The 72,089-nt window shown below is 45.6% G+C and overlaps 1 protein-coding gene across 3 annotated transcripts; it reads left to right on the forward strand.

The window, feature by feature from the left end:
• The first annotated feature begins 20,855 nt into the window (after positions 1 to 20,855).
• On the forward strand, positions 20,856 to 58,256 carry LOC138523536 (intelectin-1-like). Of its 3 annotated transcripts, none has more exons than XM_069635444.1 (8): positions 20,856 to 20,967; positions 21,860 to 21,930; positions 23,131 to 23,301; positions 35,479 to 35,726; positions 40,450 to 40,608; positions 44,355 to 44,475; positions 52,382 to 52,485; positions 57,890 to 58,256. In XM_069635444.1, the coding sequence occupies exons 2-8, from the start codon at positions 21,873 to 21,875 to the stop codon at positions 58,040 to 58,042; spliced, it is 1,014 nt and encodes a 337-aa protein (XP_069491545.1). In that variant the 5' UTR covers positions 20,856 to 20,967; positions 21,860 to 21,872; the 3' UTR covers positions 58,043 to 58,256. The 3 variants fall into 3 exon arrangements, with proteins under 3 accessions (XP_069491545.1, XP_069491547.1, XP_069491546.1); XM_069635446.1 differs by lacking the exon at positions 20,856 to 20,967 and adding an exon at positions 21,202 to 21,223; XM_069635445.1 differs by lacking the exon at positions 20,856 to 20,967 and adding an exon at positions 21,332 to 21,443.
• Positions 58,257 to 72,089: the final 13,833 nt, after the last annotated feature.

Consider the following 72,089-nt stretch of genomic DNA (forward strand, 5'->3'; position numbering starts at 1 on the left):
CACCCAATCTAGGCCAAGAGAGATTACTCCTGGAGTTCCTAAAAAGAGAGGGGATTCATGGAAGGACATTGCTATCTAGCGGGAGACCTCAAATTGGCGATGCAGGGGGACTTAAATAGATAAACACATGTTACACTTCAGACTTCCCCGCGGGCATCCGTGCAGAATACAACTTCTTTACAGGCTCCTTTATGGTCCAGGTACAAGCTACCATGGCGTCTGTACAAACTTCGATGCACTCCAGGTCACCTGACACGTCTTGTACGTGGAAGACGTACAGCAAACCACGCCCCTCTTATGACTATAAAGCACTGTCTTCCAAGGGGCTTGTTGCTGCTAATTAGCGTTACCAGCTACACGCGGTTTCATCCGTTTCCTCTTCGTGTCTCCCTACACGAATCCTTACCTGAACTCCTGGTTTTGACCTTTTGCCTGAATTTTGGATTGCTTCGTCTCCTCCCTTATTCTTGTCGTGATCGTCTGGTTGTTGGACTCGGAGCGCTACTGGATACGGCTCTCTTCTGTGTTTTACGGTTCTTCCCTGGTTGCCGCTCTGCACATCAATTTGCTGTCTACATCCGGATCATCTCAACAACTACTCAACTATACTCATGTACTCAGGTACATATCTATTGTCTTCCATGGACATTGTCTTCTGTTGGATTCTTGGACATTGAGTGACTTTCCTGTGAGATTGCTCTTTAGTGCATATGAATGCTTTCCTGAACTGCACCAACCCGGCACTAGTGCGTCCCTCGTGCCATTCGGGGTTACTTACCTATACTAACTTCCCTGTTTGTTATTTTCTCCTGTCGTTGTCTTCAGAATCCTGGACTCCTATTACTCCATTTATCTTTACTCAGGTCAGTTGTTATCAATTCTATAGCTAAAGTGGGAACCGATATTGATTTAGATCAATTCCACTCATTCGTGTTATTCTTTGTAGATTATCCCGGGGAAACGCAACTCCACTCCAATATCCATATAGGTAGTTGTCCAATCATTTCAACTGTTCTAATCACTTGTTTAACATCCACACTGTCTAATATCTTGGTATTCTTTTTGCAGCATTGGTATTGGCGGTGTGTGTTCTCCCCGCTCTTTTACTCAATTGACATCTCTGTCTGTTCTAACTGAAACAGCAGAGAGGTACATTGTGGAAAAGAGCCCCTCTTTGAGGAAGCCTGAGTCTTGTACTTGGGAGCTGGGATGGAAGGCTGAATTCGGAATTCTATACTACCAACACCTCCAAGGTCGTGTTCTCCGCATCTTCGGCCTATTCGGAGTGGTGAGTAACAGAATTAGCAGCCTTAAAAAATTTCCACAGAGGCCAGTGATGCTTTGAATCAAATCGTGCAAATGGTCACGGATCTACGTACCGACTTGACCAATGCACAAGAAGCACTGCGCCAACTCATGGACGCCATTCAGTCTTTGGTTACCACACCAGCGTCACAGATGGCTGGTGCCGGAACTACAGCATCCGCTTCAGGGTTTCCACCTCCACAGCAGGAATCAAATCCGATCATGCTTACAACCCAGTTCCCGCTAGCTCCTCCTGAACGCTTCCTAGGCGACCCTAAACAATACCGAACCTTCATCAATCAATGCAAATTGCATTTTCTGTGTCGCCCCGCCTCATTTCCCACATCTACAACCAAAGCGGCTTTTGTTTTGTCTCATTTGGGAGGCACTGCAGCCGCATGGGCTAACCCGTTGTTGGAATCTAATAGTCATGTTCTTTACAATTGTGATGCCCTCCGTGCTATGATGAGTAAAGTATTTGACACACGTTATGCTACTCAAGCTACTGATCTGGAACTCTTAAAACATCGACAAGGAAACAATTCTTTATTGTTTTATTTGGCACGATTCAATCAGTTGGCAGCAGAGACTGACTGGCCTGAAGAAAAGAAGACAGCTGTCTTCTATCAAGGCCTCTCAGATGAACTAAAGTACATCCTCTCCACTGTTCCTGTGGTTCCCGCAGCATTCGGGGAACTACTAGATTTAGTCCTTCAGATTGATGCTCGTAAGTCTGAAAGACGCGGTGAAAAGAAAACAGCATTGTTCAGCTCGGTTGCAGCAGAGGCCTCATCTTCGTCATCTCCTGCACCTGAACCTATGCAGATTGGGGTGGTTAGGGGACCGCTTACCCCTGCTCAACGAGAATATTGTCGATCACACAATCTCTGCATGTATTGTGGGGCCTCTGATCACTTGTTACTTGAGTGTACCAAAAAACCTAAAAGAAAGGCGGGAAACGCCAAATCCCGACAGTAGACAGAGTCCCTATGTCGGGAAACTCACCCTTGGACTCTACAGTACAGAATCCGAGTCATTTAGTTCGCCTACCTGTTACATTTTCTTTAGATCATGGTTTTTCATTCCAGACTACAGCTGTGATCGATTCAGGTGCAACAGGTAATTATGTTGATCAATCTTTTGCCACCATGTCAAAAATACCATTAGTTTGCAAAACTATCCCTGAAACAGTGAATGCAGTGGATGGTTCACTTCTTGTCTCAGGAATGGTAACTCACCAAACAGTTCCACTCCATATGAGTACTGATGAAATCCATACTGAAGACATATCATTTGATATCATTAAAGCACCAGCCTACAAAGTCATTCTGGGCATTCCATGGTTGAAACTTCATAATCCTGCCATCGACTGGTCGACATCTCAGATTCAGTTCCCTTCCAATATGTGCAATACTCGATGTACTACATTACTCGGTATTACCCATGATAGTCTAGTCAGGGCGCTAGTTTCTCCTACTATGCATATCGGAGCTGTCTCTAAAAACGTATCCTCTGTGATACCTTCGCAATATACAGATTATACAGATGTTTTTAACAAAGGGATGGCGAGACTCTACCCCCACATAGAGCTTATGATTGTCCAATAGACCTAATTCCGGGAGTAAAAATACCATCCGGCAGAGTGTACTCCCTTACTCTCAAAGAAGACGAAGTGCTTAAAGATTACATAGACAAGGCTTTGTCCATGGGATTTATTCGTTCTTCCAAATCACCTATTTCATCACCACTTTTCTTTGTCCCTAAGAAGAAAGGGGATCTACGTCCTTGTATAGATTATCGTGCTTTGAATGCAGCAACCATTAAAAACCAGTATCCTCTTCCTCTGATTTCTGTCTTTCTTGACCAGTTGGGTTCTTCCAAAATATTCACTAAGCTTGATCTCAGAGGAGTTTACAATCTCGTCCGCATGAGAGAGTGGGACGAATGGAAGACCGCATTTAAAACACGTTACGGTCTATTTGAATATCTTGTCATGCCTTTTGGGTTATGTAATGCCCCGGCCACCTTCCAAGCTTTCATGAACGATCTGTTTTACGACATTCTTGATCAATTTGTTGTTGTCTACCTGGATGACATTTTGATGTACTCTCAAAACCAGGAAGACCACGAAAAACATGTCAAGATAGTACTCCAACGTCTGAGAGAACATAGATTGTTTGTTAAAGCCGAAAAATGCATATTTCATGCCTCAGAGGTGGAATTTCTGGGATATGATCTTACTAACAATGGTGTGCGCATGAGTCAATCCAAAATTAGTGCGATCTTGGAATGGCCTGTGCCTAATTCAGTCAAATCATTACAATCATTCCTGGGATTTGCAAACTTTTATAGACGCTTCATCAATGGGTTTTCTGAAATATCTGCACCACTTACCTCTCTGACAAGTGCCAAAGTATCATTTGTATGGTCTTCAGAAGCTCAGAAAGCCTTTGATCAATTAAAATCAGCCTTCACTTCCGCTCCTGTCCTCAAACATCCTGATCCAGAGCTTCCTTTTTTGTTGAAGCTGATGCTTCAGGTTATGCCATTGGGGCGGTATTGTCTCAAACCTGTCCGCATTCTGGAGAGATTCATCCTGTTGCCTATTTCTCTCGTAAATTGACAGCTTACGAAAAGAATTATTCCATCACAGAACGCAAACTTTTAGCCATCAGAGACGCATTCTTGGAATGGAGGCATCATCTTTTGGGGGCCAAACACCTTGTAACTGTATATTCTGATCACCGCAGTCTGTTAGCCTTCAAATCTATGACATTTCTTACGGATAGACAGTCGCGGTGGCATTTATTGTTTTCACAATATCAATTCGTTATCACATACCGTCCTGCTAAAGCTCAAGTTCCGGCTGATACTCTTTCGCGCTTACATGCGGATGGTCAGTCTAAACAGATCGAAGCTCTTCCTCTTCTACCAAACAAGGTTGTTTGTGGTTGTTCGGTTCAGCCCTCTTTGCGTTCAATCATCCTTGAGTGGGTTTCAAAACATCCAAAGGAGATCATTGACCTCAATCTGGAAATCATTCAGGGTATGCCATTCATTCAAGGGCGCGTGTATATACCCTCAGGTCAAGCTAGAGATTTAGCTCTTCAGTGGTCTCACGATTCCTTGATTGCTGCACATCCAGGAAGTCAAAAAACTCTTGAAGCCTTACGGCGCTGGGCTTGGTGGCCTTCCATGGTTCGTGATGTAAAGGATTACATTTTGACTTGTTCCATATGCACTCAGTGTAAAACTTCTAGAGCCAAACCAGTTGGATTGTTGCAACCTCTTCCTGTGCCGTACAAACCTTGGCAGATGCTGTCAATGGATTTCATTGTGGAACTTCCTGACGTTCAGGGCTATGACACTATTTGGGTAATCGTTGATTACTTCACTAAATATGCATTGTTCATACCTTGTTCTGGTTTGCCTGCAGCTCCAGAATTGGCGAAACCGTTCTTGACGAATGTGTTTCGTTTCTTTGGTTTACCCTCGGTTATTGTTTCCGATCGTGGCACGCAATTTACGTCACGATTCTGGAAGGCTCTTACAGTTTCTTTGGGTATTGAAGACAGGTATTCCTCGGCTTACCAACCTCAAACGGATGGGCAGACTGAGAGAACTAATGCTACCATCGAACAGTATCTACGCTGTTTATGCCTTCAGTACCAACAGTCTTGGTTTACTTCTTTACCTTATGCAGAATTTGCATATAACAAATCTATGCATACATCAACTGGAGTTTCTCCCTTTTTTGCCCTGTATGGTGGTCATCCTAGGGCACTTCCACTTGATCCGCTGTTACCGGCCATTAATCCTGCAGCAAAAGATTGCATCAGAGATCTCGATAAGATTCATCGGGACGTACGCTGCCATTTAATCCGAGCTCAAGATCGTGCCAAGAAGTATGCCGATGTGCATCGATCACCTGCTCCAGTCTATCACAGTGGCATGAAGGTATGGTTATCGTCCCGCAATTTGCAAATTGCAGGCAAACTCTCTCTTCTGCCCAGATTTGTGGGACCCTATGTCATTACTGATGTCATCAATCCTGTGGAAGTTAAGCTTTCTCTGCCGCGATCTTGGCGCATACATCCAGTCTTTCACGTCTCCTTGATCAAGCCTTTCATCCCTGGGACCCGTCTGCCTACTCGTCCTTCGCCGATCTTGGTGGATGGTGAGGAGGAATATGAGATCTCGCGTATCCTGGACTACAGGGTGTCTAGGGGTACGTTGTTCTACCTTGTGGATTGGAAGGGGTATGGGCCTGAGGATCGTACTTGGGAGCCACTCTCCAATTTGCATTGTCCAGTTCTTCTGAGGAGCTTCCATTCCGCCAGGGGGTTGCCGGTGTCTTTGGGGGAGGATGCTATTACACTTCAGACTTCCCCGCGGGCATCCTTGCAGAATACAACTTCTTTACAGGCTCCTCTATGGTCCAGGTACAAGCTACCATGGCGTCTGTACAAACATCGACGCACTCCAGGTCACCTGACACGTCTTGTACGTGGAAGACGTACAGCAAGCCACGCCCCTCTTACGACTATAAAACCACCGTCTTCCAAGGGGCTCGTTGCTGCTAATTAGCGTTACCAGCTACACGTGGTTTCATCCGTTTTCTCTTTGTGTCTCCCTACACGAATCCTTACCTGAACTCCTGGTTTTGACCTTTTGCCTGAATTTTGGATTGCTTCGTCTCCTCCCTTATTCTTGTCGTGATCGTCTGGTTGTTGGACTCAGAACGCTTCTGGATACGGCTCTCTTCTGTGTCTTACGGTTCTTCCCTGGTTGCCGCTCTGCACATCAATTTGCTGTCTACATCCGGATCATCTCAACAACTACTCAACTATACTCATGTACTCAGGTACATATCTATTGTCTTCCATGGACATTGTCTTCTGTTGGATTCTGGGACATTGAGTGACTTTCCTGTGAGATTGCTCTTTAGTGCATATGAACGCTTTCCTGAACTGCACCAACCCGGCACTAGTGCGTCCCTCGTGCCGTTCGGGGTTACTTACCTATTCTAACTTCCCTGTTTGTTATTTTCTCCTGTCGTTGTCTTCAGAATCCTGGACTCCTATTACTCCATTTATCTTTACTCAGGTCAGTTGTTATCAATTCTATGGCTAAAGTGGGAACCGATACTGATTTAGATCAATTCCACTCATTTGTGTTATTCTTTGTAGATTATCCCGGGGAAACGCAACTCCACTCCAATATCCATATAGGTAGTTGTCCAATCATTTCAACTGTTCTAATCACTTGTTTAACATCAACACTGTCTAATATCTTGATATTCTTTTTGCAGCATTGGTATTGGCGGTGTGTGTTCTCCCCGCTCTTTTACTCAATTGACATCTCTGTCTGTTCTAACTGAAACAGCAGAGAGGTACATTGTGGAAAAGAGCCCCTCTTTGAGGAAACCTGAGTCTTGTACTCAGGGGAGCTGGGATGGAAGGCTGAATTCGGAATTCTATACTACCAACACCTGAATCAAATTCACTCCTAAAGAGTACAGGAAATGTTTAATCCACATTCCTGTCATAATGTTACTTAAAGTGGCGTTTTCCAAAGCAGAGATCTGATGCTATGGTCAGTTTAGTGCAAAAAAGCCAATACATTTAGGTGTATTTACACCATCTCCAGGGCTATGCAGTCTTAAATAAATCATAAATACAGGAAAATAAGTCATCAAATATTTCACAAAATTCAAAGAAATGCAAAATGGTTCATCAATCAGGTTGTGTACAGACCAAGTTGTGGCAGTAATATTCATATATGTTGTCACCAGAGATAAAGAGCAAAGAGAAAATTTCAATCAGTCATTGTTCTAATATATGTCAATGAGCTACAATTTGCATATATATATCTGCATTAGCTGATTATAGCTATTCATACCTCTGTCGCGTGTGCAATCACTTTCAAATGCCACATGTAACTCGTATCTGGCTAATGCCGGCTTCGAATCAGCATTGGGTTGAATGCGGTACCTAAAACATATACATTGGTCACTGCTAGTTCTATCTCAATGTTACGTGATCCATTGCGTGAAAGCGCACTGTTTGTTCTGAAAGTGAAACCCCGAGGATGCGCGGTTCCTGCTTGCCTTTGTGCGTCGCCATGGAGACAAATGCAATGTGTCATGATTCGGCTGGGAGGTCGGCGCACATACGCCTCGCGTCCCAGTCTCCAAGGCGATGCATGAAAGCAACGAACGAACCAAATAGAAAGTCGGAGTCAAAGGTAACAAATTGAAGAAATGGGTAGCAAATTCATAGGTCGTGGATATTCCAAAGCAGAAGTAAAAGCAGCAGAGATACGAGAAGAGACCACTAGCATTAGTTTTAAGCACATATTAACTTAGTCCTCTGACAAGAAATGTTTTTCATAAGAATACAGCAATTCACAGTCTCTGGGCATACAAGGCATACAGTGAAATGGGTAGATCTAAATAAAGAAAAGACACTGCCACATATCTATTAGGACATCCAGACCCCCTTGCTATGGGATACAACTATATTCAATAATGCAATATTACAGACGTATGGAAAAACACTTGTGTATAGGCGTTTTATAAACGCCATATCACATCATATCATAGCAAATAACTGACATGGTTAAGTCCTCAATCACCAAATCGTGTATGGTAATCATAAAGGCAACAACGAGGATGATCACGTGGTTTGATAATGTATGCAAGAATGCAAAGCAATATTTTAGAAATATAGAGGTGAATTGTGTTTAACGAGATTTTATTAGAAGATTATCACCAAAATGTAACATAACTTGTAAAATGAAAGAACATGGAGAAACGATGTTGGAAGAAATTCTTGGAGCTATAAATAACAAAGATAATGTAAGGTTCTGGAAGTTGTTGTCCTCAGTCTTGCAGGGGGAAGACAAAGTTATCCAGGGATGTATTTCTGAGAACACATGATATAATCACTTTAAAAAGGTATACAGTGACATATGAGCCTATGACACACCAAAACAAGTAGCTTTACTTAAAGATGGATCTCCCCTGAATCTGCTGGTCTTTACATTGAAAGAGGTTATCGATTCTATTGAAGTGCAAAACAAAAAACATAAAGCTCCTGGCCCCAATAAACTTCCTGTGGAGCTATTTAGGGATAAGTAGGTAATTTGAGCCCCATACCTGTTAGGATCTTTTAGAGGGGTTGCAGCCACTAGCCGAGTGCCAAACTCCTGGACCTCTGCTGAGATTATACCCCTGTACAAGGACAGGTGGACTGGTGACAGCACATGGTAGTAGCCAATTATCGCCCAATGTTGTTGCTTGATTCAGCAGGTGACATCTTTGCAAGGGCCATTCAAAATCTTGGGTGGACAATAATGACCTTGTTAATCATCTTCAAGCAAGTTTCCAAAAAGGTAAAGGCACAATTGATCAGAGATTTTGAATATTTGTTTTGGTCAAGAAATACGTATCACTTAGAGGGATGAATTTATTCGGAATGTTAATCGACGTCCAGACTCTTTTAATTGTGTACCATGCACAAAATTATGGGAAACACTGCGTGATTTAGGAATGCCCTAAGGTCTGTTATTAGCTCTGCTCTTATTGTATACAGACAACAATGCAACAATGCATTAGTAAGATGGAGCCTAATTAAAGAGCTAACATCTCCATTTCATGTACAAAAAGGGGTGCACCAGGGATACGTTCTGGGCGACATTATTCTTCCTCTCCATAAATGGAGTAATTGAGAAAATGTTGCCCGCTACTCCCAACCCTGGTTTCAGACAAATACCCACTGTTATTGATTGCAGATAATGCAATCCTAATATCCCTAACTCCAAGCGGGTTTAAAAGACAGTTTGATTTATTTCAACAGTTTTGTAAAGATAAGTGCTTGAAAATCAATTATGGTTAGACTAAATCCATGGTCATTACCAAAAAAAAGAAAAACAGCCTAGTCTACTCTCAATGGCAGATGAGGTTGCCGTTGAGCAAGTGAAGCAATATGACTATTTATGCATGAGGTTTTCAAACTCAGGGAAATTGGATTGTCATCTGGAGAAAGCAGATGTTACGTTATTGAGGTAAAATGTACAGAAGAGTAACTGGATGAGGCAAAAAGACCTACATTAGAGGCATTCAAGCTTTGCTTTTTGGAGCACAGCTCTGGGGCTATGTTAATTGCAAAACTTTGGGTGCATTTGAAAATGGTTTTCGATGGAAAATTCTTGATCTCTAAAAGTTCACCAACAATCCTCCTGCATGAGTAGCTAAACCTATGTCCTTTTAGGTATGTTGCTGCATGTAAGCTTGTGTCATATTAGATTAGACTACGGAGATCTCCAGAGCTAATCAAATATATGGACTCATTTGTAAATCTCCTGGGGCAAGAAGGTGGAGCAGCGATACCTTGGTGCTCTTATGTTAAAAATACTCTGCACATAATTGGGCGGAAATTCACAGATTTTCACACTAAGGGGGAAGCTAAGCTGTTGGCTAATATTATTACCTCGCCATTATAAACTGAGTATTGGGAGAATAAATTGCAACCAGGATTCGAGAAATATTTGGATGTAATTAAATCGAAATGTGTGCGCTCATTGTACTTCGTGTTTGGGTTTGAGATTTTACCTCTTGCATATCGTAAGAACAGATTTGATAACAAGGCATGCGATAAATGTCCACACTGTAAAACTACAATTAAAACCGACTAACATGTCATTATTATTTGCACATTATAAATGCATTTTAGAAAATTGTACTTGAAGCCAATATTTGTCAACAGTGAAGTAAGATTTGTCATGGAAGCCATGTGTCTTTGCAGAAAGACGAACGATGAAGCTACGGTTTTTGCAGTCGCCAAAGACCTTGGACAAAGGGGAATTGCATTGCTTAAGAATGAATATAGAGTTTACAAAGAAACCTAGCATTTAGTCTCTTCTATGTAAATAATATTATTCCAGTGTATTAATGTGGTATTTCATAATACTGATGGGTAGCTTATTTCATTAAATCATTGTTTAGCGTTGATAGTGTGCTTTATTGATTGTGTTGACAACATGCATATTTGAACATCTCTTGTATGTTTTTACATGTTTAATTACGGAATGTATATGTTTGAATTAATTTGTATGCTTGATGATTTTTATATCGATAAAAGGCTAATAAATTAAACGAAATATCTGGAATATCGTATAACAAATAAATATGACAATAAATCATACATTTTAAATACATTTACTACTACCGACACAATATTGATTTTGATGAAAAACCTCTAATTTATATAAGGAGGATTTTCCTTTATGACATTAAGAATATTTTATATAAAGAAAAGGGTGCCAATTATCGTATATGGATCAGAAATAAATATAACAAAAAATGATTTGTATATGTTGCAGGGTAAGATATGGAGAACGTTATTTAGCTTGCCAAACTCTGTTCCAGTCCAGACGATAAGACTGGAGTTTGGTCTAGTTAGTAAATATACAAGTGTATGTTACAATCAATATATTTTCAGGCTGATTCATGGATTATTTGCGCCGAAAAACGGGGATTTGTGCACCATTCTGCCCGCAAATCCCTGATCAACAAATGGGGATTTGCGGGCAGAATGGGGCACAAATCCCCATTTTCTGCACAAATAATTCCATGAATCAGCCCCTTTATCTGGAAATTATATAAAACCGGGGAAAATTAATTGATGTTCCAACGAAATGAGATGCTACAGAGTTAAAATAATCCCTATTTATTTAAATTTAACATAACTTGTAAAATTGTTAAGAAAATATTGAATATTCGTTGGATAAATCATATGACTTTTACATATTAAAAAAAAATTGATAAATGATGATTGGGCAAAGAATTGTAGCTAGTTAAAAGAAAATAATATTATATTACCATTTGGATGAACATCCTTTTAAAATGATGACAGTTCAACCCTACGTAAAGCACTTTCCAAGAAGAAGTATAACAAGAAAATATATGTATTTTAGACTGAATTTATTACATGCAAATTACATTTTTGGAGCACATATAAAGTTAAATCGGATAGATAGGTTATGTCATTTTTGTAAAAGGGTTGGCTGCTGTGAGACTTTATAAAATGTTTGTATATATTGTCATGTACTTCATTTGGTTATAATTGTATATTTTGGTACATTTGTAAATAATGTGAGCACTTTAAGGGGGTAATTCATAGAATTCGGCGCACAAGTGGCACACGCGGCTGACACACAGAGTGCGCGTGCGGCAGTCTGCGACAGCCGCATGCGCCAAAACCCATATAGGCGCACAGCGTATTCATGGATTTATACATCCATAAGCAGCTGTGGCGCCGAGTGGCGCTGCGACCCTGCAGCAGCGCCAGTTATGCCCCCAACCCCGCCCCATGCGCCAAAAACATCACACAAATCCAGTACATGGCGCAAAGGCCAGTGGACCAGCATAAAGCCCCCCAATGACAAAAAGGCGTGTAAAACTCCCCACGCACCCCTCGGAATACATGTACCCCGCTCGCGCCAGCAAAATCGGGTGTAAAACTCCTCACGCACCCCTCGGAATACACGTACCCCGCTCGTGCCAGGCCTATCGCGTGTAAAACTTTGCACGCACCCCCAGAATACACGTACCTCACTCATGCCAGGCCAATCGCGTGTAAAACTTCACACGCACCCCTCGGAATACACGTACCCCACTCGCACCAGGCCTATCGCATGTGAAACTCCACGCGTACCCCCGGAATACACGTACACCGCTTGTGCCAGGCCAATCGCATGTAAAACTTCACACGCACACCTTGGAATACATGTACCCTGCTTGCACCAGAGAAAACACATGGAAATTGTCCCTCCTGTGGAGTGGGCTGCCAGCGGGGCATGCCCAGGGGTGATGGGCTGCCTGCGGGCTATGGACTGGGGTGATGGGCTGCCTGCGGGGCATGCCCAAGGGTGATGGGCTGCCTGCGGGGCATGGGGAGGGTAGATGGGCTGCCTGCACGTATTCTGGGGGTGCGCGTGCAATTCCACACACGATAGGCCTGGCATGAGCGGGGTACGTGTATGCCTAGGGGTGCGCGGGGAGTTTTACACGCGATTGGCCTGGCGCGAGCGGGGTACGTGTATTCCTAGGGGTGCACGGGGAGTTTTACACGTGATTGGCCTGGCGTGAGCGGGGTACGTGTATTCCTACGGGTGAGCGGGGAGTTTTACACGCGATTTTACAGTGTCGGCCCTCCCGGGTGTGCCCCTCCTCCCCTCCCCATGCCCCACAGGCAGCTCATTATCCCTGAACATGACCCGCAGGCAGGCCAAATGGCACCATGCACTTGGGAGCCCCGACTCATGTCCCCACCCCACCCCCAGTGACAGGCATCTGCCATCAGGCCCTGACTTATGTCCCCCACCCAACACGTCATCACAATCCAGATCCATGGCCCTTATGGACACCCAACTCCCAGCCCACACCACCCCAGTCCAAACACCCAACCAAGCATTCCATCCACTCCAAATTGAAATCCCCATGTCATGATAGATCCCAAATAACCAGTATGCGCATGAGTACAAGTCCGTCAGACCCACACAATGGCGACACATGACTGAGAAAACCCACATTGTGACATGCATAAAACCAATGAGAGAAGACCAGACAAATGAAGTAAAAAATACAAATGTATTACATACAAAAATGAATGAATGAAACGAAATTACACAAGAAAAAAATGATAAATAAAAGGATGTTCGAAATGAAGGAAAAATTATTAATGGTGAAATGAATAAAATGCAAAGAAAAATGCCTCCAAAGTGTCCGTCCATAACACCAATTCCAAAGTCAAAATAAAACAAAACCATTCCTCCATGGTAAAAAAGAATATGTACAATCAGGTCCATAACTATATACAAAGTAAAAATCAAGGGTCCATGTGCTCAACAATCCAAAGAAACCTAAGAAAAAACCTACCTAATAAATAACTATTTACAAAAAGGCAGGGCATAGTCCATGCGCCCCAAAGGAAAAAATAAATAAAGGAAACCTACAACTACATAACTATTTACAAAGGCGGCGGCCTAGTCTGACGACTCACTCTTTGATGTTCCGGCCCAGGGCATCATTGAACTCCATGTCGATGTTCCGGCGGCGGGCCTGTTCCCTGGACTTGAGGTCTCGCAGGGATGCAGCCATGGAATCCCTCAACTCCCTGTGAGTTTCCGCGAGGCCCTCCGCCTGCCTCAAAGCCCGGTGCATGGAGTTCTCTGCCCTGACCGTCCTGAGCCGTGCCCTCTCTGCCCGCCGCCTCTCCGCATCTATTTGCCGGCCCAACCGCTGCCACATGGAAGACACTCCCATTCCGGGGTCCTCCTGCCCCAAGGCCGATGCCTGACCCCGGTGTGTTGATGGCCCGAGCCATGATGCCTCCCACGCTGAGCCTGCTGCTGCCTCCGACGCAACTGCCTCTTCCACCACGACAGCATCCGGCTGATACAATCCCCCGGCGCAGTCGTGCACATGCTCTGCCCGATGATGCCGGCACATCATCCATCCGCTGGGATCCAGTTGGTGGGGTGGCCACCCCTGCTGGGCCTCCGACTCCCGACTGCGGCAGGGATGGGATCTCCACCTGGCTGGTTGCATTGGTTGGGGCAGATCCACAGGGGGCCCTGGTGGCATCTGGGCCGGAAGACGGCACAGAGAATGACTGGCGTATAGTGTGCACAGAGGAGGAGAGGGCCGCAAGACTGGCCGACACATGCAAGAAACCCCCGACCATGGACCCTCCCAACTGGGCCATGTTGGCACACAGCTCTTTGTGATGACGTGCGTGGTCCCCCCAGGAAGCACGCATGTCATCACAAATGTCCCGTGTGCGCAACACGACACCAATCAGGACGGACTCCATCCAGTCACGGGTCCCCTCGTCCGCAGGTAGAGGAGGGCCAGATGACGTGGACCACCCCCGTACCTACGGATGGGCCTGGAACGGGGCATCCCTGCTGGTGCATGGTGATGCAGTCACAGTGTCAGGGACAGAGACATTCACAGGCACCTCCACGGCAACCTGTGCTGCCTCCTGCCCCTGCCCCTGGACTGCACCACTAACACCAGTGGTACCACCCCCACCAGGCCCCATGTGCGGCTCTGTAGCGGCCTCCTGCTCCTCTATGGACACCACCAACCTGGATGGCTCTGCACCGTCTTCTGCCGTTGCAAGCCCCTCTGGGGGCTCATCCGCCCCTTCCACTGCAGCCGTAGTGGCAGACGCGGCACCAGTCCCCTCGCTCCCGGATGATGGCATTTCCTGGGAGGGTGACTGGGCGTTGCGTCGCCGGCCAGTGGAGGCATCCCTGTCGCTTTCCTCCACAGCGCTGTCTCCGCCCTCTTCTTCACTCGCCTCTGTGTAAAGGGAGACATTGAACACAAGCATCATGGTACTGTACAATAGTCCCCTAGACAGAAAGCAATAGCACATGAGTGGCACTGTCAAACGTCACTTCCATCATGTCTCCCAACAACACATGGGTCAGTGCAGGCAACACACATGCAGGAACTGGCATTGCACATGCAACAAAAATTTGCATCCATGTCCACCGAACCGTAGAAACATCCAAAGGTGGTCTGAAACTCACATGCATCATGGGACATGCTGATCACATGCATATGCATCACCGGAGGGCAATGCATCTGGCCCCGTATGCCCACAGACACAGTGGATACAAGGATGAGTAGGCTGTATCAGTGAATCAACACATCGTCACAGACATGGGTCATGCATCCATGGCGCACACACTACTCAGACACACGGACATGTACATCATGCAAGTCCATGACAGCAGCACACATCTCTCACACCCCGAACATGTCATAGTAGAGACACAGGCATGCATACATGTGTGCATTCCACATGCTGCTCCGCATGATGCATTGTAACACATACACCATCCATGTGGGTTACGCCTGACTGGACTCACATGCAGCACCATCATGTCCCTGCACACACACAACCATACATGACCCATGTCACACATGCAGCCAAGTAGCTAACTACCAGCACACTGCAACATGCACTGTTTTAAATGTGAATGCATGGCCACTTACCGCTCCACTCCAGACGGGCCTGCATCCTGAGGATGTGGTGGTGAAGCACTGGGCTAATGCGCTCCAGGACCCTCATCGGCTGGGTGGTAAGCGGGGCCTGGCGCCCCACTGCATCCGCTGCTTCCAAGAGTCGCCGGGCCTTCAGGGTCATGGACTTGTAGTCCTCCCAGCGCTTCTGGACGTGTTTCATGTCGCAGGGTGCCACCCCCTCCGCGTTGATGGTACCCACTATGTCCTTCCAGATCCTCTTCCGTCCTTCATTGTCAATGCACAATGGTGTGCAGAGGGCATCATAATGCCCCAGAACTTGCTCCACCAGGATACCAACTTCCTTTTCACTGAAGCTGGTAGCCCTCTGCCTCTGTGCTGGAGGGTTGCCACTGGTGCCGGAAGGTGTTGTGTCGGACATGGCAACCCCCGAGGCAGGTGTGGGTGGGCAACTGGGTCTTGGGGCTGTGCTGCGGAGTGATGGAACACCAGTCGGGAGTCTTCTGTTCCAGCAGGGGTGGTCACTGCAACTGGACCCCTACAGATGGCAGATGTGCAGGCACCAAATGGCAGGGCACGGTGGCAGCAGGCAAGCAGGTAGCAGCAGTTGGCTCCTGTGAGGCTGCTCAGGGCTCTGGGGGGCAGTAATTTGGCTTTCTGGGCAGGAGCATGGTCTTCCGTGTGTTGTCGCGTGGCCAGCTTGATACGGAGTGATTTGGCACATGAAAAACAGCATGTTTGTGTGAATTCTGGGGAAAGGCCCTTGGCGCGTAAGCACGTAGGTGATGTAACGTGAGTGTGGGCATTTCCCTGGCACGGGTTGAAGATCCCACGTGGGTTTCCATCGCTCTGTACGTGCTTTTCATGGAAAGCGGTGCATGTGTTTTCCAGGCGTTGGGGTTCACACGCAGTTACTTCACAGCGGCTATAGTGCATACTTCTTCTTTTGGCGTGGGTGTTGGCTACGCGTTCTTCTTCTACACGCAAGGCAGATGGTGAGTCACACACGCTATTTTTCATAATGTGGGTGTCCCTATTAGTCGTGAACTTCTTTTTTCCGGGCATACTAGCCTGCGTGTTTATCACGTACATATTTTTTGTGTTCCTGGCTGCCACAGCGTACTGCGTGTGCTTTTTTACATGCACATGGGCTACAGGGGTCACTTATCTCTTTTTCTAGCTTTTTTGGGATGCCTGAGCGTTGCATGACACGTCATTTCTCCTAGGGAGCCACAGAGTGGGACATTCATCATAGCTGTATATACGTGTTTGTTGTTTACGCACACTTTTGGAATGCGTAGGGACGCTACCGCCTGCCTTCGTGCAGTGGACGTGTGTAGGCCTGTGCATGTCTTTGGCCGTGCATGGGTTTCCCCTATTCGATTCCATGAATACGTGTGGTTCGCGTGTGTGTGGGCGTTCCATGTACTTCCCAGCAGTACATCCCCAGTTATGCCCTTATTTTCACGCGTTGTTCCCCATTCCGTGCGTTCCACCCTGTGTTCCGCCTCCTTTTTGGTGTGTGCGCTAACGTTGTGCGCTTTCGCTGTGACGTCGCGCATGGCATTCTGGATGTTGCAATGACATGTGTGCCCGTGTGCACCACGCACGGATTTGGCGCACATCCCAGGGAAAACTTGCACAGGCCCTTCCATGAATCACACGCGTGCGCTTGCTTTTTCAGGCTTGCGCCAGTTTGTGCCCCGATTTTTAGCGCACATTTGTTCCATGAATCGGCCCCTAAATACAGAAGGATTTTGGGATCGATTGTTGGTATGGAGACACATATTAACTTGATTTGACAACATTCTTCAAAGCAATGTTGAAATAGTTTGTATATTCTTATTATGTAAGGTTTTAACAATGTATTACAACTTAAATGTGTTGTAAATATGTTTTATTGTTTAAATTGTGTATGGTTTATTATAAACCACAAACACAAATAAATAAATAAACATATTCATATGCTACCCACCAATATCCACCCGTCCCCACCTCTGCCCTACCCTTCCTTCCAAAGTCAATCCATCGCCAACATCTTAACCAAGTGCCAACAATTCCCTCCCCTCACACCCGAAAGCATGTACAGCTTTATCACATTACCCCAATCATCACCCCACACACATCTGAGCCCTTTCATCCCACATCAATAATCCCCTACCACATCCTAAACCCATTTGAGTTAGTATTGTGTGGGACCATATGTTTGCATATGACTGCATGGCAGTTTTTCATGAGTATATCATTGCACTATACACCATACGAGGGCACCGACTGGGCATATTGTGTGAATACCTGTCTGCAGGATGGTAATACTTGAAGTATAACAGTAACCGGGTGTATTAAAACACAAATGTGCATAGTGACTTTACTTGGGCAGATTGTGGCAGTACCTCGAATATGGTCCTTCAACCTGGTCATACAATGGTCATAAATAGCATAGAACCTGAGAATATGAGCATGTAATGCCAGTCATCAGCATCTAACATGAGTCACAGGGCATAACAGGGCAAGGTCTCGCCATATGATGCCAATACCTGGAATATATCTAGATAATATGCCAAAATAATGACAATATTTATGTAGTTATTCATTTATTTATTATTTGTTAGGCGCCAGGACAAGGCTCGTAGGCATAAGGGTGCCAATTTACAATACTACAGATCAGAAAATAAACAAATAACACATTTCAAGAACCAACGAAAACAACCCAAAAGTACTTGGCTTTTGGTTGGCGTGAGTATGTCATTAGAGCATGGCAATGCTTGGCAATAAGATATAATAAAGATATGAATCCATGAAGGACATTGCATAGTCTGTTAATGTCTGGCCTACAAGTATAGTGACTAGTCATATGATGGAACTTCATGAGATATTGGTTTAATCCACATTGCAATACTGACACATTACAGTCAATTACCCTCCAACCCTGCATACATACACGCAGGCCCACAGGAGCCCCAGACACCCCCAAACCACACGTCCATCCCCACTTCACCATGCCACCCAGGTATAAGTTACACAATCCACGTGCTTACACAAAGCTAGGCCTATTGACGTTGACAATGATTGTTTAAGATGAATACCTGCCTCTGGAATCACAGGCGTTTCAAGTTATAACAAAAAAGCAGGTCTCTTGCAAATACTGGACCTTGTTATGAAGAATATTTTGAAAACAAAATGTGTTCAATGTATGAATGGTTTTCCAAAATGGTTCTGCGTTGCTAACGTTTGCCATTGAATGTAGGGCCAATGAAATCTGGGGGATTCTGGTGGAAAAGCTGAACCTTCATGTACTCCGGCATCTGGAGACGGGTCTGTTGCGCCCCCGATCCACATTGGCAAGTGGACCTTGGTCTGCCTGTTCTTTCACGCTAACATCTGGAGGCAGATGTGTCCTTGCATCTTTCAGGAGACTATGGTCCATGACCTAGTTTCTTCCACCTTCATGCGTCATGCCCATATCTGTATCTGGGGGCGCTGAAGGGAGCTCGGGTGACCATTGCATAGTGACGTCATCGTGTATCCTCATTGAAAGTGGAAGGACATATAAGACCCTCCAGCACAGCGTGTCTGTCTTCTGTTTGCCCTACGAGTCTCTCTGCATGTTTGTACCAGAAGAACAAAGGGACCAAACTCTCTTCAATGTGGTTTCTTTCTCGGGGAACAGACTCCGCCAGGAATTGCATGGCCACACCTGGGGGTACTCCCATGAGAGTCAGATTCTCCCGCTCATGAGAGCCCCACCAATGCAGACCACAGATTCTCCACCTGACTCCTGAGACCCTGAGGCAGGAATCATATTACCTGCATAATTGTGGACACCCTCAGGAAGTAGCTGGGTGAAGGGTGCCACCTGCAGGGGCATGGCAGGCATGCAAGGAGTCATTGCTTTCTCTGTGGCATGGTGCACCTTTTCACAGCAGAGAGAAACAAATGCCTTTCTCTTGGTACTGTTCTACCACCCCACATGCCCCTCAGGGAGACTATGCATTGACGCGCGTCAAGGGCGCACAAATGGCATTCCCGGGGACCTCACCAGGTGCGGGGTTGCCCAGCCTGTGCCAACCGCACAATAATGGTGGTCCTACTGTCAGTGGAATCTGCACGATTGTCCAAGGATCAAGTCTGCCTGAAATGTACCCCTATTTACTTGTAGTAAATCCACTTCATGGCTGTGCACCCCAACCACCCTTGCTTGCACAGGACGACTGGCGGATGTGGGTGATGAATGCCCAACCAGCCTTGCGTGCACAGGACTGGCGGGTGTGAGTGAAAAATGCCCAACCAGCCTTGCGTGCACAGGACGACTGGCGAATGTGGGTGAAAAATGCCCAACCGGCCTTGCGTGCACAGGACGACTGGCGAATGTGGGTGAAAAATGCCCAACCGGCCTTGCGTGCACAGGACGACTGGCGAATGTGGGTGAAAAATGCCCAATGCAGAAATCCTCTTTTCCGCCAACTGCACAATCTGCTGGGAGCCCGAATTCAGGATTTTCCATGAGAGGGCCTGGTCTAGAACACACTCAGGTCACTTCCGGCGACCTTACTTTGTGTGCATCAGTAGGACCTGGCCTGTCAGCGCGAGGTTGCTTGCTTCCTGCAGTTATGAGTGGAACTCTTCACGGCCGGCCCTCTCTTCCAATTGGGCACCTGAATTAAAGAAAGGAATAACGTGATATATAGAGAGTGGCTCTCTGATGGCTAAGATACAGTTATCAACATTCATCATCGTTTTGCTGATTGGTAACTAAGGTGACACTCTCAACGACGGTGTGCTCTTGCGTTCTATACAATACGTGAAAGGGAATTCATACGTCTTCGTTCTGTATAATTGTTTATCGTGTTGAAAAACACAAACGCAATGCTCGGGATTGGCACAGACGTAGCATAGGCTGAAACAACCCCAATTCCTAAAATCCCTTGGTAGTGTCGCCGTACTTCAGTCAGGGCATTTTGGCAACTTTTAGCTCCGTATTACCCACAGTGTATGTATGTATGTATGTATGAGCTTATAAACTGCACACCCCTGCGCGAAGACTCCGATGGTACAGGGAAAGAAGCGCAGGCGGCGAAAAGCATGACAGTTTATGCAAGAAAGATTAGTATGAACTTAAAGAGTTTCCTGGATTGCGAAAGGGAGCTTTCTTGACCGCTGTAGATGTGGATATTTCATCGAAATGCTTGCACCATTTCCCATATTTCTGAGATATGTCCGCCCACACAGGAAAAACCAGGCCTGAGCCAGCAAGATTAGTAAGGGACGGACATAAAATTGTACTAAATACTCGGTAAATACACACACCTATTTGCACAATCATTTACGCCTCAAGCACGCTTTCCGGAATTGCCGAATAACAGGAATGGCCAGGTTTAAAGTTCACATGTTTGACTGTTCAAGTATTTGCCTTGCGGTGTGAGCCTGTAATCTCTCCGACGGTGCCTGGGGAGTTTGGGGAGGGGGGGGGGGTGCAGGAGAGGGGAAGGCACCCTTTATAAGGGAGCTTCTGCCGCGGAGTCTTCAGCAGCTTCCAAGGAGAGCTTCGAGGGCAGAGGTTATCGCAGTCTCGCCTGGCCTTTCTCTCGAGGGAGTAGCAGGTAACCAATACGGCCTTTCTCTCAGAGGGAGTAGCAGGTGACCAACATGGCCTTTCTCTCGAGGGAGTAGCAGGTAACCAATACGGCCTTTCTCTCAGAGGGAGTAGCAGGTGACCAACATGGCCTTTCTCTCGAGGGAGTAGCAGGTGACCAATACGGCCTTTCTCTCAGAGGGAGTAGCAGGTGACCAACATGGCCTTTCTCTCAGAGGGAGTAGCAGGTGACCAACATGGCCTTTCTCTCGAGGGAGTAGCAGGTAACCAATACGGCCTTTCTCTCAGAGGGAGTAGCAGGTGACCAACATGGCCTTTCTCTCAGAGGGAGTAGCAGGTGACCAACATGGCCTTTCTCTCGAGGGAGTAGGAGGTAACCAATACGGCCTTTCTCTCAGAGGGAGTAGCAGGTGACCAACATGGCCTTTCTCTCAGAGGGAGTAGCAGGTGACCAACATGGCCTTTCTCTCGAGGGAGTAGCAGGTGACCAATATGGCCTTTCTCTCAGGTGACCAACATGGCCTTTCTCTCAGAGGGAGTAGCAGGTGACCAATATGGCCTTTCTCTCAGAGGGAGTAGCAGGTAACCAATAGTCACTTACTTGGCTGGCTCTTGCATTCAAGGGCCGCATTAGCAATGAATCTGGCTGGGGAGCATGTTATGCAGGTTCTGCAGGTAAGTGTTACACATGCACCCACACCTAAAACTTACACACACACATAGTTAAATGCAGTAGTTCTGCTTTGCACATCTTACTCACGAGAGCTGACCTAGTTCCCTAGATATAGCCACCGGTGTTAGTCCACACTGCCCTGAGGAAGCTATAATTTATGAGAATACGATCGAAACATGCCCCGCGATAACGCTTTTGTAATCCATGTCTGTTTCCCCCTTCCCAGAGGCAGTTGCACTATGAAGATCCTCTGCTTGGTGCTGGTCCTGGTGACTGTGTCCTGGAGCTCTGCTGCGGGTAAGAATGAACCACAAGCCTGCATCCTTTATTTATTGACGCCAAAGTTGTAATATACGGTACAGTCTCGATCTAAACCAAACATTCTTAGTCATGCAATTTTAGCAAGATGTTATACCTAGGGTCGCATTTCAGTTTGCCATAATGGTAAAGCAGGAGGTATTTTGGAATGCTGCCTATTTTACTGCTGTGCAAAACGATGGATTTAGAAACCTATAGAACAAAAAAAGCAAGTGGAGCCTTGACCTCCATTTACAATGGTGTTATTGACCCACCTGGAATGACTGATCGCGGCAATTCCACCTGTCCCCAATGGATTCCAAAAAGACTCCAAAATGGGGGTGACCTCTTGTTCTAAATTCTTCGGGAAGGTAAGGGTGATTGAGTTTGGTAGCATTCGCTTACTTAACAGTTTCCAACTCCTAATTAGACTTTCAATGTTAGTAAAAAGTGTGCATTAAACGATGGTTTTTATGGCCATACAAGATAGGAATCAATCAGGTACGTAATAGGAGTGAGAAAATGATCCACAATGTTTTAGGGACGGATCATTTGTGAGAGTACGACAAGGAGGCTGTATTTTGTCTTTTCATCAGGGGGAGGGAAGGAAACAGATGCCACGACCTTTACAGTGATTTACTTTAATCAAGACGGGCCAATGGAATGAATGGCTAAGCCTCTTTGGCCTCATTACCAGTTAGGTGGTAAATCAGTGATAAATCTGCCAGTTTACTGCCAACATTGATCATTGTTACCACCACTCACTCCCGTGACATTCCCACGCTCCCACATTCCCATCCTTATTTTTGGAGTCTATAGGACTTCATGTGGGATAGATGGCTAATACTGTGCAGTAAATCCACCGATTGTTGGCCTTAAGGGGGAGGATTTGCCGCCAGCATTATGCTGCCGGTAATTCCCCCACTTCAACGTCAACCTCAAAATCCGCAGGTGCGCTAAAAGCGGCGGTAATTCGTTTACTGACAAAATAAATGACGCAACGAAAATGACTACTGCTTTTTTTTTTTACCGCACTGCCAAACTCGTAATGCGGCCTATGAGTTTGCTTCATTATGAAAATCTGAAATCAACCTGGGGCTAAAAATGCGCCAGTATTCTGGGCGAAATCTTTCTCTTTACGTGGATCTTTTCGTTCACGTTTCAAAGTGTGTAATGAAATGCTGGCCCTGTTTATTTCAGACGAATGCGACGCCAATGACCTTCCCTGTAAGAAGCTCGCCATCCTCGACCTCGTGGCCAAGTGGAACGCCGACGAGTGCGAGCAGAAGTATGACGGCTACCACCCCATGGAGGCGCTGAACCTCCTGCGCAGCTGCAAAGAGATCAAGGACAAAAATAAAAGCGCAACCGGTGAGTGGGGAGGGCCTTCCGTGACATCCCTTCATTGCAGCACAGAAGGGCTCTTCCCCCTTAAGCTGAGAGGCTGGAAAAAGGCTCCCTGGCCCACCTGGGCCACTCACTTAATCACACACCCCTCGACCGCCCCAGGCCGAAATGAGATTAGATGTATATGTTATCAGAGGTGGAAATGGAAAAATGTGGTGGGGGATCCCACAACACAAGGGCCGGGGTGGGGGAGGAGTTGCGGGGGCGTGGTCTAGAGGGGCGGGGCTAGTAGTGGACATCCAGCAATGCTGGAATACGTAAAACATTTTTTTTTTTAAAGCGCCTGCGACGGCAGCATTGCCTTTTACCGCCAGCTTTGGCACTGGTGTGTAATGCACAATGCTCGCTACATGTACAACTGAAAGGAATCAGTTGTACATGTACGAGTTTTGTGCATTACACACCAGTGCCAAAGCCGCGGTAGAAGTCAATGCTGCTGTCGCGTGCACTTTTTTTTTCTTTTTTTGTTTAAGTTTTCCAGCGCTCATGGGCTTGGGCGGCTGACTCTGGCCGGATCCCGAGATCCGGCTCCATATCTGGTGCCGGATCTCGGATCCGCTGAGAGCCGGTCCAATGACCAGCACTGTATGTTACAGTCCAGTGTAAATAGTGGCTGTGGAAAAAGCACGGCGTCCAAAGGTTTCAGGCCAGTATGTTATGGACAGAAAAACGGAGCTGTGAAAGCATAGCCATTTAAAACGGCAAGCAATGTATGCAGCATGCAGAATATGGATATGTATGGAAAAGCCCCCCTTGATGAGCCCCGGCTCGTTTTCCCGTTGCTAAAGACTTGCCGGGCAGGGCACAGCCCTTAATGGTCGTGCTGCCCCTCGCCAGGCTGTGGAGGGGCAGCGTTGCCATTAAGGCTGAAAAGGTGAGTCCGCTGGAAGACAAGGCCTTTTTCCCAAAGCCTGAAACTCTAAGGAATGAGCGGGAGCTTCAGGCTTTAAAAAAAAGGCCTTTGCTTACAGCAGCCTCACCTTTCTTCCACAATTGTGGCGCCGGCCAAAGGCATCTCTTGATTGAAGGGAAGCCTCGCAGGTGCGGCTAGACCATTTTGGATGAAAGCATTTTTTTCTGGAAGCCTGAAGCTCTTGCACATGAGCGAGAGTTTAAGGCTTTTTTTTTAAAAAAAAAGGCTTGTCCTGTAGCGTCTGGGGATGCCAGGGGAGATTAGTGCCCTCTCAGATTGAGATTTTTGAGCCTAACTGGGCTTGGCCCCGGCTAAACCCGGCTCACTTAAAACCCTGCTAATAAGTTAAATCGCCATCACCATTAAAGCTCCTGAGCGCGGTAACGCCCGCTCACTTCTTTCAATATAGACGTGGCCTTTGCTTAAGATGATTAGATCACTACGCTAATGAAGAGGCCATGTGTTGTGACACCGGCTCAATTTTCAGTAGGTGGACTCTATGAGGTGTAAAATGTTCAAAGTAGCATTTGCAAAAAACGAAAGCATGTTTCTAACCCACAAGGTATCCGCCCAATGGCAAAACAGTAGAATGTAAGTATATCCAATCCTGTGTCTCTTATGGTTCATTTATTGCAATTGCTGCAGAAGAAACCAACCCTGCTAGACCCTTCTGAATGCTTACGTGCAATGCAGCCAGCATTCCATGTAGGCTTGCTTAAAAAAAGCAAAGAACTATGCTAAGGGCTGATTCAAGAAGACGTTCGGGGCTGAAACTCTGGCTTACCCCCCTCTTACATCTAGAGACATGTCATTCAATTCACAAAGAATTTCCCAGGAGTAACTCTGACTAATTACAAGCGTGGCGCTATTTCCCTGGAAATACGGCCGAAATGTAAGGTAGTTACCGCATACGGTAAGCATATGGTAACTTGATGGGGCACAGGGTTCTGAGTGATGCAGGCCCTTCAGTTATTCCCCTTTTTGGAGCCCCACAGGACTCCATGGGGAAATGCCATGTTACTGCATGCAGAATTACCACACGCAGGAATATCTAATGTAGTCATGCCTGTCTGTGCTAGTAATTACCATCACACAGCAGCAGGCGGAATCTAAGAGTTTCAGGACTGAACCTCAGAATATGGCAGGGCGGTAAAACATGCAGTATTACCAAATACCACATGCTTTACCGCTACCATCCAACTCATGCTCAAGCCTCAAGTAAGGGGTAAGTCAGAGTTACTACTGGTAGCTTCTTTGAGAATGGAATAGTCTGTAGTTAGGGCCAGCTCAGAGTTTACTTTCCGAAGCTCTTTGGGAATGGGAATATACGCCACCATGGGCATGACGCGACTACGGGAAGGCCGCAGTGAAACGCGCAGAGCAGCTTTCTTTCCCCTTTTGCCCCATACGTCTCACACACATTGAGCTTCCCTGCACAGGCAGACTGTAGGGTGCTCCTCTTAGAGAAAGTATTCAATGCCTTACAGCTTCTCCTGAATTTGACCCGCATTAACGAGGTCAATAAAAGGTGTCATAGCGCCTTCAAGGGATTCTTCTCCTACTTCTCCTACTTTTTATCTCCATTGCTCACTAGTGAACCAATAGAGCAATGGGTGACCCCCAACAAACACTGTGGTACATATATTGTAAAACACAAAAAAAGGGAGACATTTGTCAAGTAGCGGCATGGCCATTATGGGTGTGCGGCGGTGACGGTAGCCCGCAGGATAGGTTATGGCCAATGACCCATTTGCTATGGCAGCAACGCCTGCCACTGTGACAGAACACTCTATATACATCAGTAAACATTAGGGCAGCGGCAGTTGCTGGAGGGTAGTGGTGACCATACTCCATAGGATAGGCAATGGCCGATTGCCTATTTGCTAGGGTAGCCATGACTGCTGTTGCCACTGGACACTATACATATTACTAAACGTAAGGGCAGGGGTCTTTATGGGAGGGTGGTGATGACCGTATACTGTACGATAGGCAATGGTCAATGGCCGGTTTGCTAGGGCAGCGATTACTGCTGTTGTCTCTGGACACACTATATCATTTAGTAAACTTGGGGGACAGGGTCATTTTGAGAGGGTGGTGGTGACCATATGATATGATATGATAGGTTATTTATAACGCGCTTAATACCCAGAGGTTTCTAAGCACGGACCCAGGGATCGAACCTGTGGTGCTCTGTGTTGTCTTGCTTCCAAGGCGAGCACGTTGCCCCTGAGCTATCCTCCCGAGAGGATAGCACATTGGATAGGGAATGGCTATTTGCCAGGGCAGCAATGGCTGCTGTTGTCACTGGACACACTATACATATTACTGAACGTAAGGGCTGGGTCATTAGGGGGAGGGGCGGCCGTGACCGTATTGCGTAGGATAGGCAATGGCCGGCGGCCTATTTGCTGGAGCGGCATTGACTGCTGTTGTCACTGGACACACTATCAGCTCTGCTTTTTTTCTTGATTCATTCAGGTGATCAAGAAGAAAACCCAGCGGGATAGCGTTTGGGTCCGGGGACACGCCACCTCCAGTGACAGCAGCAGAAGGCCTTTCCCTCCCTCTCGCATGTGACATTGATAACAGAGCATCGTTCGAACTACAGGAGCCATATTAAGGGACTCGCCTCGGACTCGTGGAACCAGCCTTCTTCTTTATAATCCGCTCGGACATGCAGACATGTCTGATTGCATCACGTGGAAGCTGCCTGGCAGGAGGCATCAAAGGCTCTACTGAGTGTCTCCTTTCCCTTTGCGAGTACATTTCACACCTGCATCGGTGGCGGATGAAGACATGGACTCCCAATGCAGACCCGCATAACAGTTTGCCTGGGGGTGGGATTGTTTATGGCAATATCAGATAGTCACCATTTTAGCAGGAGTGCTAGCAAAGCCAAGGGAGTACGAAGAAACATACATGCCACAGCAGAAACGCACTGCTGCACATCTCAGCCTGCCACCTTTCCTATCTTCTCCAAAGACAGGACCTGCAGGGCCCGCTGTTTCTCGAATCAGTCATTCCCGACCTTGTCTTGGGGGCAGGCCTTTGCCATCACCAGCACTGGGCTCCAACAAAATATTAAGCACGATTCTGCCCTCAATCCCATCCGTAACCCAGTGAACTCTGTGCACATCCTCCGCCCTGATCCTCGTGACCCCCCAGCTGTGATTGGCCCATTTGCCCACACATACTCTGAAAAGGTTGCTACATTGGCAGCGTTCCTTGGCACTGCACTTGCCTGCTTCTACGTCTGACTTCCCAGCCACTCATACAGAGAGTGCTAGCGCTCATGTGTGTTCTCCATCTGCATCTTGGCGCACACCTGCTTGACATTAACACGATGCACTGGCTTATTTACCCCCCACAACAGCCTGATTAGTGCTGAAAAGCACAATGCACCCGTCTATTGGAAGCGCCCCCTAGTAGATCAATTTCACTGCTCCTTTCAACCCCAATACAGATGCCCATTTCTCTACCACCTCTGACCTATACCATCTTCCCAGATCCACCACCACCGTCAGAAGACATCTGCCACGTGGCATCACACTGCACAACAGGTCCCACGGCAAAGACCTTACACTTGGCTTCAAAGCAGTTCCTGGCCTCTCCCCCTACCTGTGGCAAGCCAGATGCTAGACACCGGTGAACCTTCTCTCTGCTCTGAGACACAACGCTGTCTCCTGTTCCTGGCCTCTCCCCCTACCTGTGGCAAGCCAGATGCTAGACACCCGTGAACCTTCTCTCTGCTCTGAGACACAACGCTGTCTCCTGTTCCTGGCCTCTCCCCCTACCTGTGGCAAGCCAGATGCTAGACACCCGTGAACCTTCTCTCTGCTCTGAGACACAACGCTGTCTCCTGTTCCTGGCCTCTCTCCCTACCTGTGGCAGGCCAGATGCTAGACACCCGTGAACTTTCTCTCTGCTCTGAGACACAGCACTGTCTCCTGTTCCTGGCCTCTCTCCCTACCTGTGGCAGGCCAGATGCTAGACACCCGTGAACTTTCTCTCTGCTCTGAGACACAGCACTGTCTCCTGTTCCTGGCCTCTCTCCCTACCTGTGGCAGGCCAGATGCTAGACACCCGTGAACCTTCTCTCTGCTCTGAGACAAAGCACTGTCTCCTGTTCCTGGCCTCTCTCCCTACCTGTGGCAGGCCAGCCTGCTGGACACCCTTGACCTTCTGTCTGTTCTGAAACCCAGCACTGTCTCCTGTTCCTGGCCTCTCTCCCTACCTGTGGCAGGCCAGCTTGCTGGACACCCTTGAACCTTTTGTCTGCTCTGAAACCCAGCACTGTCTCCTGTTCCTGGCCTCTCTCCCTACCTGTGGCAGACCAGCTTGCTGGACACCCTTGAACCTTCTGTCTGCTCTGAAATCCAGCACTGTCTCCTGTTCCTGGCCTCTCTCCCTACCTGTGGCAGGCCAGCTTGCTAGACACCCGTGAACTTTCTCTCTGCTCTGAGACACAGCGCTGCCTTCTGTTCCTGGCCTCTCACCCTACTGGTGGCAGTCCAGGTCTCTGAAACCCATCACTATCTTCTGTTCCTGGCCGCTCTCCCTACCTGTGCCAGGCCAGCTCGCTAGACACCCGTGAACCTTCTCTCTGCTCTGAAACCCAGCACTGTCTCGCCACCACCAAATACCTCTTTGTTTTATCACTCTCACACAGTTCTTTTAAAAAGCCCCTCAAAAGTCACATATGCCTACCTACTCGAGGCCACCCTGTGCCACCCACCGCACATGTCCATGCACCACCAAGGCCTACGTCACCTGGCTGTGCCCATCAAGAACTCTGTTCACTCCCTGTCTTCACTCCCACAACCTGGTATAGGTACCCAAACGCACTCCAAATCTTTTGTAGCGTCCCTCTGCAGCATTTCTGTGTGCAATGCAAAAAACAATATATATTCCAATGAAGACAACGACTTCCAATGAACGCTCTATATTTTATTAGTCATGTTTGCATGTGAACTGCTGCAACGGAGGACATGAGTAACTCTCTCTGCTGTACCAAGGCCCTCGATGACTGTCCCTGCCCACTGTCACATGAATGTGTGTGTCAGGACACACATCCGCCCCTCTGTTCCTGCTTGTGGGGGTTTGGCTTGCAACTCTGCTTTTCTTTTTGTAGTGCAAACATTTGTAGTACTTTCAAAAAATGAGATTAAAAAATATTTTGGACGGTGTGTGTGTGTCTGTGCTGCATTCCTTGTCACGCGACGGGGCAAGTTGCGGATACTGAAAGCGCACTGCAAGCTTAGACGTCCCATCATGTACATGTGCACGGCTCACACACATTTAAATGACAGAGTGTGTTCAGTTACAGTGTGGCACAAGCGGGTACATGAAGGTGTTCTGGTAAAACATGCTAGTGTAAAGTACTCCACATACCCCTCAAGAAAAATGAATATTGCTGTCAGTGTCGTATCCTGATTGCGGGTGATTGGGAAGGAGAGGGGGGCTGTGCTTATGCTGAATAAACGTCACGCTTGCATTGGCACTGCCATGGTGGCACAAACAGAAGGAGGGCCGATTGAACCATTTCTATTTTCTTTTTCCATCGCACAAGACATGCTTCATTTGACCTGGGATTGTGCAAATATTACAATTTTTGAGTTGGGCATTTGTCGCCCTTAGGTTTCATTACGTCAGTGAAGCTAAACTGCTTCTCAACAGTGGTCAACATGACAGCGCAGTCTTCATGATGCCACTTTAGGCAATGCACCCCTGGATGTTATCTTGCATTGCCACATTGCGGTACAGGCCCCAACACCAATCACTCTCTGAGCTGAACAGTGTGCTATGCTGGTGACAAGGCAATGTGGAGTGTGAAGTGCATTTTGCCCTCAGCATTAATGGTCACCAGAGCAGTAGGGTCATTCCTAGAGGCGGGGAGCCAGCAAATTGATGTGTAGAGGTGAGCTATGGGGTCTGGCTTAGTTCTAAGAGCCAAATACTGGCCATTCAGCATCAATACCCAAAATTGGATGGCAACTGCTCACTGCCTAAGTTGCCTGCCCCAGGTAGGGTTTTTCAGACAGGGGCTTGAAACTTGAGTTGAGCTCAAGCCAACCTTTCGGCCTGAATTAGCCCAAGCCCTGCCTGACACACCCAATGCAGGACGAAAAACTGCAAAATGTTGTTTGAGGGTACCATTATATCTACCAGTGGCCCACCATGTTTTAGGTGTATCTCTGGCAACCTTCCTCACCCGGACCAAGTCTTCAGGTCCACATCAATCTGCTGACAGTTTCAGCATCCCTACACTTGACCTGATTTCATCACTCTGATTGGTGAACTATGTAATAAAGGATGGACTATCATTTGTGTTCTTGGTGCATTTTTCCAATCATGCAAAGTGCCTTTCTGTCAACGTAGTCCTCTTTTGTAAGGCCTGTGAAATCAGTGTATCTAAATCCCCTCATGCTTTAAATCTTTTGGTATAAATCCATCTGGATGTTCATACAAGCAATACCACTACAAATCTGGTTTCAACACAACATTCTTTTGGAAGTAAGAACGTGGATGTGTACTCTAATTATGTATAATTATCTTCTGAGAACAGGCTTTCTGTAGACCTCATTTTCTACTGTAAAAATAATTTCCAGTAATTCAACTGTGATTGTTCTAGCATTTACAATATAGCACCTTACATGTTATTGTACATTTTCTATTGTATTCATGAAGTTTAAACATCAAACAATCCCAAATTACGAAAGGATCTCTATGCCCGTGCAGTAGCCAGTGGCACTGGGCTTTCAAACTGTCCTACCAAATATCCACATTTAAAGAAAAAACATGAAAACAGAGTAATTTTTGTCTTCAAAAAGACACATCCTTGAAAATATGTGTCTTCTATTTGTAATGCAAACCAATAAAAATAGTATTTCTCCTATTTCTAGTATTTCTAGTATGGACTTTCAGGCTCCAGAAAAGGAAAATATACTCTTTATGGTGGGGCCGGACCAGGCTAAAAGTAGAATGTCTATTACTAGCACAGTTCTGCGCATTCTACAATGGTATGTGCTGTACTTCCAGTCCTCGTGGGCCCACTCTACAAATAGACTCATTACTACTCGTAGTATGATTGGCCCACTCTAGAAATAGAAAAAGTACTGCTTCTAACAACCCATACTGAAAAGAAAATAACAATGTAAGTCTAGTGACCTGCTCTCGAAAGAGTACTTATTTAGTGCTAGAGGACCCGTGCTAGAGGACCCGTGCTACAAAAAGTGTTTAGCATGGATTGCTCTTTTGAATCTCCCAGTGAGTATGAGGTGGGAATCGGGAGTCCCAACTCCACACATTCTTCAGAGAAAACTCGACATTTGTTTAAAAAATGCACTACCCTTTTACCAGTCCATAAATAAGTTGCCGTGAGTAGGTGGTTTGTTGTTTCTACAAACAAGCACAAAGGGAAGTGGAGATTTTATCTACATTTCATAAGTGAACCAGCAGCTCAGCTTAGCCATGCAGAGTCGGAGATAAAATGAGATTCAAAGTATTGATTACCCGTGGTCTGGAAAGAAGACACTAACAGAGAGCTACAGCCTGCAGGCAAAAACAGCAAGCAAAACCAACCATTTTGTTTTTTTCTATGGTGACCTTGGTTTTATGTTGCCAGGTATTGCCATCATATTTCCCGAAATGCAAAGCATTACAGATATTGACATCATTTGCCAGGCACATGGCAAATGGAACAGTGCGACGCAATCCTCTACAGTTGCTACCAATTCTGTTTCATAAGGTAGTGTATACATTCGATGTAGTGCGTTGTTTTTTAATGAAAATATATTTATAGACTACACTTCCCCCAAAACTAGCAGACAGTTAAATTAGTGCTATTACAAATAGGGGGAGTCCCCTCAGAATCCCCGGTTTTCCGGACACTCGGCATCTTCTTTCCTCCTTCCACCATTTGCCACTGCAAAACACAAGTCAATTCTTTTTTAACAGAGGAAAATATGAAATGTTACTTATGCTGTATTATAGTGAGAAGGAAGCACCACAACAACCCCCCCCCCCAGATCCCATTCTCCTCCACACCCTCCATCCACCCCATTGCTTTAAAAATGAAAACGTTTGCTAATAATTTAATAAGATTGCTTTTATTATTTGTATTTAATGATTGAGAGATAATAGCATAACAAAACAAAGGTTTGGCCCTTCCAGATCCTGGGTAAAGAAGGACACTTAACAATGCGTTTTTTTTTATACGCTTCAGAAGCTTCTCACTGGTTCTAAAATGATAAATATGTATTGGCAATGGCTTTACACTTTTCTCAAAAAATGGTATAGTATGGCTTTGATTATAAAGTTAAAGTCCTGACTCCATGCCTGACTATGTCATCTATATTCAAAACCGATTTACCACGCTTTAGATACTTTAAAAAATATGTATGTTGAATTATAGATTAACCCTTACTAATAACAATAATCATATCTTTAACAAGAATTTCCCCAACTGGGATTTGATTCATTATCAAATGATAATGGGATTTGATTCATTCTGTTGTAAAGTTATGTGTCAAAGTTTCAATTATTTTAATAACTAAATATGCATATATATGCATTAAAACATTACAATTTGATTTTGTATGATTTTTTGTCATTTACAGATTGTGCTTTTCCCAGATTCTATGTGGAAAAACTTAAACAATGATTTTGTATTTGTCATGAAAAATTGTCATTACCAGTAAGTAGCAGCTAAAATATTTGATAAACTGTAGGATGGGCAGCAAAACTAAGATGTCAAGCAGACCCAAGTTTGATAGATGATTTTGTTTAGCCAATAAAAAGAGGATGTAGGCCAGATGAGTTGAGAGTCAGATGAGGATTGCCTAAATAAATTCAGCTATGATGATGTAGTTTGTCAAGCCAATGACTAGCCCATCTAACCGTCAGTGACCATGAGAACTTGGCCAGGATTACTTAGTCCCCTCCCAACAAAGATAGTGATGTATAGGAAGTTTATCTTCAACTTGGAGAACCCAATTGCAATACAGTGGTGGAAGCCGTTGTGTGATACATGGACTTGTTTGAGAAGATCTTCTCCTTCTGTCCAGCTCCAGCGAATGTCACTTATCTATTGGAGGCACAGTAGTGGTTTCTAGGACTATAAGAACTGTTTCTTGAAGTTTAACATGAAATATTTGGGATATTAGGGTTCAATTTGTGTACTGATCACCATTCCATCCTTTGGACAGAAGTGTCTTACATTGAAGCAAAATAGTTGCTGTCTATTTGTATGAATGTCATGATGTATGGGCTGCCCCTGAGTGGGGCCTCTATCTTGTTGAGCTCAAATACTTGAAGATGCTTCACTTAAAAAAGAAAGGGTTAAACAGAGGTATAGGATTTATGACACACTACGGCCATCTCCGGACTCTGGGCTATCAAGACAATCACATAATCAAAATCAGCCAACAGCTCGTGTATGTACATGACCTGCCAGTACCACCTTTCAACAACAGCTATGGGATATTACCATTCAGGACGCCAATGGGTGAAGACACAAACCATCAAGAAAGATGATATTGGGTGTTAACATATGTGTCATCCATTATCGAGCATGAGCCACACTGACAGAACTTTCAAAAATTGGTAAGGCATTGTGTTGATGTCACATTGTATGCAAGTCCGTAAATATAAGGAACTGTAGTAAAATAACTGAACATTTTTGACAATGCATAGAGGCTGCATAATTCGATTGTGAATATGACTTCATGATTCAGTTTGTACAGTGGTGTGAAGTTCCATTCTTAAGCTAATTGCGCATTGAAATCACTGCATTTAATTTTATGGGTGGGCTATCTGAGAGATGCAAACACATGTTTTATTTAACAACACTGGAGGTTAGCTAAATTCAAAACAACATATCATGCTTTCTAATTATGTTTTCACATCTTATGTTTCAAGTTTGCGCTACAATACCATGACTGTTTTATCGAATGTATTGGTTGCCAACATACAATGCATTTCTCCACAGTTTGTGAACACAATATGTGCAGCAGTGAACAATGTGTGTCCTGGTATTATCAATGCTGCTAGAATTGTGAACTGTTTTCCATGAGGACTGTTATGTGTCTTTTCTGGTTCAGTTGTATTACGGTGAAGATGCATTGTACAGTACAGCATTCCATGAATACTCTTGCTCCATCCAATAAAGGTCAAAGTGAAGATTCTGCTTTTTTTCTGTAAAAGAAATGTCCACCATCTTTTTTTTACTCATTTGATTCAATGATTACTATTTTATGATGATGACTAGAACATGGTAAGCTAATGCATTGTACCATCTCAGCATAATAGCTTCAGTTAGTCCAATTAAAGTTATCAAAACTTGGAATGCCTCTGTTTAAAACATCAAATTGATCCAAAGGGAGTGAAGTCCTGCCAGAAATATCACACTGCCCAAAAATATGGAGAAAGCCTAGACCCTGATATGCATTACATCATCAACTTTGCACAATTACCCTATTATTGACAGTTTATCAAAATCAAATTGAGGCTACATCACAGCTGATGGGTAGGAACGATTCAGGAAGTGTAAAAGCCGCAACTAGCAATCATTCTGTTACCAGTCTTAACACCAAACCTTAATGTTTGATTAGAATGCTGTAGATTGTGAACAACACTAATGGCCATTTACAGCCATGGCCTGCCCCGAAATTAATATAAGAAATACTATCAAGATACGGCATAGAGGGGGAATGTCTCAGAGGTTTCTGTAGATATCAATCACAAATATTTGCTGTCAATTAATCCTCAGTAAATTAAATCTATCTAGTCAAAAAATCTGGTCCCATTGTGTCAAAATTATGTTACTTATCCATCCACATGAAATTTGTTGGGTAGACATCAAATTAATTTGCACCATGTAGAAATCAGTCTAATCCAACGATACTTTATAGCATTGCGTACTGTATATTTTTTCAGTGGTAACTCCCTGCTCATGTTTGTTAAAACCTTAAAACCTACTGAGTTCCATTTGACTTGTTCTAAAATGCCATTGTTTACCATGATGCAAAGTATAAGAGGGACTGACTAGAATAAAGCAGACTTGATTACATATAGGGGAAATATGATCACTGTATTCCACCAATCTTACTCACCCATTCCACTGATATCAATACTCCCAATCTCTGAAAAAGATACTTTCATCTTTAACAGCAATAATGAAAGAAAATATGTTTAAAAAAGATTTTTGTGTGATTTTTTGTGTCACATAGATGGATTATACTCTCTCGTCACTGAAGATGGTGTGGTCTATCAGACCTACTGTGACATGACCACCAACGGAGGCGGCTGGACCCTGGTAGCCAGTGTCCATGAAAATAACATGTATGGGAAGTGTACTACAGGAGATCGTTGGTCCAGCCAGCAGGGAAGCAGCCCGAATTGGCCTGATGGTGATGATAACTGGGCAAATTTCAACATTTTTGGGTCTGCAGAGGCAGCTACAAGTGATGATTACAAGGTAAGATGTCCACTTGAAGCACGTACATAAGCTATTGGACAGGGGCTCTAGTTTAATAATTATTTACATTTAAACTCTGTAGTGCTGTTTACTTTAAATATGATTTTTTTTCACATATGTCCACATTTTGCAAATCTTGCTGAGATTGATGAAGGATAATCTTGCCCTCCCAAAACCCGACCAAGTACTGCTATATTCTTTCATAGTCTGTGACTCAAATCTCATTCTGACTGTCACTCAGAATCAAAGAAAGGAAATCATTTGAACTATGAGTTGACCTTACTGAAAGGTTGTTGGTAGGAAATATGAAAGAGCCGGTTCAGGGCTTTGCAGACATTGTCCTACCTATTGACAGATCCAAGCCAGACATCCTTTTGCCCATAGAGGCATCGTCACATCCGAAGCAATTGCACATTTTTTGTAAAACCTTGTGGGAACTTACATAATGCTAAATGACATCTTCATTTTGCCATTTTGTTTAATTTAACATATAACAGGTCTACTGATCTAAAGTAAACCTCCAAGCTTCTTTTGTGTCCAACAGCAAACACAAAATTGATCTTTTGCATACGCCTATTGCACATGCATGTGGGATGAGTGGTAAACTCATGTCCCCATTGACTATTAAGAATGTTGCTGGTTTATGTCCCAATCCTAGGGATTGTCCATTCATATTCCTTCCATTTGATAATAAATTGAATACGGATCAGAGTATATCTTCAAGAGCATTTGATTCAATTACACATGCACAATTCTTGAATTTCTTTACTCACAACTCAGAATTCACTTTCTTAAGTAAATCATTGCCCCATAAACACTTCCTCCATGTGTTACCTTTTCTTCCACCATACTCCTTTTTGACACATCCCTGAGCATTATTCCAGACTAGAGATTCTATACTAATGTAATATGATTTATGGCTGTTGGTCTGTTAATGGCCCCATTTGTTCATTCACTCATCCTTGATTTCAAAATTCCGCATGTAGACTAAAATGGGCAACGCCAAAATAAGACTCGGTCACATGGTTACAAATGTGCAGGCAGAAATATGCAAGTAAGCAAATGACAGAAATAACGATAACACCAACTGGAAGCGCCTCAAAAGTTCCTGCTGACACCACCCTGTTTCAGAAGAATGGAACCTGAGTCATTCACTGTAAAAATTGGCCTCAATCTCAGATTAGCCCCCAAGGAAGATCACAATCTGATTACATCGGCCAACATTGTAATTTGCATGGTTGCAGTTTTCAGTACAACAAGGCAGTTAGACATGAGCTTGTACTAAATGACCAGGTGGTGCATGTGTCCAAAGACCTGAGCCGGGAGCAGCATAGGCGCGGCAGGCAGCTGCATGAGGCCACTCCCTCCATGTTGCCCCTCACTGCCGACCAGCGTCCAACAAATGGCCGGCATCTCGACCTCTGCTCTCTGCTGTTCCCTTGGAATTTGGTAAGCGCCTTTCTAACTCTATGGCTGTTATGACAGTGCTGTGGTTGTGCACCTACATAAGCTCTGTAATCGACATGCTCATCTATCTACATACATCCACACTACATACACTCCACCTCCCCCTACTGTCGCATACAGTGGTAGCTTTATGCATACAGTGCTAGTGCAAAATGCCTCTTTATGCATACAGTGCTAGTGCAAAATGCCTCTTTACATTGACTCTAGGCATAATCATTTGGGGTAAGAACCACAAGATAAATGTAAGGAAACATTAAGAATGTTCACAGCCCCACAGTGGAAATTGGCCCAACAAAGTTAGTTAGGTACTGACATAAATTAGTGTGTTTCAGAGAGCAGAGTTGTGATAGTGTATAGATATGGCAGAACTACCCAGCAAAGTATTACCCGGGCCTGGGTACTATGGCTCTGATTCGCAAAGCCTTTTGCAGGGGTAAGGGTTACTCAGTCCTGGAAAAAGTAAACGCTTCCACATATGAAAGTTACAACGAATTCAAAAAATAACTTGCACCTGATGAATGAACATGTGTGAGCCTACTTCCATTACACCCGAACGTCCTATCTGTAAGTGTTGAATATGAGATCTTAAAGTGAATAACTGTATGAAGATATCTGACATGTAGAGTAGTAAGGAGCAGGTGGGGAAGCATTATTGAAATGAGAGTACAAAGAGTATAATTTGTTTGTAAAATGTGAATGCACTCTTTTTTGTCATCGATGAGGTTATACTGAAGCAGAGTACTCCATACCATGACACCAATGCATGGCTCGTTTGGTCCTTGTTGTCAATCAGGCTTATGATTCATAGCATTTCCAAGAGTTGTAAGTTACACCTGATTGCCTAGAAACAGGATGTGGGAGTAACTCATGCCAATTCCCAAAAACCTTTCCCCAGGGGCTAAGCGAGAGTTCCAACTGGAAAAAAGAAAAGGACTTGCAAAGGATTAACAAATGGTGTTTTAATGTTTGTATTAGCTTCCCCCAAGACCTGTAAAGGTGTGTTTTCCCAGGGAGTGGGTAGGAGTTAGTGAGTGTGTCAAGTGGTGTTGGAATAGCGAAGGGGTACATGCCAATAAAAGAGTAACTTTCTCATGCATTCACAAAACAGGAATGCTTTCTTAGGCATTTTTATGAACACACTTAGGGTGCCATTTTTCAAATCCCTAGAGCATAGAAGGATGCTAAAGCCAGGGGTAAACCTGTTATGCCTGTGTTAACACCTTTTCCTGCCCTTTGGGTTATTTTTAAGGTTTTTGGAGCTGGAGGGGGAGCACAGAAACACCTTGGTTGTACACCAGCATGCAATTTTAATGCTGGTGTAAAACCAATGTGTTCCTATGTTATACCCCTGCTAAAAGCTGGCATATTCCAGAGGAATACATTGTAAAAACGATCTATCATTTATGAATGACCGGTAGAATTGCAACCATTTGTGCTAGGAATTGCAAGAAGAAGGTGCACACGTGTTTGCCTGTTCTGACTTCTGTTTGCACTGTGCAGTGCACATGGTGAAAAGTGCATAGAGGGGATCTTTTAGTATCTAAGTGCAAACATGGCAGGTCTCCTGCATGCCATTTACGTTTTTTTTTCATTTACAAAAATGAGATTCTTTAGTTTACAGATGAAGGTTCCAGGTGTAAGTGTTGCACATAAGGTTTAAAAGTAAAGGAAAGCTTGTGCAAATGTGTGGGAAGACTGGAGGGAGGGGATAGGAGGCGGAAACAGACTTTGGAATGAGAAAAACAAATGAATACACGTTTCTTGCAAAAGCCGAAACATTTTCATCTTGCTCTTGGGATGTGGGGACAAAACACATTTCGCTCCACCTTTGTGGTGGAGCTACCAAATTGGCTGTACCCGGAGGGCATTTTTAACCTCGTAATTATGCAACATTTATTCCAAGTAATATTCCCAAAATAATCTGCAAGTTTAATATCTCCTGATCGCTTAGAGAAGATGACAGTCAAGTCAGATTGATGCCACATATGTGTACCAGTATCACGTCCCTCACAATGAACCCCCACGACTCTCAGGGGACTCTAGAGCTACGATTTTCGGGCAGCAGCTGAATCGGTGGCCTCACGCTTTCCCCACACCTTTCACTTGCTGATTCCACTTTCTCCACCCAATCTGTGGTGTCACGAGTGGATAAGAAGGAAGCCCCCTCATCTCATAGCTCGCTCCCCAGCAGACATGGCTTTCATGTCACATGTGCCCTGTAACCATCTTCCAAGCCTCGCTAATTGTTCTTAGTTCATCTCCACTCAACGCTATGTCAGCAACCTTCTTTGTTGGTCAGGTATCCTCTGTCTTGTGTACTCAACCGGTAGACATGTTTTCTCTAACCTGTTATGCACCCAGATTTGTCATATACAGGACTTCCCTTCCCCTACTTCCTCTAGCCCCTCTGCCCATCACTCCTGCGCCATTCTCTCAAGCCTAGGTCTGCAATGCAAAAATGCCATCATTGAAAACATTCAGACATTGGGCCTCATTACGACCCTGGCGGTAAGGGGTTAGCGCCATCGTTAGCTGCGCCGACCCCTTACCGCCAATCACGAGTTCCCTTTCCGCCATGGCGGTTTTTACACCTGCTTTTAGCGGGTGTAAAAAACCATGGCGGTAAGGGAACTTGGTGTTAATTACTCCACCGTAATTTACGGTGGCGTAATTAACGCCTTCCCCACTCCCATTATGCCCTATGGGGCAAAAATGGGAATGGGGAAGGGTAAATGGGGATTGGGGATTTACCGCCCCGCCAAGGTCGGAATGGGGCGGTAAATCCCCTTACCGCCATGGCGTTAACGTAGTTAGCACCATGGCGGTAAAGTCACGGCCCTGGCGGTAACTTTCCGCCAGGGTCGTAATTCGGACTCCCTTTCCCCGACAAGCCCAACTTGGTCCTCCCAGTCCATGCACTCATCCTCTCTTTCCCCCGTTTCCCCTGGCACTTGCCACCTTGGCCTGCCCAGCACTTGCCCGCCCCCCTTCTCTCGGGGCCCCCCACTCTTGCACTTCTCCCTTTACCCCCTCCCTCTTGCACTTACCACCTTGTCAAGCATTTGCATAGTAGGATTGTCACAAGGCCAATATAACCGTTTTTTGTTTTACTTTTGTGATTTCCATGTATTCCCCCCACCCCCATCGTGTCTTGTGGTGCCTGGAAACACTTGTGTATAGGCGCCATGCACATGTCCAATAAATACATCAAATAAATAAAATAACTAAATAGCTTCAATGTGTTCATTCTTTACAGAATCCTGGATACTATGACATCAAAGCAAAGGATCTGTCTGTGTGGCATGTGCCGAATGTGACACCCATGAAAGACTGGAGAAATGATGCTTTGTACAGGTACCACACTGAGAGCGCCTTCCTGCCGGCTGAAGGAGGAAATCTGTTCCATCTTTATGAGGTAATGTTGAATGTTAGAGCACTGGATAACATTTCTGGCACCTTCATTAGCATTAATACCAGCTGGAATACACTATGGTGACTTCTCAAAGCCAGCAATTAAGATGGTGGCTCTAAACAAGGCTGTTCACCGTGTAACTACTTCCAATTACACTACCCAGAGGCTTCATTTTTACTCTTATCATGAGGTCACCACTACATAAAATGTGACCTTATAATACGTAGAAACCTACAATATGTTTATGCAGGCGTGTACCCAGTTGTCGAAGGGGGCAGGAGCGGTGCGCCTCTACTTTTTTAAATTAAGTTTTACTGTTCCTATACTTTTATTTTTTTTAAATAAACTGTTCCGGAATGGTTTCATTTTCGTATAAAAGTGTAGGAGGAAGTTCAAACTCGCACTTTCAGTGCACTACACTGAACATTCCCTGCATGTGTTTGGTTATTTGTATTGTGTTTGGGAGCCGGCGTGGTGATGGGGTTTGTGATGAGTGGGTGCAGGCCAGCAGGGAACATAGTTTCCCTACTTCTTTTCGTACACTTCGACCACTGCGTGTACCTACCATTTATATTACAGGGCTAGTCTATACCTGTGATGATAAGAATGGCATCAGTAGCGGGAGAGATCAACCTAACACACCTGGTGGGAGACAGGTGTAGGTGGGCACAGCAATATACTTTCTCTTACACTTTTTCTTACTTTTAAATACTTAACCTGTCTCTAGCAACCCACACTTATTTGAGTGTCCTGATAACCCTGGGTGCACCTCTGTGGGACCGATCTGGGAAGGAAAGGCAATGTTTGGCAGGATTCCCCAAACCCCATAGGAAAGAACACAAGGTTATAATAACTATTAACAACACACGAGGTAAGACAGACACTATACTGCTGGTGTACTCGTTTCTTTAGTTATTGATTTGAATATTGACACCTTGCACCAGCAGTATTTTAGTTTCTTATAAAAAGGGGACATCACATACACATTATAGCACTTTACAATACTAAGACTGTCCCTAAACAATTCTGACACTTTCACTTTGCTGCTTTGTAAAAACAACAAAAAAGAGACCTTTAAAACTAAAGAGTCCTTTAGCAAATATAAAAACGAAGTCCTTCAAATATATTTTTAAAAGTCCTTGGGCACGTTTAAAACTATATAAAAGAACCTTACTGTGAACCTTATTTTGGGGGGTCGTCTGGCCCGGGCGATTTCAATGTTCTTGGTGCTGTAGGGCTGTTGTTCTAGTTGCCAGCTGGGCAGGCAGGGCAGCAACAATGTGTGGGGCTTCAAAGTCCCCTTCAGCCTGGGACAGTCCGACGTTGATTGCAGCACGAGAGGGTGGGGGCGGGGGAGGGGTGGTGATTTAATGAATTATGGCTGGGTTGCGCAAGCCTGGTGCATCCCGTGTTATGTGCAGTACAGTTTCTCCAACCAGGCCGCCTGTGCCAGCAGAGGCTCGGGGAGACCCTGTAAGGCCACCTTGGTGGGGGGTGGGCCAAGCAGCAATCATGCAGCTCTACCCTTCCAGCTTGGCTTATGAGGCGGCAGTGACGTTGGACTCTCCCGGTCCCAGCAGGGAGAACCAAGCAATGAGCCCAGGCCTGCAGCAGAGAACACAGCACAGTGTCCCGCCACAACTCTTTAATTAAGCTCCATCCAACATCTAAGACATCATGATTCGTTTTGAGCCCTCCATCCTGCCATGCCAGAATTGACTTTCGGTGGTTCTCCAAGGAAGACTTCTATGCCCCACTTGATCGGTCATGTGTTTTATTACCTGTGAGCAGGCCCTTGTGGTTTGTCAGCACCCATAGCCTCATCTGCTGTGGGGTTTGAGGAGAGCTGCCGAAGACTAGGGAAGAGAGGAGCACCATTCTGAAATCCTGTCTTCATTGTCCACAAAGAACCGACCTCCATTGCTGAAGAGTCCGGACTGGAAGGAAGGGCCATGCCAACTCCAGTTTTGTACACCCATTTTCTATTTTGCTTTTTTAAATGTGTGTTGTGTATGTATGGCGCACATAGGTTGTGTGTTATGCAAATCTGCAGCGTAAAACAGCCAATCAGCATGAAGCGTTTGGAAAGGCTTGCTTCATCACCAATGCATGTGGTTTCAACAACACAAGTCGATGACACAGCTGATTTGCAAAGTTTGCCTTTGCACACTGATGCACAGCTGTGTAGGTGAGACTGGTCAGTTTAAGTTGGATGCAGCAGGTAGCGGGAGACAGAGTAGGCGACCCAAGACTGAGGCGATCAGATCACACCTCATTCATTCCCAGACCCTGTATGTGCAAAAAAGGCTGTCCCCACCATACTCCCAGTCCCCAGCAAATAGCAATAGCCCTTAAAAGCCTGACCCTAGAAACGTGTCATCCAAGGCCTCTCTCATGCCCTTCCACATGTCGTCAATGTTTTCTGATGTGCTAGACTCCCTGGCCTCCCAGTTTGCTCAGGATGAAGCATGATTTTCACCAAAATGGGAGTAAAGCGTTCAAGGCAGTCACAGTCCCCATCTCGCGGAGGGGCACTGCCTAGACTAACTAGAACATGTGTTATTCTGCCGCGTAGAACTGGTGAATGTGCTCACCTACTTATTCCACATCTGCTCTCTTTCTATATATCTAAAAGAGCATTCCTCTGGAAACTCTGGGATCTGTAGGATGAATTAATCAGTGCAGCCATTTTTCCCGTCCGAGTTCCACCAGAGGATTTTTATTGGAGTTACGTGGTTTGGCCCGAATACTTGCAGGCCACAAAAAACCACTGCTGCCCATCTGACAAAACCCAAAACAACAGCTGACACCACTGAAAAACATTTCCAAAATGAACCTCTGCACTCTCAAAAATTGTCATTTGAACCTGGGACGGCTGACAAAAGCCCCCTCACGACTGTTAAGTTGTGAGACTTGTGTACTTCACCAAATAGCCACAGTAGTACTATAAGCCCCCATAGCATCCGATTCTATGGTACTTTTAGCGTGGGTCTGTCAATCAAAGTTACTTTGCACCGGGCTAACCATTCCATGAATTAGGCCCATAGGCTTGTCTACAAGATGCGCATCCAGAGCCTGAGGGCCTCATAACGAGTTGGGCGGTAGCCCTTAAATGCAGCGGTAACAGTATTACCGCTGCATTTAAGGGCTGGCCCGATCACGAGTTGGGCGCTAAATGGGCTGTTTTGCCTCCAGCTTTTTTCTGGAGGTGAAAATCTCATTTAGCGCCCTGTATTACCGACGGCTGTATTAGCGCACGGTATTAGAGCTGAAAATTCCCCATTGGGGATTTACTGTTAACACCTAACCCCCAACTCGTAGTCTGGAAAGGAAAAGGAGCAGGGGAAAGATAGGAAGTTAAAGAGGAAGTGGCTACTACAGACAAAAAGGCAGAGAGGGAGGACGGGGTGTTTAGGGAGAGATGTGTTCTGTGAAAGCATGGGTATAGGTCGTCCTGTTGTGGGAACAATAGGATTAATGAGGAGGGTGTAAAACCATCCGGGCCCATGAGAAGAACTTTCCCTGAACTGAGTTAAACATCTTCCACGACAAGCACAGCCGTGTGGCCAAAAATGCACCAGTAGGACTGGCTTTCTTCACAGGGCATCTAGTGTTTAGTTGGACAAATGCATATGAACGACTACATTTGTGAGGACACAGAATTACAGTTTTGATAAAAAAAGAAAGGGCTGCTGTGCCTTACTGCATGTGTGCATTGTGTCATTTCACATTTACCCTCTTCTTTCCAGAAATACCCTGTAAGATACGGCATTGCAAGCTGCCCCACTGGCAACGGCCCAGCTGTGCCCATTGTATTCGACAAAGGCAATGCCCAAAAGGTCACTGACTATTATTCACCTAACGGAAGAGGTACACTCATTCTTTATTTATTTTAATATGGTAACCTCTTGCATAGCTGTCACTCAATATTTGGTTGTCGGAATGTTGGAACGGATGAAGTAGGTGGATGAACAGGTGATGTGTTTGGAACTGGTGAAATGGGTGGAACGGGTGAAGTGGATGGAAACGTGTGAAATGGGTAGAACCAGTGAAGTGGATGGAACGTATGAAGATGACGTATGTGGATGGATGATCCATGGAGAAAGTATAACGTGGGTAAAACGAATGAAAAGGGCATTGCATAAAATGGTTGGAGTGCATGGAACGGATTGGAGTGAATGGGACGGACTGGAGTAAATGGAACGGATCGGATTGGAGTGCATGGAACGGATTGGAGTGCATAGAATGGCGTGACTTACATGGAATGGTTTGGAGTGCATGGAATGTTTGAAAGAGCATGGAAAAGAACGGTTTTGAGTGCTTGATACGGTCATAATGCATGGAACAGTCGGAGTACATGGAACGGATGGAGTACATGGAACTATTGGAGTGGGCCCGATCTCAAACACCTAAGGTAAACCACCATATCACATCTCCACGCTTACTCTCTTCTTTACACCACCACTCAACTAGAACACAGCGATACTATGACACCATTTGGTATAGCTGTTCTCATACCTACATCTTCCTCATACTCCCCATCACTCTAAATAAACACTGCTGGTTACGCACCCCCCAGCCAGGCGTTCTCCTCAGGCCTAACGCAGCCAGAATCGGTCTGGATAAAAACCTACCAGAACGAACACATACTCTTGATCTCTCAACCACCACACCTACCGCTAAGAAGCAGCTATCACAGGAATGCCACACCAGCTGCACACATATCCGGTGCTCACACGCACCTTTAACTCTCTCTATTCTCTCTACTGACTTGAACTTCGGTTCCCGAGGGCGTTCAACCTACCAGCGCCTTGAGACCATACCAATGGAACATAAGGCGCTACATAAATGCAAAGTAACATAACATAACATGTAATCATTTATAGTGGATTAAAATCTTGCATAGGTTGTCCAATGCTAATTGGTGGTTAGTTGGTAGTGGCATGATATGATAAGGCATTTATAACGCGCCTGTACACAAGTGTTTCTAGGTATGAGTACACAAGTGTTTTTAGGCACGAAAATATTAAGTGCTGATATTAAGCAGAATGTCAGAAGAACCACGCATTGAGGGGGCTACTATCCCGGTGTCAGCCAATCACAGAAGGACATCTTCCCCTACAGAGGGGTCTTCCAGACGCTTATAGAGGAGGGGACGCTTTCCATTGCCTTAAAGTGATGAGCCAATGAACTTCACCAGATTGAATTCTGCTCTCTAATTCTTTCGCCTTTGGGCTTGATTGCTTTTGAGGTTTGGCCTCATGATGTGGCGTGGGGTAGATGTTGTAAGATAATCTGTGCTGTTTCCACCTAGTACTGTGTATTTTATGAGCAGAGTTTTACATTTGATGATTTTGCTCCATTGGAAGTGAGTTGAGTTCTTTCAAGGCTAGTGGCATTTATTTATTTATCCATTTATTTATTTATGCATGTATTTATATATTTATGGTGTTTTAATAAAAGAAACTTCAAAGTACATAGGAAAAAAAGGGGACAGGGAAAAGGTCACAGCTACCGAGCAGGCAGACTGCGGGGAACCAAGGATTAGGGGGAAAAATGCATGTTTGACAGAGAGAAAAGGTAGAACAAGTGTTTAAATCATTAAAATACTACAAGAACATATTTGCTTTGAGACTGAAGATTATGATATGATATCCCTACAAAATATTCCCACCAAAAACATTGCTATACATATGGCTGTTTGTTTCGCCATAGGCAATATTTTTGGGGGGGATAATTTGTGGGAGCAGGGGTTGCGGGGGTGTGCCCTGCACATTTTAAAATAATATGGGGCTTGCGGGGGTGTCCCCTGCAGGGTCCATGGGTCAATATCACCGCAAAAAATGGTGATATTTTTGTGTCGCAATATTTTTGCGGGGATATTAACACATGGAACCTATGATACTTGTTTAGCATCTGCTTCAGAAAAGGGTGACATGCACAGCACATTATAATGCCCACATAACAGGTAATTCAGACTAGGGGCAAATAGTACTTTGGGAGCAGATACAATTGACACACGCAAACAAATAAGTAAGTGGCAGAGAAGGCCAGAGTCTGTAGTAAAAGTCTTGTTAAGTGGGTTGCAAAGACTCACTTTGGGGAGGCCCCTGAAATCTCAACGTACAAGTCATTAAACCGCAGGAGATTTCTTATCAACTCTAAGAGTTAACGCCTAGTCCAAGGTTGGCGGAAAGAGGAACTCCCAGTACTTCTCCTGCGACTGTCAAACCTTTCCTTCGATTCTTCTCCAGGGCCGGGGAGATTTGAAGTGTTGTACCCGAGCAGAGAGGTCTGTGCAAGGCGGCTCCGGTAGAGAATGCAGATAGGTATCTGGGACCTGAGTCACATGCGGCCTTCTTGATGATGTCATCACTTTCCATCAGTCTGTGCTGCAGAGGGAGCCCGCGTTGTGATGTTGCGGCTTGCAGAGGTGGTCCTATTCCTCAGACCCCTGATGAGTTGCAGTGGTGCTCTGTGCTGGATGCCCTACAGCCTGGCTATCTATTTAAGAGGCCGATGTCTTTTCTGGATATCATCGGGGCTTGGATGGCTTTCACTTTGAAATTCCCACCCAAGGAATGCGGCTCCATTGAAGCGCATCAGGGAGGAAGTTAAACATGCTGACTGTGGATGAGATTTGTTAAGTGACTGAGATGTCCTGTTTTTCAACAGAGTGCCAAGGTTTCTGGGTTTGTCGGCAGGGCCCGGTCAGGCCCGTGCCGAGGGGCAAAACGCTGCACATGGCGTTGGCTTAAGTAGGCTCACAGAGTAGGGTTTTCAACTTCCCAGACTTAAGGCAAGGGTAACTTGTGTTACGCATGCCGGTCATGGAGCAGCTGTCCAGTGAACTCTACACTAGCTGTCATCAGCGTGCCTGTTGGACTAGACAGCAAAGTGATGCAGGAGTATAGCTAGAGGGCAGGGGTCCACATTACAGAGCCGGGGCAGAGTGAGGATCCCTGTCCAGCTCCACATGGATTGGTCGGCGTCTACCGGGCGTAGAATATCTTCTCTGGGGCCCCTACGCATAGATGATGTAATCCTAGAAAGTAGGAAGCCAGGCGGGGTGTCACTGAACAACACAAGTCTCTCTACAGTCGTGCACTTATTGTGTAGCCAACCTTTCAAGGAGTTTATCCTCAAATGGAAAATGAGAAGTCGGCTGATAGTTAACCTCAGTGGTAGGCCCTGCCTCCGGTTTTTGTTGAGAACTGTGAAGTGTTCTGGACTGCGTTCAGGGGAAGGGGTACAGTTACAGATACATGTAACCTGACTTCCTCTATGTCAGTCCTACAGTCCTACTGGCTGCTTCATTTTCGGACTGCTACACTACATTAAAATAGTCCTTCATTAACAGTCTTAGCGGCTCGTTTTTGTTCACGTGCATAACATAAATGGAAGACGTAAAAAACCTTGCCCCATTTTTGTCGATTTGCATGGCGGAAAGATGGGGCAGATGGTAACTTGTTTTCCGCCGCTCCATTCATCTCCGCCATACAAATACTCCCAGTATTTGCTCCGGCATGGATTTTCATGCTGGTGCAAAATCTGTGCATCTTTCCGGCTTTATGCACCAGTAAAAGGCAGGCAGACCCCATAGGAATCCATTGTAACGCTGCCTGCCATGGTGCACCTGGCAGGCAGCGTTTTTCTCAATTTGCAGAGCGAAGTGCAAAAGTGCAGGGCAAAAGGCAGAGTGCAGGCTTGTACACGGCTGCCTCTATACCGGATTTTGCCCTGCACTATTGCACTCCACTGTACAAATGACCAAAATTCGCCTGTGAGGATCTTGCCTACATGTTAGCCAAAATGAGCGCCATAGTGTTGAGTTGACTTTTAACCAGTAATCATTCTACTGCAGGGTGGAACCCTACTGAGCACCATGAGTTGGGCATTGGCATGCTGAACGATCGTCAAAGAATGAGTAAAGAGAGGTCAGCGGTCCAAGTGCTTCCCAAATTAGGAGGCCATTTGTAAGCAGGGTGTTTACAAGGATGTACCAAGCTACCATCATTTAATTGACACAGAAAACTATCCATCATCCAGAGGAAGAGGTGTCATCGACACTGTATGATAAGATATGATATTTTATTTGTATCACGTTCGTACACAAGTATTTCAGAGCGTGACTAGGCAAGGGTTGGGAACAGGGGAGAACACAACACACCAAAGATCTTACTAGGCCCAGTGACATTGAGAACGCGCAAGCGCATGGGAATGGGAGAGGGGAAAAAGTGAGTGGAAGGGGGAGAGTGGAAAGTGCAGAGGAGAGCAGATAAATAATAATAAATACAAATGAATAGAAAATGGAGGCAATAAACAGTGGTAGTGCAGCCAGCATGTGGCAAGTGCTGTGTTTAAGGCAGCAGACTAGTTAAGTCTGATAAATGCAGAAAAAGATCAAAAATGGGGCAGAGGGGCTGTATGGGTACAGATACAGTCCCCATTGCAAGGGGTGACTAGGAGGCCACTGTTGCATTGTAGACTGTAGGGTGTTGTTCCAGAATTCAGGGCCTCTATTCAACTGAGGGCAAATCTGTGTAGCATCCAAATGAGATTATAAATGGCATCAATGATTCCAGAGAACCATAACATTATTAAGAGAGAAGGGCCTGCGACAATGCCAGTCAAAATGCTTTCAATTGAGGACTAGATTCTGCCGATTGTAATCTGTTGGCACACGCCCCGTCCCAGTAAGCCTGTCCCCTTTCCCCGACAATTGAGGAAACATTGCTATCCACTGCTACAAGTTGGCCTGCATCCAGTGAATGGAAGAGGTTATCCATCATGTTGATCAAGAGTCTCTGCATTCCTGGGTGCTATGAATCATTATGGTCTGTCAGGGGTGACGCAGTTTGTATTTAAAAAGATCTTAGCCCTGGCCTAGTTAGTAAATAGCGCAATAATTGGATGCGTGTTTGTTTTTTGTTCTTTTATCAGGGGGTTATTTTATGTAGGGATGTCAATGGGCCTTGAACACTGTATGACAGATAGGATCAGAACGCCCACAAAATCTAGTGCCTGGTTATTCTAGAAACTTCTGATGGAAGCAGTTCTGCATGTTTCAACCAAGGCGTTATACATTTTGGTTTTCTCTGTAGGCCAGGGCATTTTGTCAGCGTTGTTGGCTTGAGCTGGGTAGAAAGGCTTGCATTGCGGTGGAGACAGGTCCAAAGCAAGATTTCTCACGGTTGTTCAGCTCACATTTGCTGGGTCTTTATCTCATAGATGGTGGCAGCTCTATTTTTACACTGCATTTTAGAAGTAGCAGAAGTCACCGGGGAGCGCCTCTCTGTTACTGCTCAGAATGCGAGCAAAGTTTCTGCAATAATGTGACGTTCTTGCCATGTGTGATGACTAGCCTTGCATTGATTAGTTGAAACATCACATTCACCGGCCCCGTTTCTTCGGCTCCTGCTGCATCCATATCGCCCCATATTATACTAGTAACTGCTGAACCCATATGCATGCATAATTATTTGCCAACCCCATACCCTCACCTGGAATAATTTGGCTCAAACATTGTTGTCAAGTGTTGCCAATAAAAGGCCGTTGGTTTTTATTGTACATATATGGTTATGGAGATAACAATGATCACATATCATCTTAGTAACATACTTTTGGGCACCGGGTCTTGGGGTTACCCCGTCTGGCCCGTGCCCGCCTTCTCATGTCCCACGACTTGATGTGGGCACCGTACAGTGCCTTGTACTTCTCTTCCTTTGTTCTTCTCCCTTATTTGTAGGGTGGGAGGGTTTTGTGGTAAAGAAGCAAAGGTTTGGAAGGCACTGAGTAAACAGTGCACCTCCTGTGTGTTTGGGTCCCCGTTCAGGGTACACAAACTGTTTGTGTTTTCTCAGAGCATGCCGCTCTGTATTTATAAGACCCAGGGTAGCCCTGGGTCTTTATCATGTACAGTAGTGGGGGCTGTTGTGTTCCAGCCCTCGGCTGGATAGTCGACTGTCTGGCACCCTGGGGGGGAGGGAGGGCCAGGCCTTTGAACCTGATCCCTGCCTGACTGTTGGTTTCCTTAGGTGCTTAGCACCTTGCTGTATGGAGGAAGGGTGAGGTGATTGTTCACCTCAGCTTTGTGTTGCACAGACTGCGTGTCTCTCTGGCTTGGGGGAAGGAGAGGAGCAGAGAGGGGGAGAGGTTGGGCTGCCCCTCTCAAGGCCTGCAGATGGTAACAGCAGTTACCCTGCCTCGCTTTGGGCGGCCCTGCAGCATTGCCCATAAACATTTCATAAATAATATAGCGCCTGGGCTGTCAGTACCGTCTCAAACGTCTGAAAAAGGTACATACGGCCTGGCAATGCCTATTTTGCATCTGAAATACCTTGTTTCTGGCACCAAGCTGCTTTGTGTGATACTGAAATACATTAATTTGGTCTTTAGTCTGTGGCACTGCTTGTCGTTCACAATATTTCGCATCGTTTTGCATATATTTTGTCCTCCAAATACACATATTTTACACAAAGAAAGGAAAATTCTAAGGCTCACATATATTCACTGACACGCATATTAAGGTGTTGAAGATCGGCTGCAGAGATTGTAAAGAACACTGCACAAAAAATAGTGTCACCAGATTTAAAAAGTAGAAAACTGGGACAGGGCAACTAACATAAAGGTAGGACTAACGCTCGAAAGTGGCTGCCAAGGCACTACACTTCAGCAGCGGTTGGAGGAGAATGGGGGTTTAAGTGTTACTGTTAAAATAAACACATATAATTAATTTATCACAAACGAACACTATCTTAAGTTGTAAAATGCAGCATTTCTCATGTGTGAGATTGTACAGTCATACCTGTCAGCTATGAAGACCTACTACCAAAAACCCGGGACCTCTGCAGTTTCCAATGGAAACATAATCTTGAGAAAGGGGGACAGAGCACCAAATACCGGGACAGTCCTGGCAAAACCGGGACGTCTGGTCACCCTAGAAGCAGACTCAGAACGCACTGTAATGCACATTCATTCTAAAATGTGACTCCGATGGCATATGCATTCTAGGGCCTGAGCCAGGCTTGAGCCCCACGCAAATAGGGTTTACGCGTGCCTAACAGCACAAGACCTACTATAGCACTTGCTGCCTTTTTCAGTTCTTGAAAGGCAGAGTGGAAACACACAACGGAATTTGCATTCCGGCCACCTCCATCGGCTCCGCCTTTCAGATTCGGGAGCACCTCAGTCAGAATCGGATTTTGATGTTGGAGGTGAGACTCTGGGTTTCTATGGAAACCATGTCAATGACTCCAGCCATGCTCGCACAGGGTGGGGGAGGGGGAATTATGATTTGTTTCTGAAACCAGTGTAAAGCGACAAGTAAAGCCTGATCCGTCCGAATGTATGTGTTACTGCAGCACCCGGGCCAAAAACAAATGTAAATTGCAGAGAGGAGTCAACACCCACAGACATGCTAATGGATGTGGTGCCCTCTGTGCGGGCATCCGGGAGCCAGGGCCAGATCCATTTTAAAGCCAGGCAATGTTAATGCTGGCACTGCCAAGATTAATTTCAGAAAAGACTGGATTGCATGCACCTGTCTGCAACTCATTGTACACTGCGTGAAGCGCTACATTCACCGTTTTACTTCTGTTGATCCGCATAAATATAAGGATCCGACAGCATGCGGAATCCATTCCTGCACCCTGAGTGATATCCCTTGTGTGACCTGAGTGATGTCCCTTGTGTGATGCACCTCTTGATGACCTACTGTTCCATCGTAGTTGCTCTACTACGAATGGTGATGTATTTTCATGATTTCTTCCACTAGGCGAATTTACTGCAGGGTACGTCCAGTTCCGAGTGATCAACAATGAGCGGGCGGCGCTTGCCCTCTGCTCTGGGCTGAAGGTCAACGGCTGCAACAGTGAACATGTGAGTCTCCTGAACTAACACATGTACACTCTGATTGAAAGTGTGGCAGTGCGTGGTGAACTCCAGAGGTATTCCTAGTAATGCTATATAAGTAATGGCCCCCTGATTCGGCAAGGCTATATTAGAACGGCATAGATTATATGACCTCACCAATCAGGGGTCGCTGTGCCCCAAGCACATGAAGAATACATCAATTGCTTCTAGGTACTTGTGCAACGTAGCCATCACTATTTTCCCAGGTCTTAGCGGATTGCAGAATGCAGCCAGGTTCGAATCTTGGAGAATGGAGAATGCAGACAATTTATTGATTCTAGGTACCCATGGAATGTATCCATCACTCCATTCCAGATCCATGCGGAATGCCGCCACTATATTACTTCAGGTGAACTAGAATGTAGCCATTTCACTGAATCAGGTGAACGCAGAATAGTCCTTCATGGAACCTAAGCTAATTGCACAATCTAGCACAAATACTGAACCGAGGCGAAATTAAGAATGTTAGTAAGCTTGGAATCTTGAAGAATGTACAATATAACCAGATACTGAATCTAGAAAATGGTCGATGGCAAAATGTACACTGATCCTACGAGCAAGTAGAATGTAGCCCTACTTTAAAGCAAGTTGATTTAGAGCTTTGCCATCAGACTTATTCTGGGTCACTGCTTAGAATGTAGACCATGCAATTAACCTGTTACTCTCCATGCATAGGGAACATTGCCAAAGTCACAGCTGCAGACCCACATGCATCTGCCATCATACACCACTTCAAGACACCTCGCACACCTCTGCCATAAGGATGTAGCTACCCATCACAGCAAAAATGTGATACGTAGATGCACACATAACATCTATCCCACTCTTGCTTACCCCTTCTGCACCACTTCCCACCACCCATCCATATGCCAGATCGCCATGGGTGGCTAGCAGGGACTTGGCCACCCCTCATATCTTAAGCACTGGCCAATATGCACACACGCATACAAGCACCTCTTTGAATTTCTTCCGATACTCGAACTCGGGTCCCATAAGGGCATTCAATGTACAGCGCATTGTGGCCAGATACGTATGTGTACTGACATTTAAGGTCAATGTGCAGATTTGACCCCTTCTTCACAGGCTTGCTATTTAAAGACCATTAAGTAGCACGCTCTGTAGTCTTAATGTGCAGGGGGAATTGTACCTTAAAATAGGCCCTGAATTCAGTTGGGCACACATCTGGTTTTGTGTAAATTGTATTCGGGTATGGACAGCAATCCTGTACCCCTGCCCGAATAACCTTCTTAACGTTCCCAGTGGGCTAGTCTTTCGAAAAAAGGCAGGATCTGCTCTGGTGAAGGGGTTTCGCGGCTTGTTGCGGTCAGATGACAGCTCCAGGGAATACCTGTCTGAGTGACAGGAAAACAGAAACATCCCTTGTGGCTACCAGAAGATCAAAGGGCAGAAGAAGAAACTAAACAAGGATTGGCAAAACCAATAGTTTGGGATACTGAGTAGGGATAGCATAGGGATTTACCTGGCATGGTTATAACGGTAACGGTACTACCTGGCCATAAGAGGGTAACAGCTGGCCCATGTTTGTTAGTACCTGAGCGTATCATGGCAATACCTATCTAAGAGCCAAACTGTTGACATTGGCAATGGTTATTATTCACAGGAATTCAGTGCAAGAAGAGATGAATTGACACGCATATTGATTATATGCCAAGTGACTAAAGGCACGCAATTTATGACATTTTTAGCACGCCAGAACAATGTTTACATCTTGAATTAAACCATTGCATTTAAAAATATTTTTTAGAAATACCATTGGTGTCCTAAGAACACAGTTAGGTCAAAGACATCCCAGGAGTGCCTGGGTTGGATGCAGACTACAAGGGTAGTGGGTGGTAATGGCCATATTGACAAGAATATCCATCGACAGTCAGTGAGTGGGTAAAAAGCTAAACAACGCCCAAAAGCTGTGTGTTCCTCCTCAAAATCCATCTCTCTCCTATTGTCAGTTTCAGTTTTAATAGTGTTGGCTTGCAGGCAGCCCTACAGCGCCATCTAACAGCCAAAACTAAAAATAAAGAAAGACGAGGAGATAAAAGGCAACATGGAGAGGTGTGTGACAGAGAGATGCGAAGACATAGAGGAAGAAACACAAGGTGAACTAATGACAGAGGACACAAGGGGAAGATGATAATAACACATGTATAGGGGAGTAAGCTATATAATTGAAAACACATGTACAAAAACATGTTGGATTGCAGCTAGGAAGGAGTGAAAGCAATATCCTTAGAAGTAACTATATATGCATGGGTTAGAAAGGTCAATTTAGTTTAGAGTCGTATGTGCCCCTAGTCACTACGCCAGGCCAATATTTTTGCACGGTCGTTACCTTCAAATGCATGTTTTACTTTCCATCTCCAGTTTATCGAGGGATTGATAGTGTAGATGTGGCCCTTTTATGGTGGGCGGGGAGGGGGGAAGCTGTAGACATATATTGAAATCAACTGTGCATTAATTAGAAAACACACTGAGCACATTTAAGGTTTAGCGCAAGAAACATGCAGACAATGGAATAGGCTCTCTGCAGATATTGTGCTGAATGGATTAGACACCCACAATGCATAAATAGCAACATCGCAGTCCATAAGGATTATGCAAGTCGCTCGAGGGGAGACGGGGTGGGGGACAGGCCACTGCCGTCTACCTTGCTACCCCCAAAGAGATTCCTTAGTTCTTTGCAACGGCCAATGAGGCCTTGACGCATTGCATGATTACGCGTTGGCACTGAATGCCCAACCAAGGCATTAACCAATGACAGCAGTGAACGCGGCTCATCCAGCCATGGAGGACACGTTCCACCGGGAACAGAGCAGGTCCTGGCTACAGGCATGCAAGCAGAGGCCTCCTAAGGCCACTGTCCGCACCACCAACCAGATGTGTCAGGCAGCTTTTTCTTAAGGTGAATCAGGTGCAAGAAGCAGGTGCCCCTTGCAGCCTTAAGGTTCTGCATTCACTGTTGTACACAAAGAGGAACTTACGAGCGAGCTGCCCATGAAGGTATCGCACCAAAACATCGCAGCCCATTACTGCGAGCTACATTTAGCTGGATTTCTTTTATGAATTTCATCGTAATATAGGGGGGATATTAATAAGGTGGTGGGATGGGGAGAGGCAGCAGGAGGTCTCCCCCGCAGTCATATGCGATGAAATGTGCAAGAAAAAAAATCCACTAAATCGAAATGAATTTCTTGGGTGCAGGCCAAAGATCTTTTTTTCAAATGGTAGTGCTGTGATAGTAGGGCTCTGAACTGTGACTTGACTAGTTAATGTGTATGCATTTATTCTACATAGCAGGAGAAATGCTGTTGGTAGTGCTGTGATAGTAGGGCTCTGAACTGTGACTTGACTAGTTAATGTGTATGCATTTATTCTACAAAGCAGGAGAAATGCTGTTGGTAGTGCTGTGATAGTAGGGCTCTGAACTGTGACTTGACTAGTTAATGTGTATGCATTTATTCTACAAAGCAGGAGAAATGCTGTTGGTAGTGCTGTGATAGTAGGGCTCTGAACTGTGACTTGACTAGTTAATGTGTATGCATTTATTCTACAAAGCAGGAGAAATGCTGTTGGTAGTGCTGTGATAGTAGGGCTCTGAACTGTGACTTGACTAGTTAATGTGTATGCATTTATTCTACATAGCAGGAGAAATGCTGTTGGTAGTGCTGTGATAGTAGGGCTCTGAACTGTGACTTGACTAGTTAATGTGTATGCATTTATTCTACAAAGCAGGAGAAATGCTGTTGGTAGTGCTGTGATAGTAGGGCTCTGAACTGTGACTTGACTAGTTAATGTGTATGCATTTATTCTACATAGCAGGAGAAATGCTGTTGGTAGTGCTGTGATAGTAGGACGCTGAACTGTGACTTGACTAGTTGATGTGTATGCATTTATTCTACATAGCAGGAGAAATGCTGTTGGTAGTGCTGTGATAGTAGGGCGCTGAACTGTGACTTGACTAGTTGATGTGTCTGCAATTATTCTCCATAGCAGGAGAAATGCTGTTGGTAGTGCTGTGATAGTAGGGCGCTGAACTGTGACTTGACTAGTTAATGTGTATGCATTTATTCTACATAGCAGGAGAAATGCTGTTGGTAGTGCTGTGATAGTAGGGCGCTGAACTGTGACTTGACTAGTTGATGTGTATGCATTTATTCTACATAGCAGGAGAAATGCTGTTGGTAGTGCTGTGATAGTAGGGCGCTGAACTGTGACTTGACTAGTTGATGTATCTGCAATTATTCTCAGTAGCAGGAGAAATGCTGTCGGTAGTGCTGTGATAATAGGGCGCTGAACTGTGACTTGACTAGTTGATGTGTCTGCAATTATTCTCCATAGCAGGAGAAATGCTGTCGGTAGTGCTGTCATAGTAGGGCGCTGAACTGTGACTTGACTAGTTAATGAATATGCATTTATTCTACATAGCAGGAGAAATGCTGTTGGTAGTGCTGTGATAGTAGGGCGCTGAACTGTGACTTGACTAGTTGATGTGTATGCATTTATTCTACATAGCAGGAGAAATGCTGTTGGTAGTGCTGTGATAGTAGGGCGCTGAACTGTGACTTGACTAGTTGATGTGTCTGCAATTATTCTCCATAGCAGGAGAAATGCTGTTGGTAGTGCTGTGATAGTAGGGAGCTGAACTGTGACTTGACTAGTTAATGTGTATGCATTTATTCTACATAGCAGGAGAAATGCTGTTGGTAGTGCTGTGATAGTAGGGCGCTGAACTGTGACTTGACTAGTTGATGTATCTGCAATTATTCTCAGTAGCAGGAGAAATGCTGTCGGTAGTGCTGTGAAAGTAGGGTGCTGAACTATGACTAGACTAGTTGATGTTTCTGCAATTATCCTCTGTAGCAGGAGAAATGCTGTCACAGCCATAATTGCTAAGTGTCTAAAAGCATGGCACGGTGTGGACCAGATGTAGGCTAGTAGTGCCATTTTGGAATGGGTTGATATGCACATCTTGATGGGCGCATTGGACAATTTTGTAACAAATTTAAGTAAGGCTCCATTCATTCAGGCTTACCTATGCTTCCCTTTGGGTCACCTCCAAGATTTTCCCTCATTTTATTGATTTATCTTTGATGAATAATGCTTTTGAAGCAAACATGGCACAGCAGGACGGAGCGGCTGGGAGGAGGATGGGAGGGGGTGCAATGACTTTAAAGTCTGAGATAAAAGTTGGGCAAATCTAGGCCTTTTCACAACTTGACCAAAGTTGTCTTGCGCAGTTAATACTAGTTGTGTGACAGTCATACGATAACAATCAGACTGACAGGGAATTGTGGCAATTAGGAAAAGCTTTCTTCCAATGAGTCTAATTGTTGTGTTGTCATCCCTACTTTTTCAGCATTGCCTCGGTGGGGGAGGGCACTTCCCTGAAGCGGCGCCCAGGCAGTGTGGCGACTTTGCCGGTTTTGATTGGGATGGGTATGGAACCCGTGCAGGCTGGAGTACAAGCAGAGAGATCACGGAGGCCGCAGTGCTGCTCTGGTACCGCTAAGCGTTGTTCTGGCAGCTGAAATCCGGAAACAGCAGCAATAACACAATCCCTTTCTTCATCACTTTCAGACAATTCACATTTTATGATGAGAAAGAGATTTGGGGCTTGGGACTAGCAGGTGTGCTTGCTGTATCCCCATAGTATGCCTTTAACTGTAAAATGTTCACGTTTTTCACTTCTCAAAAATCAAAATAAAAAAATCAAATGAAATGGTCACGTTCTGCTTTGCTGATTTTATTAACGCCTTATTTGTAGTTTTATGCATGATCAAACTTAACTTCCATTTAAAAAGATCACCCATTGTGCTAGGCTTTGATTCGTTAATGTAGTATCAATATCCAAAACCTAAGTTATTAATATAAGTATCATTTGACTTTAGCACGCTCAAGCTGCACAAGCTGGGCCTTAAAAGAGCACTTTGCACAGAAAACAAGAGAATGGGGAACTAAAGAGAGAACGCTTAATCATTTGTCTCAAGGTCATCAGACAACCTCCAATGACAGGAGATGTAACAATTATCGTATGAAATTATCATTATTGAATTGTAATTGTTTACACCTATACGTTGTGGAAAAACAACTGTCCCTGGTGCAGTGGTGCAGTGAAAAACTCTGTTGTAAAGTGTGGTTTTAAACCTCCACAAGATTGAATAACAAGCCAGAGAACACGAAAATGGAAGCAAGCGCTGACAAATCCATTGATATGGAATGAAGTAAGTCATCTGCTCTTCTTGCTCTTTCGCTTGATGCTGAAAAAGTGTTTGACCAAATAGAGTGGAGCTTCCTCTTTGCGTTGCTGGAGTGCTTATGATTTGAACAAGAGATAAGAGAATGGATGTTGTTGCTATATAGTGAGCCAACGGCGGCGGCGGACAACACGAATGGCATGTGTTCAGGAAAGTTTGAACTGATGAAGGGCACTAGGCAAGGTTGTCCATATCACCTTTGCTGTTTTGTGTTGGCATTGGAGACCCTGCAGCGAGGATCAAGTCAGATGAGAAAATAAAAGGTGTCCATTTTGGGGAGACATTACAGAAGGTATGGCTTTACGCGGATGACATGCTACTTGTGACAATGGCTCTGGATTCTTCCTTACCGGCTCTGGAGCAGATAGAGGCCTTCACTTCATTCTCAGCCTATAAAATCAATTGGTCTAAATCTGAGACTATGGGCCTCATTACGACCCTGGCGGAAGACCATGGTGCTATTAGCACCATGGTCCATGCCGGTAAGTTACTGACTTCGCCATGGAGAAAGGGGGAATTACCACCCCATTACAAGGTTGGCGGGGCGGTAATTCCCCCTTCCTCCATGGCCCTTCCCCATTCCCATTTTTGCCCCATAGGGCTCAATGGGAATGGGGAAGGCCCTAAGTACGGTGCCGCAAATTGCGGCACTGTAATTAGCACCAAGGTCCCTTTGCGGGTCCCTACTTTAACGGCTGGTCTACACCAGCCGTTAAGGTCGGGTCCCGCAAAGGGACCTCGTAATTAGGTGCTAATAGGTGAACGGCGCCACAGCCTTTTACGGCGCCTTTAACCCATTAGCGCCTGGGTCGTAATGAGGCCCTATACCTGTGTCTTCACTGTGGAGAAGCGAGCATGTTGTCAAGTTCGGTTTCCATTGGTGCCCGAAAAGATGCGATATCTGAGAGTGTGGCTGACAAATGAGGGAAAACATATGATGGACGAGAACACGAGGCACTTGATGGTGAACATGAAACTGGATCTGGCAAGGTGGTCAGAGTTGAACTTGTCTTTTTGGGGGAAAGTCAACAATATCAAGATGAGTCTGGCGCCTCGCATCTATTATGTTCTGAGTATGCTGCCTCTTCGTGTGAAGAAGTCACGTTTTTTGGAGATTGAAAACAGTTGCAGAGCTTCTTATGGGATCGGAAACAGCCACGCCTAAAACTGTGGAAGTTAGAGCTGCCATATGAACGTGGGGTTTAGGAGTTCCAGACTTCGAACTGTACCATCTAGTTTTTTTCAGCGATTCATTTGTTACCATTTCTGAAGGAATCGCCTAGTGTTTGGGCATGGGCAGAATCTATTATGAGTATGCCATAGTGCCAGGGGTAGTGTTCATTCGCCTGCAAATGATTTTCTGAGATTGGTCTTGCATGCGCTTGAGGGAAGAATTGGTGAGGGCCCAGCAATGTCCCCAAGAACTTCGATCTGCATGAATAAGAAGGTGCTGATCAACGGGAGGACTGTTTTCTGTCTGGCCACACTGGTTTTTGAGCAGTGTGCAGGGGTTTGGAGACCTTTTTGAGAACAATGATTGGGTCCCCTTTGGCAAGATTTTGAGAATGTGGAATTTTCACGACTGCTCCTATGGGGTATATATAGAAGATTGAGGGCAGCGATTGGGAATATTGCAATGAAGGAACAGGACGCTCTTAAGGAACAGATATTGAACTTTAATGGAAAGAGACATTTTGCTTCAACAATGTACAAGCTTTTCATGAGCAGGAAACATTTACTGAGGACATGGTCAGAAGCAATTGGTGCAAACATGTCGGGGCCAGGTGCGAAAACCATTGCAGAAATGTGTCCCTGACCTCATTGAAATTGGGTTGAGAGGGTGCAGCAAATAAAGATTTTAAATAATGCTTATTGGACGCTAACCAGGCTGAGTGCAAGAGGTATGCTTGACTCTGACGCCTGTTGGAGGTGTGGTCTTATGTCGGGCTCATTTGAACACATGACGTGGGAATGTTGTAGAGTGCATGTGTTCTGGAGTGAAGCCACGAAGACAATGAACAAGGTTTTGAGAACAAAAGGGCCTCATCACCAGTTGGGTGCTAACCCCAGCAGTATTACCGCTGGGGCTATTAGCTCTACTGCCAACCCCCTGGCGCTATTAGCGCCGGACCACTGGTTTGGCGGAAAGGTAAGTCCCCATTCCCTATTGGGCCCATTTGGGAATTTCCCATTCCCCATTGGGCCCAATGGTTAATGTTTGGTGCTATTACCGCCGGCGATATTACCGCTGGCGGTAATAGCACCGAAAATTGGCAAAATTGCAGCAGATTTGCCTCCAGCTCAGAGCTGGGGGAAAATCCGCCAAGTGGTCTTTGTGGGCACGGACCCGCTTGTGCGGCACTCTACTGACGAACAGTTCCAAGATGGATGCCCGTGATTCTCCCCATTCTGCTAGTAGCGGTCCAGTTGTTGCACGTTCATTTGACATACGGCCAACTGCTCACGTGATGCTTTATCCGGAATCGAAGCGGACAGTGCTTCGCGTTGCTTCTGCCTTTGGCGCTCCGTGAGTTCACTTCTGAGGCCTCCTTATCACTTCTGCTATTTAATTCCTCTTGTGCTTACTGTTCCTTCTAACCCTGTTTTTCATCCCCTATTCAGATTCACCCTGCAGCATTCTCCCGCCTCTTTCTCAGTCTGCCATCTCTGGCAGACCTATTTGATTCCTGTTCCTGCCAGACTTACATTAAAGTAAGTTCAGTTCTGTGAGGGCTCCCCTTCCTTTCGATTAGGATTCTTAATTGCTGCTTTCCTTCCAGAGCCTCCTGAAGCTTCACAACTCCTCCGATCTCCAGTACTGAACATTATTCCTCCAACTTCGTTCATTCGTTGGTGAGACAATTACTTTCTGTTTCCCATTCTCTTCTTTCTCCTTGATCTCTCCTTTAACCTTCTTCTATTTTCTTCCTCTCCCGTGTACCTAGAAGAAGCCTCCCGAGTGACATCCTGGTTCTGCCTTCGGAGACGCTTATTCTTCAAACTTCTTCCCGATCCGCACGAGTGGAACTCGTCCAGGGTTTTCTTCCCTTAGAGGGTTTCCCTGAGAGGCCTGCCCTCTCCCCTGGGTCACTTTATCCTGGGTGGAGAGGCCAGGGCTCTCGCAGGGGAGCCTTCCCAGCTGCATTGGTCCTCCCATTTGGAGCCATCGATCTGTCAAGGTGAGCTGGTTGTAGACATTTGTTGTATAATCTGTGCTACAGCAGCTTTAATTATCTGTATACTACAGAGTGTTAATAGTAAGCGACGCCCAAGATATTGACAGCCGATGTCCCAAATGGAACAACAAATGCAGCAGCTAATGGCGGCTATGCAGGCCATGTCCTTAGAGATGCAATCCCTAAAACAGGACAATGCGCAACTACGGCATCAAGTAGCTAGAGCCTTTTCTGACACTCCCCCGTCGTCGTTACATTCTGTTATGTACGAGGGTGATCCTTACAACTTAAAAGAATTCCTCGACAGCTGCACTATTCAATTCACTTTCAAATCTCGCTTTTTCCCTACCGATAAAGATAAAGTAGGCTATGTTATTTCACATCTTTCTGGGCCTGCTTTAGCATGGGCTACCCCGTTAGTTACCTCCAACAACGTAATCCTTGACTCCTACTCCGCCTTCACCAATAGCCTCAAAACCATGTTCGGTAGGAAGGAAATTTCGGTTGCCACGCAAGAACGGCTCCTCAATCTAAAACATGGAAGCAGAGAATTACTTTGGTACATTACTCAATTCAAACAACTGTCCTCCGAACTGGGCTGGCCAAATGAAGGCCTTCTCACGCTTTTTCAGAGAGGCTTAACGGATGAACTCAAGGATGAGGTCTCTAAGGTCCCTCGCCCCGCTAATTTAGCAGATATGATCACTTTAACCATGTAAATTGATTACTGTATGCATGAACGGACATACGAGAGAAAAAAGAGCAAAGGAACACAACCTCAGTTAGAGTTTACCCCTACAACCAAAAAAAATCTGACTCAGACCGAAGAACCCATGCAAATCGGGACCGTTCGAGGACCGATTTCGGCTACTGAAAGGGAGAGGAGAAGGACTTTAAAGCTGTGCATGTACTGCGGATCATCCTCTCATGTTTTGAAAGATTGCCACTTGGTTTCTCCACGCCGCTTTCCGAATCCGAAGTCGGGAAACTTCAAAGCCTTACCGTTAGGGGAAGACCGGTATGTGTACAGAAGTATTCTTCCCCATGTCAGACAAGTATGTCTCTTGATAATTCTCCAACACACCAGTCCATGGTGGTAGTCTCTTTGTCTGTTATATTATCAGAAAACATCATACCAGGAATCCCTGCTTTGACTGACTGCGGAGCGGCTGGAAATTTTGTGGATGTGGATTGGGCAAAGAAACACAGAATTGCTCAGGTGCCAAAAACTATTGTCACTCCCATTCAGGGAGTGGATGGTAGTCCTCTAAGTTCTGGTCCCATTAAAGAACAGACCATTCCGCTCACTTGCATGTTAGCAAGTCATAAGGAAACCCTAGTCTTTGATGTCATTAGGATGGCCCATAACCCTATCATTCTAGGGCTCCCCTGGTTGAGACTCCACAACCGTTCATAAATTGGTCAGCTGGAGCCCTTTTTCTAGGGTCGGAGTATTGTGTCCATCATTGTCTTTCTGAAGAGTCAGTGGGGATCCGCATACCTTCCGAAGAGACACTCAAATCCGCTGTATCCTCCAAAAGCCAACTCGAGATTCCTGACTGTCACATGCTATACCGATCGATATTTGAAAACCCTGAATTTCCTATTCTGCCTCCTCATAGAAGGGATGATTGTCACATTGATTTACTTCCTGATCAACCCATCCCTTTTGGTCGTATGTACGTTCTTTTTCAACGTGAAAAGTTAGTACTGAAAGAATATCTACAAACCCATTTACGGAATGGTCTAATTACTGAATCTGTGTCACCAGCGGGAGCATTGTTATTCTTTATTCCCAAGAAAGACTGGGATGAGCTCCGTCCATGTATTGATTATAGAGGATTCAACAAAATAACCACAGCCGACAAGTATCCCATGCCACTCATTACGGACATCATGGAAGCAGTTCGAGGGGCTTCTTGGTATACAAAGTTGGATCTTCGTGGTGCGTACCATCTCATACATGGATGCCCGTGATTCTCCCCATTCTGCTAGTAGCGGTCCAGTTGTTGCACGTTCATTTGACATACGGCCAACTGCTCACGTGATGCTTTATCCGGAATCGAAGCGGACAGTGCTTCGCGTTGCTTCTGCCTTTGGCGCTCCGTGAGTTCACTTCTGAGACCTCCTTATCACTTCTGCTATTTAATTCCTCTTGTGCTTACTGTTCCTCTATTCCTCTAATTTCGTTCCTTCGTTGGCGAGAGGATTACTTTCTGTTTCCCATTCTCTTCTTTCTCCTTGATCTCTCCTCTAACCTTCTTCTATTTTCTTCCTCTCCGTGTACCTAGAAGAAGCCTCCGGAGTGACATCCTGGTTCTGCCTTCGGAGACGCTTACTCTTCAAACTTCTTCCCGATCCGCACGAGTGGAACTCGTCCAGGGTTTTCTTCCCTTAGAGGGTTTCCCTGAGAGTCCTGCCCTCTCCCCTGGGTCACTTTAACCTGGGTGGAGAGGCCAGGGCTCTCGCAGGGGAGCCTTCCGAGCTGCATTGGTCCTCCCATTTGGAGCCATCGATCTGTCAAGGTGAGCTGGTTGTAGACATTTGTTGTATAATCTGTGCTACAGCAGCTTTAATTATCTGTATACTACAGAGTGTTAATAGTTACTGCCGCATTTAAGGGTTACCGCTAAACTCGTGATGAGGCACTTAGACTTTGATTTTGTGACCATTGTCTTGGGGGAGGATGCACTTTTGGAAGATATGAATTACCCACAGACGTACTGGTTCTTTAGGGCCTCTCTCTCTGCAACGAAGATTGTGTTGAGAGATTGGAAGGGTACACATTTTCCCACGTCGATAGCATGGGTTTCGGACCTACAGAACATGTTGTAATTTGAGAGAGTCATCCTGCGCAGGCAAAAAAAGGGTGGTCTGTATGCAGAGATCTGGGGCAGGTTCCTGGACCTCACATAGCAGCATGTTTTTTTATTATTCTTTCTTTGTCTGGCCTTTTTGTTTATACTGATTTGTAAATATTTCAATAAAAATGTTAATTAAAAAAAAGATATGCTTCCACAACGTTGAGTAACAAGCTAGAGAACAAGAAAATGGAAGCAAGCGCTGACGAATACATCGATATGGCATGAAGTATGGGAATCCCAGGCCTACTGGGGTTAATGCGGAGAATGGACGTGTTGGAGATACTGGGAGTACTTTGGGGGTGGGAAAACCTGGGAGACTGGCAATGTTGTGGAGGGTGAACATGCTGGAGAGCCTGGGAGTCCTGGGATGGAGTGGATCCTGGCACACTCAGGAGTTTGAGGTGCTGACTACGCAGAGTAGGTTGAGGATGCAGTGCAGAGTGAGGGACTGCACAGCATACCAGGAAGGTTGCCCATTGGAGCTAATGTTGCAGAGGTGTTTACAAAAGGAATGCAGAGGGGGCTCTGTACTCTTGGGAGGAAGGGCTGAGGAGACTTTGCCCATATTTTCATGTACATCCAGAATATGTATCTGTTTCTACCATGTTTTTAGAATTCATTTGAGAATCTTTTGGACTGTACATCTTGTCCAACTCCTCAGGTGTTTTGTTGCATGAGAGCAGTGTACACACAGTAACATTGGCTTGGTCTGCAGTAGCTCTGCCAAACCACAGTGTACATTGAAATGAGAATGTTCACCAAAAGTGAGTTTTGAAGAGAAAACTTAAAACCATTTTCATGGCACTGCAGCTTCAGCTCTGCACAGGCTCGACTGGAAGGTTTCAGTGCAAGGAAGGGTGTCCAGTCCTTTTACTGCATTTCTTTCAATGCAGCACATTTTTACTGCTGATTGGTCACCATTTTTACCGCAAAATACATGGAGGTATTTGGGTCAGTCAATCTTTTGGGTACTACCACTCGTTTTTTGTTAACGGGGGACCAGACTCAAATGTGGAAGAAACCAAACATCTGTCTATCTGTAGGAGAATGGTTACACCTCCCTTAGTCAAAAGTGCAAGAAAGAGCCTACGCCATTTTAGTTATAAATTATAAAAAACTGTTGCTGTTTGTGCATCAAGGTAGAGGGAACAACGTATCGCGCAGAGGTCTATTGACACTTGTTTATTCAGAAAAGACAATTTTTTTGTTGTTTAGTATACAAAAATATATTCCAAAAAAGCCACTGAAATCAGCGAAACAAAACACATAGATATGCAGTAAATATATCACAAAGCAAGTTATATAGTCTAAAAATCTTTACACAAAACTTCGGTCAGTGAAATGTGACTGGGGGTTAGTACATGGTGACTTTGTATGTTACTTTTTTGACACATAGCAGAGCATTGTAATAGAAAGACAGAACCAGTCTCTACTGCAGTATTTATTTCGTGTTTGTTTTTATTGACTATGCAGCAGTTTATTAGTTGTTGCGGATCAACGTTGCTTGATTATTTATTCAGTGTCTCTATAATTTGTAGAAGCACGAAAAACCGTAGTGTTCGGTTTTTCTCTTAGGCCGACATGTGTTTTGGCTCTTTTACTCGTGATACTCTTGTGCCCATGTGTTCACGTAGTTGGTTGAGAGAGCCATCTTCAGGACATACATGTTATTTTATTTCAGGGTGAGTCAGGTGGAAACCCCACTGCTTACATTTCCCATAATATAAGAACATTACATCAGTACTGAATCGCGAGAAGCCATCTCTCTTATATACAATCTAGTATCATCATGATAGGCCTAGTGCCCTCTTAAAAAATGTAGTTACAAATTAAAAACTAAAAACCAAAACGGTGTACTACCTTCCATTAAGGCAGGTGGCCTAGAGATGTTTTTAGGGCGATTGTGACCAGTTTGAATACTTGGATGAGCCACTTTCTTCTCAAGGTTACAGTTCTTTCCCTATCTAGAGACAGACAAAAAAGTGTTGAGGGCCTCATTAGTATTATTCCTTGTTAGTGGTGATCTCACTATTTTCCATATTAATGGTAGGCAGTGGTGTGTGATGCTCACCCACTTCTTTTCTTACCAAGTTATTTATTTTCTTTGTGATCCCAGGTGGGACCAGGAGACAACAAAGGGACACTTCCTTATTGCATGTTACTGCGAGGTTGAATCTGCAAAAGATACAGAAACACGGATCTCAGCATTAATTTGCGGGCCGGAAAAGTGCAGCAGTTGTTTACCTCCTTCAATCATGCGAGGGTCCAGAGCGATCTGGTAGCACTTCTGTTGCATGTACGCTATAAGGCTCTCTCCACGCATCAGATGTGTGCTGTTTACCTGGGGCACAACCATGCAATGGCGGGTGCCATCTTGGATCAGTGAAACTGGTTTCTTTCACTTTGTGCAATGGTGTGTCGACAATGTGCAGGCCAAAGTATCAGGAGACAATATTTAGAGAAAAATAGCTTGTTCACAGTTGCACACAAAGACAATTGTGGTGGCCTCTAAGGACGACAGGACGCTTAGATGGGTTCTAACTGTCTTTATTAACAAGACAAACTGGTGGGCATAACTTGTCCTTGAGCAAGGCACGAGAGTTACTCACAGTTCCAGTCTGGGCCTCCCAGTTACTTCACTGGAGGCAGGGTGTGCACATGGATGGCACGCTGTAAGCTTCCAGGGTCCCCATGTGGCCTCCTGTGGCATTGGACTTATGCCCTGGAAGCTGGACTGTGTGGGCCTCTCTGGGCCTCAGTTATGGTGGCTCCTTATCAGGGGCAGCGCTGTCTGTAGACCTCTTGGTCTGGCGCTCTGACAACTCTGCATGAACGTTCTCACACGGAGCGCAGGCTCGCGAGATCTCATTGTGCCGAGATCTCGTGAGATCGCGCTCCCGCGATCACGTGACGTCCCCACACCAATTAAAACATATTTGATTGATAATGAAACTAATTGTATATGTGCCGAAGCCATGACAAAAATGAAATAAAGAAATGAAAAAATGAAAAAAAAGAGGGAGCAAATCAAGATTAAGACACTAATGCCTATAACTAGTTTATCACAAAAGATTGTTTTGGTATTGTGTTGCTAGTACTATGGCTTGGGTATGTGTGTGTGGCACGTGATATGGCCGTAAGTAGCAACTAAAATCCTTTTCAAACTGCAGATCCAAATGGGCAATCTATGGAATGGAATGCCTGTGCCAACCGATTTACATTAGAAAAACAAAACGGGAAGTGAGACAACTAATATTTGAGCACGGCTCCTGTATCAATAATAAAGTCAATGATAAACCAATGGTAGGGGTAGCCCATTTTGTTCAGCATCAACACAAACCCACAGATATGACATGGTTCGTCATTCAAATGATTGAGCCTCTGCCAAGAGTTTGAGATAGAGATGATCAATTAAGAAGAGCAGAGCAAAAATGCATCTTTAAATCGAATATTGTTCACCATGGCCTAAACACAAGCATTGAATGGGGACTATTCATTCATGCAAAATAGACCGGCAATATTGTGACGAGACATGCCTCAGCTTTTTCCAACATGAGTTCTGTCTTTCAAGCACAACATCTCTGGAGCTGCACCTCCAGTGCCACACATACACACCGAAGCTGTGATCCCTCAGCCTTGGAACATGTTTTCTACCTGCCTCTTAAGAAGCTAAACAGCTTGCTTGCTTAACAGAGTCACTGCTGCTAGTCATGGCTGAGCATGAATGGCCGCCCAAATGTTTAAATGTTTACATCCCTGTGATCATGTTTCAGTGTGTTTACTCACAGCTCGGAGCTGGGGGTAAACACGCTGGACTTGAGATTGGGCGGAGTGGTAAATGTGGCAGTAATGGTTTACCGCTGCCATTTAAGGGCTACCGCCTAACTCGTGATGAGGCCGTCTGTCTTCAGGTGAGGTGTCTTTGTCCGTACAGCAACAAGTAACTTAAAGAGACCTTCTGCATTTTTGTGCATTAGGGGTGTAGTTAGGGACCTTGAAACACGATAACAGGGATGTAAACATTTAAACATTTGGGCGGCCATTCAATCATTGGTGTTCAGCATATTAAAAACGTTCCGGCTTCTTCCTGTACAAACTCTTAGGATGTAGATTTGATCATCACAGACAAACTGATCAAAATTGGAAATCCCAGTCATTACATCAATGACCATATATGTCCACATCCGTGTCACTCACTCCCTAATAGAAATAATGTCTGACTTCAGAACCCAAATAATACATTTTTAAAGTAGGGTACAAATGTGCTTCTCTCCCTAAAAGGTCATCGAGCGTCTACAAACTAGTGAAGGCTCCTCGCTGACATCCAGGTCATTATAATGGCTCAGATTAATACTAGATAAACAGTTTAAATCCTCCAAATGGATTCTGGGATCCACAGGGAGTTTGGGCTCTTGTCGCAATCTAGAGAGTAGAGTTTATGGAGCAAAAGTAAAAAAAAACACAGAGGACCAAGCAGGGCATTTGAAATACATGGAGGCACACCAACGCACAGTGGAAGCTTGCAACATTTTCTCTTACACTTGTTGGTTTTGGAAGCATAGCTGAGTAGAAAGAAAAATGTCAGTTCAAGATGCTATAAGGAAAGCCAAAGTGACCAATCTAAAAGGGAAGGCTCAACATACGATCTTAGTCACTGAAAAGAGAAAAGGTTGAGATGGGATGCTTTTGGAAAAGCTGCAAGGGGGAATGACACTAACACTTTCTGGAGATGTATGGGCCAATGCTTGGGTCTGTAAAACACATATGGCCTCATTACACGGTAGGCGGTAACCATGGCGATATTAGCGCCATGGTTGCCGCCGTTATTTTACCGTGTCCGCCTTGGTGGATGGCAGAATTACCGCCCTAATCCAAAGTGAGCGGGGCGGTAATTCCCCATTCACCAAGGCACTTCCCCATTCCCATTTTTGCCCCCATAGGGCATAATGGGAATGGGGAAGGAGCTAATTACGGTACCGCAAATTGCGGTATCGTAATTAGCACCGAGGTCCCTTTGCGGCACCTTACTTTAACGGCTGGTAAAACCAGCCGTTAAGGTCGGGTCCCACAAAGGGAACTCGTAGTAAGGCGGTAAGGGTTTACCGGTACCGGTGCCCTTACCGGTACCGGTAAATCCTTACCGCCTAGCGTGTAATGAGGCCCATAGAGTGATGCTGTGATCTGTGAGGATGATTGGGTCCTGCTCTTTGTAGAGCTTTGTAATGCTCGGATAGTTCACCAGGGTGATTTGGAACAAGGGACAGAGTATGGAGCCTCTGACTGCCCAGGATTCTCAGCCCTCAGGATTCCTCAATGGCCATCATAATATTAGGGGCTGGTGGGGGCAGCGGTCTGGGACCTCTGATGGCTGATTGGTTTCAGTGCACTGAAGCATAAACCCAGGCCATACAAGACTTATTTATCCTCAATGACATGGACATGTTGTTTAGAAGAGACGTCAGAAATGAGTAACATGTTAAGCTGAAAAGATAAAGGAATCAACTGGCACTCTTGCAACCACTAGCTCCAAATTGAATTCCTGTGGAATCATTTCATGGCGCTAACACACGTCGATTACTGCTGTTAAGGAGCTCTTTCACTGCTTTTTCAGAGCATTGTTCTTTTCCGAGTCCTGGCATAGCTGTATTATTGTCCCTTTGTACAAAAAAGGCAATCAAACTACTTCTTACAGAACAATCAGTTTAATTGATATTGACCGTAAAATGTACTGTCAAATCATTTCAAAGGGGATGAATGATTGCTTAGATGAGAAAATCCACAATGAGCCCATAAAATGGAGGATTTGGGCCTGGTCTGTCGACTGTTCACAAAGTGTTTGTCCTGCAACATATAGTATACACATTCGCAGCTGTAAAAATGTTGACCCACTGTACAGCATTTTTAGATTTTTCTTCTGCTTTAATACGGTCAAACTTGGTTAAAAGTGTTGAAAAGAGGCATGATAGGTTCTCTTCTAATAATTCAATGCCTTCATGTGAAAACTACCACCCGAGTACACTTTGTCATCCTTGCAAACTGTCAAGGGGCCTGAATCATGGAAAAGTGCAAAGAGGATAAGGGCCACCAGGGGGCGCACGGACAGGCATGCTCTGCGCGTGAGCTCCGCTACCACGGCCCCCAAAGTGGACTGAGCCCCCACTTAAGGCCCCCCCCCGTGGTAAAAATGAACGTGCTGCTGTCGGAAGGTCCCCCCCCCATGTGGTGAGAATCCGGAGCAAAAACGGTGGAGGACTCGCCCAGAAATCGCTCCGTGAAGCCGAGCCACCATACGAGCGCTGGGACGACTGGCAGGCCTTCAGGCAACAACGAGCGGCGAACAGCAGAGAAGCTGGAGCAGGCCCCGCAGCTGAGGGCCCCGAAGAAGAGGACACTGCCCGCAGTCAACGGGCGGCCCTCCACCACGAACGAGCAGCGCTGTGAGCGGGGAGCCGGAGACAGGACCTGAAGGTGGGTGCCCTCAGGCAACAACGAGCGGCGAACAGCAGAGAAGCTGGAGCAGGCCCCGCAGCTGAGGGCCCCGAAGAAGAGGACACTGCCCGCAGTCAACGGGCGACCCTCCACCACGAACGAGCAGCGCTGTGAGCGGGGAGCCGGAGACAGGACCTGAAGGTGGGTGCCCTCAGGCAACAACGAGCGGCGAACAGCAGAGAAGCTGGAGCAGGCCCCGCAGCTGAGGGCCCCGAAGAAGAGGACACTGCCCGCAGTCAACGGGCGGCCCTCCACCACGAACGAGCAGCGCTGTGAGCGGGGAGCCGGAGACAGGACCTGAAGGTGGGTGCCCTCAGGCAACAACGAGCGGCGAACAGCAGAGAAGCTGGAGCAGGCCCCGCAGCTGAGGGCCCCGAAGAAGAGGACACTGCCCGCAGTCAACGGGCGGCCCTCCACCACGAACGAGCAGCGCTGTGAGCGGGGAGCCGGAGACAGGACCTGAAGGTGGGTGCCCTCAGGCAACAACGAGCGGCGAACAGCAGAGAAGCTGGAGCAGGCCCCGCAGCTGAGGGCCCCGAAGAAGAGGACACTGCCCGCAGTCAACGGGCGGCCCTCCACCACGAACGAGCAGCGCTGTGAGCGGGGAGCCGGAGACAGGACTTGAAGGTGGGTGATACGCGGTGCGAGGTGGCGCCGCTGTGAACCTGGCCCCTTAACGCCGCGGAGAGCTGGAATAGCCGAAACCCCAACGAAACGGGACACGTAGGGCGAAACCGGCTACAATAAACCTGAGAGACAGTCTCACAGGGAAA

This window comes from Ambystoma mexicanum, chromosome 1q, assembly GCF_040938575.1.
Source record: "Ambystoma mexicanum isolate Mex_15411 chromosome 1q, UKY_AmexF1_1, whole genome shotgun sequence".
NCBI classification, from domain to species: Eukaryota; Metazoa; Chordata; class Amphibia; order Caudata; family Ambystomatidae; genus Ambystoma; species Ambystoma mexicanum.

Excerpts from the sequence above, each read along its gene's own strand:
- LOC138523536 (XM_069635444.1), top strand. The coding sequence starts at position 21,873 with ATGAAGATCCTCTGCTTGGTGCTGGTCCTGGTGACTGTGTCCTGGAGC. Across the intron at positions 21,931-23,130 it reads GTCCTGGAGCTCTGCTGCGG|ACGAATGCGACGCCAATGAC; the intron begins GTAAGAATGAAC and ends TGTTTATTTCAG. Across the intron at positions 23,302-35,478 it reads CAAAAATAAAAGCGCAACCG|ATGGATTATACTCTCTCGTC; the intron begins GTGAGTGGGGAG and ends TGTGTCACATAG.